The following is a 72,089-nucleotide window of genomic DNA, read 5'->3' on the forward strand; positions in this document are numbered from 1 at the left end:
ACATCGAAAGATTAATATAAGGTGACGTGATCGTATGATTATAAATAGGAGGCATATTTGGAACTTATGTATCCACCCAAAATTTTTTGAGTCTCATAAATATTGTTTTAAAGAGCCCTTGGATTTTCTATCATTATCTACGATATGATATAAAAAATAAAGTGGCAATCGTTGGAAACTACCCGGGAAAGAGTTAAGAACATGAACAAGAAAATCAAAAAATACAAAACTCAAGGTTTTACTAATGGTAGTCTCCTGACACAGTACAAAACTAAAGATTTTGCTAATGGTTGTCTTCTGAATGCAGTAATAGAGCGTTAATGAGTCGTTATATGTACGATGTAGAGATCCCTATCTAATAATCGAGACTAAGTGGTTTTACTTTCAAAGAAAAATAATATGTATACAATAGTGGTTTTTTTAAGAAGAGACATGTACTTCTTGGTATGTTATATCTTTCACATTGAAAAATAATGTAGGCATGATGAACATACTACGTCTAAATAATTAAATTATGTATCTCACATCGAAAGAATAGTATACGGTAGAGTGATTCTATAAATATAAATAGGAGGCAGGCTTGAAACTTAGGTATTAAACCCAAATTTTTTTGATATAAAAGATATGTACTTTTTAGTATATTATATGTCCCACATTGAAAAATAATGTAGGTGTGGTGAATATATTATGTATAAATAATAAAATTGTCCCATATATATACATTCGCTATATTATATTAAAGTGATGTTTATAATTTTGATATAAAAACTTTATATTTCATTTGACAAAAAAATATAGTATGAAAATTATATAATTAGATTGTGACAAAAAAATGCTATCATTAGAGTGCAGATTGTATTGTATTTTCTCATTATTAAATCGGGTTGATGTCAAAGTAGGTGCGGAAAAATGGTGTACTTAGTATGTTATTTGTCCTATACTGAAAAGTAATGTAAGTGTGGTAAATATACTATGTATAAATATTATAATTGTCACACATCGGAAGATTACCATAAGGCAGGATGATCTTATGATTATAAATAGAAGTCATAACCCAAAATCTTTTGGTTCTCTTAAGTATTGTTAGAGAGAGCTCTTAAAGGAGTTTGTATTACTGTCTCTACAATAATGATTTCTAACCTAAGCGAATCTTTTGAAAATCTTTTAGTTATTATAATATATACTCTGTATTTCTTATTTTATATTCAAATGATGTTTCTAATTTTTATATAAAAACTTTAACATTTCATTTGGCTAAAAAAATTATGAAAATAATATTATTAGATTCATGGTAAGAAATGCTATCATTAGAGTATATATAGATTTCATATAATTTGCACATATTAAAGATGGTGTATTTCATAGTATGTTATATATCCCACATTGAAAAATAATATAGGTGTGACAAATATACTACATATAAAAAAAATAGAATTTTCCCACATCGAAATATAGCATAAGGTGGGTGATTCTATGATTATAAATAGGAGGGATCCTTAGAACTTAGGCATCAATCCAAAATCTTTTGAATCTCTTAAGTATTGTCTTGGAGAGCTCTTAAAAGTTTATATCATTATATTTTCTACTTATAGATTTTATGTGTCCCACATTGAAAAATAATGTAGGTGTGTTAAATATACTACGTTTAAATAATATAATTAGAATTGTGTTAAAATAATTCTATCATCTGAGTATATGTTCATATCATTTGCACATATTTTAATTATGATAAAAAAAATAGAAAACAAACGTATGAATATTAATAGATAATATAGTATTTGCTTATTATTAAATCGGGTTGGATGTCGAATTAGGTTCAAAAAATATGGTGTACTTTTAAATATGTTATTCGTCTCACATTGAAAAATAATGTAGGTGTGATAAATATATACTACGTATAAATAGTTGAATTGTCCCAAATCAGAAGATTATCATAAGGTGGGATTATGCCATGATTATAAATAGGATTTATCCTTAGAACCTAGGTATCTCCCCAAATATATTGAATCACTCAAAGTATACTTATTATATAAGAGACTTTAAACATAATCTTGAATTAAATGTTAAAATTTTAAAGTTGTAACATTTTTTTAGGTGGGAGAAAGAGCGATAAAATGGTCAATATTATAACGGAAATTTTTCATGGTACCCTCGAATTTTGGTAGATTACACATAATACCCCTAATTTTAAGTTTCTACAATATAATACCCTTCTGTTTACTTTTTTCATAACGCCGTTACTCCTACGAGTAACTAGACGAGTAATTGAGCATGCCATGCTATTTGTATTTTGTTATTTAGGTATTAAATGTTAGTTTATTAAATAAAATATGAATTTAGGAATTAGATGATGAAGTGTTTGTGTAATAGATAACAAAAGAAAAAGGCGTCACAAGTCATAGGAGTAATGGCGTTATGACGGAAGTTGTCAAATGGTATTCTGGGAAAGAAAAAGGTAAACACAAGGGTACCATTTGTAGAAACTTAAAATTAAGGGTATCATGTGTAATTTATTAAAGTTCAAGGTTACCATGAGAAATTTTCAATATTATAATGATATAGTTAATTAAATTTTCATTTAAAAGAGAGAGATATCCATACCAATAAAACAATAAAGGGAGTATTTTTTTTAATTGTTATTTTATTGCCACGCCATCAAACTTAACGTCCATTTAACAGCCTTTACATTAGGGGGTAATATGGGCAAAAAAATGGAACCTCAAGGGTACCATAGGCAGATTCTTAAAAGTAGACCGGGTAATATGGAAAATCTGACAAAATTAAGAGGTACCACGGGAAATTTCCGTATCTCAATTATGATAAAAAAATTTGAAGAAAAACAACGTACAAATATTAATGGAGAGTACTTGATCATATTATTAAATTTTAATATAACTATTAGAGATAATGAGTAGCAATTGTCCGTATTCGGTATTTGGTTGGATGTCGAACTAAGTGCAAAAAAGATGGTGTAATTCTGAGTATGTTATTTGTCCCACATTGAAAAACAATGAAGGTTTGATGAATATATACTACGTATAAATAGTAGAATTGTCCCACATCAGAAAAATAATCCAAGTTTGGTGAATATATTACTTATAAATAGTAGAATTGTCCCACATTGAAAGATTAGTATAAGGTGGGGTGATTATATGATTATAAATAAGAGTTAACCCACGTATATATTAATCTTTTATTTTTTTGAAAGAGATGTTTTAATAATATGTAAACAAATCATTAGACATAGAATGTAAACATTAAACCCTTATAACATTTCTTTTTGCATTATAAATAAGTTAATTACCCCGTTGCAACGCACGTGCATTCAAACTAGTAAATTACTATAAAATAGTGATATTTCATTAATTGTCTATATTTCTCGTTATTGTATTTTGGTTTGTTGACAATTAATTAAGAGATTTTTTTTGCTAAAATGTATTTTAAACTAACACAAAGCTAAAATCTTAGAGAAAAAAAAATGGTAGTGATAGAGAGAGAAAGAGAGAAACCCTAGGGATCTGAAAAACGCAAACAACGATGACAGTCGCACCAAAAAATCGAACTCCTTTGATTTCTGCACCTAATATTCCAAAAAATCAACAAAAAAGTAATAAATTTGAGCTTCTTTCTACTACCAATGATGATGAATTCCCGGTTTTGTCACGAAAGACTGTTCCTTCCAGTCAGGACAGTCACAAGGAGAAGAGTATGGGCTCGATTGTGGGAATTCCTCCTCTGAATCTGACAGTCCTGGTTGAGGATGTTACGAAAGAGGAGGAGGAAGATGAACCTACTGAAGAAGTGGTACCACCTGTTTCAACTGTTCTTGAAACTATCCCAGAGGAACCTTTAGGTATGTTGCAATTTACAGAGGCCGAGGATAAAGTTGAATTAGATTTTTGGAGAAACTCTGTATATTGTTTTATCCTGGGGCAACCCTCCTTGGGAGGTTGTTGATGGGTTTATCAGGCGTTTATGGGCTAATCATAAAATTGATAAGATTTCCTTTATGCCCAATGAAGTTTTTATGGTTCGTTTTAAGTCGTTGGCTGCAAGGCAGGCCATTCTAAAATAGGGACATTTTCTTTTTGATAATAAACCCCTTATAGTCAAGCCATGGACTGCTGATGTTGAACTTGTTAAGCATGATGTGAAATCTGTTCCAGTATGGGTGAAACTACATAAACTCTCGCTGAAATTTTGGGGGAAGGGTATTGCTCGGATCTCAGGTCTTTTGGGGGATTTTATTAAATGTGATACTGCTACTGAGGACAAAATAAGACTTGGGTATGCACGTGTTATGATTGAAGTTTTATTTGGTGAAAGTATACCAGATAAGGTTAAGTTCTTAGATGAACAGGGGTAGGTTTTGGAAATTGATGTTGAATTTGAGTGGAAGCCTATTGTGTGTGAGGTGTGTAAGGGTATTGGTCATTCTGCTAAAGATTGCAGGAAGTCCAAGAAGAGTACTCCTGCTCCTCCTCCCAAAAAGGTAGTTACTCAGGTTTGGAAACTAAAACCTGTTGTGAACAAAACAGTGCAGCTGAACAAGGGTAAAGAGAAAGTGCCTTCTACTCCTGTGATAACTAAAGCTGGGCCATCTAGCAATGAGGGACAGCTGCAGACTCCTGCCGTATGGCACATGTCTCGCTCTTCTACTATGGGGTATACTCCTGCTAGGCCCCTGATGAGATTGGCTAGACAAGAGGTCACTGAAGGAGCTTATAGTGTGCACAAATTTGGACAGCATACATTCATGGAAGCCTTAAATAATTCTTCTACACCCAAGGAAGGAATTGGGACAAGTGGTAGTGTTCCTCACATGGTGGTGAAGAATGCATAGTCTTGGCTTTTGGAATTTTAGGGGACTAAACAATCCAACCAAGCAAAAACATGTCAAGTGGTTTATGCATAGAAACAATGTTGGCTTGTTTGGTCTCCTTGAGACAAAGGTGAAAACCTTGTCTCCAAATAGTTTAAATGGGATTCTTATGGACTGATGGAGTATTTATACTAATAATAGATGGCACAAGGGAGGGAGAATTTGAGTGGTATGGAATCCTAGCATCTACCATGTGAATTTCCAGGATTATTCCTCTCAGTGCATTAATATGAGAGTCATAGAAGTAGCAACTAATACAAAATTCTGTGTTTCTATGGTATATGCTGTTAATGATCTCAAGGGTAGGCATGAGCTATGGGATCAACTAACTACTTTTGCCACACATGTAACTGAACCATGGTTGGTGTGTGGGGATTTTAATTGTGTTCTGTCCTATGCTGAGAGGTTAAGGAGCAGTACTAGTGATCAAGAGATTGATGAGTTTCAAAATTGTATTTCCAAGTGTGGGGTGATTGACTGTCCAACTATGGAGTCTTTTTTACTTGGAATAATAAACGGGATATAAGGACAAAAGTTTATAGCAGATTAGATAGAGCCCTTATTAATGAAGAATGGAGTAAGGGTATGCCTGATATATATTCTCATTTCTTGCCAGAGGAGACTTTTGACCACACTCCTTGTATTCTGAAAAGCTCTGGTCAGTGTGGCACACAAAGTAAGCCATTCAAATATTTCAATATGTGGGGGAAGGCAGCTTCCTATCTCCCTTTGCTATCTAGATGGTGGGACCAACATATTCAGGGTACCAAAATGTATAAAGTTGTGCAGAAACTTAAGTCTTTAAAGCATCAGTTCAGGAGATATAATAAGGATTATTTTTCTGATATTGAGAACAATACTGGGATAGCTCTGAAAAATTTGGAGAATATTCAATCTCAAATTGCTGCCAACCCTGGTAAGATCTTCAGGATGAAGAAAGAACAGGCTGCCACTGCTGAATACAGGGAACTTCATGGGGCTTGTACACAATTTTTGAGCCAGAAAGCTAAGGCAGCTTGGATTAAGGATGGGGACTGTAACTGTAATACCCCGTATTTTATACAATCAATTAAACGGATATTATTATATATTAGTTATTATACATTTTATATTACTAATTAAGTCGGGTTAATTGCTGAGTCGATAATTACGTTAGATTATTTTACTTAACTCGCGTTGTATCGATCTAAGTTAATTGAGACGGGTTTATAGGGAATTCGAAATGTGAGCTAACCCATTTGCCCTCGACCCATTTGAGTTTACCCAATAACAGGTTCAGCCCAATTAACCCTAAACCCTAACCCTAATTATAACCTAAACACTACAACCCTTCCCTCACCCGCCTCCCTCACGCCTCCCTCTTTCATCAGCTCCAAACTTCAACCTTCACGCAATTCGAGAGAGAGAGAGAGAGTGTGTGTTCTTGTGTGCGACAGCAGGGAAGAACTAGGGGCTATTGTCGACGACCGTGGGCGGCCCTGGTGGCAGCTGTGGCGGTAGGAAAGGTAAGAGTTCAACCCTTCTCCTCTGTTTTTGCTTTTATGTCGGGTTGTTGGTGGCTTTTGCGTGTCTTAGGGAGGTGATAAGGGTGGTTGGAGTAGGGGTAATGGTAATGGGTGGTTGGAGTCGCCCCTATTGGTGGTGGATAGGTGGGTTTTAGGCGGTGGAAATGGCGGCAGGAGGTGTTGTCGACAGGGGTAGTCAAACGGGTTTACATACGGGTTTTCAGGCGGGTTTAGATGGGTAGGTTCGTGTCTGTTATGTTTAATTGATGTGTCAAAAGTGTGTGTTAACTGTGTTCGAAATGCGTGACGTCCGTATGTACGATATACAATACCCTTCTGATGTTTGAGTACGGGAGCGAACTTCGGGACGAAGTTTATTTTAAGGGGGGAAGACTGTAATACCCCGTATTTTATACAATCAATTAAACGGATATTATTATATATTAGTTATTATACATTTTATATTACTAATTAAGTCGGGTTAATTGCTGAGTCGATAATTACGTTAGATTATTTTACTTAACTCGCGTTGTATCGATCTAAGTTAATTGAGACGGGTTTATAGGGAATTCGAAATGTGAGCTAACCCATTTGCCCTCGACCCATTTGAGTTTACCCAATAACAGGTTCAGCCCAATTAACCCTAAACCCGAACCCTAATTATAACCTAAACACTACAACCCTTCCCTCACCCGCCTCCCTCACGCCTCCCTCTTTCATCAGCTCCAAACTTCAACCTTCACGCAATTCGAGAGAGAGAGAGAGAGTGTGTGGTTCTTGACGGTGAGCGAGGAAGAACTAGGGGCTATTGTCGACGACCGTGGGCGGCCCTGGTGGCAGCTGTGGCGGTAGGAAAGGTAAGAGTTCAACCCTTCTCCTCTGTTTTCGCTTTTATGTCGGGTTGTTGGTGGCTGTTGCGTGTCTTAGGGAGGTGATAAGGGTGGTTGGAGTAGGGGTAATGGTAATGGGTGGTTGGAGTCGCCCTATTGGTGGTGGTTAGGTGGGTTTTAGGCGGTGGAAATGGCGGCAGGAGGTGTTATCGACAGGGGTAGTCAAACGGGTTTACATACGGGTTTTCAGGCGGGTTTAGATGGGTAGGTTTGGGGTGGCGCCACCGTGGACTTGGGGGAGGTCGAAACGGCGGTGCCACTGTGACTGTGAGCGTGGCTAGACGGTGAGCAGAGTGGTGGTGGTAGGATGGAGTATTGTTGATGACGGTGGTGGCTATGGGGCTGCAAAGGAGGGGCTGTTGGTGGCGGCAACCCCTGCTAGGCGGGGTTGGAAGCTCTGGTTCGACTCGCCGACGGCAGTCGACCAGGTGGGGCTTGGTTGTTGGTGGTGGGGTCGAAGTTGGGAGCAGGTGAGGTGGTTGTCGTGGTGGTTCAGGCGGTGCGTGAAGGGTGGGGGTGAGAGTAAAGGCGCGTGTTGTGTAGTCGTTATTGATTCGTTTTCTTTATTATTCAAGTTATCGTATTTAGTAGTTAATTTAACTTCCGAGTTATTTAAATAATTAGAGACGGGTTGTTGAGTTGTTCAATGTTTGATACGGGTTTTTCGTAATCGTATAATTCATTTAATCTTTTATTTATCATATTAGTTATTCAATTTAATTCCCGAGTCAGTTAAATAATTCAAGTCGGGTTTTGAGTCGGGTTTGTTAAAATGGAAAAGCTACTATATCGGGAAAGTCCATTTTAGGAAGTTCTACTTTTAGTAACTTCTATTTTAGGAACGGGAATAGTTAAGTAATTGTTTATCATTTAATTATCTTTCGGAGGGCTTAATTGTTGTGGAATATTCTTTGGACACCCGACTATTTGACTGGCTAAAGATCGAGGTAGGGAAATACACTTGACTTATTATCGTTGTTGTTGAATTGTGTTGACTTGTTTGTGTTTCATATGACCAAACGTGAACGTTGACTTGATTCGTGGTTGTTGACTTTAGTTTTGAATTAATATACTGGAAGGTGATTGACTGAATTGATCGTATTGAGTATATTATCACAACATTTGGTAACTGGCATGATTTTATGATTGATCAGTTCAATGATATATATATTGTGTTGCATTAATTTCTTTTGAGCATTCATATGCATTGGAGATGGAGGACATTGTGGTGATGTGGTGTGGTGAAGATGATGTTGTGATAAGGCCCAGGCGGGTTCTGCAGGACTTGCCCTGGTGTCCTGTTCGTGAGTGGCAGATCGGCTACGGTCGATATATATAGTCTACTGGGGATCGGGATCGGGTATGGTCAAGGCGTTCGGGTTATGAGTTATGAGATATGAGTTGAGATGGAGATGGAGGTGACGGAGGAGCATGCATATCATATTTTGTTGTTTCATTGTTTTCCCTACTCAACCTCGTGGTTGACCCTGTGTATTCGTGAACACCTGTGATGACCCAAATATTGGCGAGCAGACTTGACAGGTTTAAGAGATAGAACGGGAGCTTGGTGGGCGTGAGACACTGGATCGGAAGACTTAGTAGCTAGATCATCATCTAGAAGGCTTTCACTTTTATTTATGTTAGTTCTTTGTAATTTGACGTAAAAGTGGTTTTGTAATAATTAAGTTAAAAATAATTATGTAATTTGCCTTGGAGTTTAATTTGTTATTCACTACCTCGGGAAACCAAGATGGTAACAGTCCGGTTTATTAGGGAATGTCTTGCTAGAGGCTCCTTTATAAATCGGGGTGTTACAAAGTGGTATCAGAGCGAACGATCCTCAGGCCTAAACCAATGAACCCAATGAACGTAGGATGTGGCTAAATAAAATGTACCCCTGGGAATAAACTGTTAGGAGCTCACAGTGCGGTTAAGAAGGCGCCCTTAATGCGTGCTCTTTTGCCGTCTCAGTTTTGAACCAGGTAACCCGAGAGAAATCGAGTGAATGGGGTAGTTAGAAGGAAAACCTTGGATATAATCGAGTGGTTGTACACCTTAAGACCTATATATTCTAACCACTCTGCAGGACAACATTACGGTAAGTATTTTGTATGAATGATGACGTGATCATATGATGTTGTGGAGATGAGAAATAAATTTTCGTGTTCAGGTTGATAATCAATGAAGTGTTGTATTGTGGTAATCGTGAGCGTAGAAATAATTGCGAATTGATGATATTTATCTGGATGGATATTGAATGACGTGTTGATAGTGCTATTATGTCTAATGATATGCGGTTATGTGATCCCGAAGCCATGCTAGTATAGTATTGTGATAGTAATGAGAAACACTATTGAATTACATGTTTTAGTCATAGCAATCGTGATTTAGAGGTAAGGAGTAGATCGAGATGCGAAGGGATTCTATGGGGTAGATGTTACGAAGTACACAGTGTGAGATTTAAGTTAGGATGGGTTAGTATCGATAGTATGGTTGTAAGAGTTTGGAACATAGAAAATGAATGACTTAGAGCTGAAACTCGTTTTGTTTGATGTTACTCTTTAATTGACCTTACTGCCATTTCTTTTCTGTCTATTGCCTATGGATGAAAATTTTATGAGAGATAGCCTCGTGAGTTAGTATTCATTTGGCGTTGATTTCATGCTTATAGGATATACGGATTATGAGTAATAAATATTTTAGTGGGCTATGGTCGGGAAGTTCCTGTGCAGTGATGTTTTGACAAACGATTTTGTAAAAATCCTCATTTAAATTGTGTTAATAATTTTTGCATAATTCCAACTCCATCGATCTGAAGATTCGCATACGTTTTCAAATTGATAAGCCACGAAAATTCTTGATGTCTCTATATTAAATGGTAAGTTTTGCAAACTGACCCAAGTTTCGGACCAATTGCTGTCACATACTTGTTGGACCAACAAAGTTGTAAAATTCCTTAAAAATGGAATTCTTGTGCTTTAGACCTAATTCTTTTTCCCCTGTGTTTTTAACTCTCCGTATTTTATAAAAGTAATATGAATCAAGATTTAATCGAACGGTTATTTGATCGTGGTCTTTGGAAGTTACTACATGAATCATGACTTGTAAAATGTGCGTTCTATGTTGAGTTTTCATACAATTGTTTGGTTATTTCTTGAGCCTTACTAATGTGACCTTATAATGTTTTTTTATATCATGATAGTAGCACACAGGTTCAGTAGTTATGTATCTTAACAAGTGATAAAATTAAAATTTAGTTGATAACATTGTTGGCATGATAGTATGAGTGAAATTGAATAGCGTAATTTGATTCTTAATCGAGGGTGAATTATTTTATACGAGTCCAGTTGTTTTCATATTTTATATATGTTTGGCATGTCGTAATATCTCTGGTGTGTTCATCATATTTGCATAGTGGTCAGATATATATAAATATAAAACTACATTGTCATATCTTGGTAAAGTTGATGGCGTTAAATGATAATTTGATTGCTCTAATATACTCGCACGAATATTTATAATAATTATGTTTAAATGTTTACACATGGATGGTAGTAATGATTATGTCTAAATGTTCACACATGTAGGATGTCATCTGAGTTCTAATGTCTTTCATGTGAGTTGTGTGCCTATAGTTATACTTATTACTTTCATTGCATTAAATTATTTCAGTTGAACCTAAACCTATAACATGATAATAAACAGTGTTGTTATTCCTTATTGAATATGTTCGTTATTATATTGTCATAAAATGCTAAAGTGATTCTTGCAATTGTATGGGCGTGATATAGAGGAAACTGTTTGATGTAGCATAACATTTGGCATATCTACATTCTCGAGTCATTACTATCAATTATATTCTAATAAAGATTGTTTATGATAATTATGTTGACAATTATAATGGGACAACCCTTTGATGATTCACATGATATGCATTGGTTTAAATGATAGTCGTTATAGTTACGTTTAATTGAGCCTACGAGTTGCCTAATTATTCAAATCGTGCAAATCAGAGAAGTTGTTCAAGTTGCTAATCTTTTATCATAGCTAGTGTTCTACAAAGTATATGATGGCAAAAGTATATGTTTAAGCTAATTATACGATATCTTTTGTTTTGCTGAAAATGAGTTATACTCAGTTGCTGGACACAATTGAATGATATGGTTGCTAAAATGTTAAACACATGTGTGATATGGAAGTAATGTTGTTGTTGTCATAGATCATATGTTGTTACTTTTATTGGGAAATATGTTTTCAGAATTGATATCGTGCAAACAATTTTGATAATTTAAAATATGAATTATGAGTATGTTGTTGATTGCTTAAATTCATCGACCTAATTCGTGACCTAAACCAGTGAGTGAGTAAATGGTTGTACGGACATGTCAATAAGATCCTGTGATTGTGATGGATAGTAGTGGTAGATCTATTTTCTGTGATATGTTTACAAATGTGAGAAGTTTCTTAAATTGTTTTGTTGATTTTACTCTCGCTCATTCATGGTCTATAATTGATCATCAAATTTGTTTAGTTGTGAAACCGTGTAAACCTTGGTTCCTTTCTTGTTGTTCTTTTAGTTTGATGTGGTGTTTTTAAGTTAAGCATGAGCTAAGTAATAAATGTTACTTGTTGACAATCAGTTAATTCCATAATAAAACCTTGTTTCGACTTTAATGTTAATGCGCAATCTCTTATTATGTGTTCTTTCCTGTTACATGTGGTTGACAGTGATTTTGTTGCATATGTATATGAAAGTTGAAAAGAGGTTACGAGGACGTAACCATGTTTCTAGTTGGGTAGGATTGTAAAATCTTAAGGTTTATGTTGCACTTGTTTGTAGATTGTAGTTTTAATCAAGTTGATGTTTCGTTGTGGGGTACCCATGCAAATGAATTCTATATGTTTTGTTCCTACTTCTGTTAGTTGGTTGATGTGTTAAAGGAGAGTGTAGTTAAACTATTGATATTGAGATTGAGATTGGCCACTAGTATTGAGTTGTGGGGCCTTTGAGCCGAGTTATATTTACGGGAGTTATGTTTACGGTCCAGTGTGACCATGGTTATTGAGTTATTTTGAGTTTGGAATCGAAATTGAGATGGAAAGATGACGGTGTTCTCAGGTGGTTATTTAGTTGTTATACATTTGTGTTCTCAGGTAGTTATAGCTGTAGTTAGTTGGGTTAAGTGAAGATGAGTTAAACTTCGGGACGAAGTTTATTTTTTAGGAAGGCAGAATGTAACATTTCGTGTCTGTTATGTTTAATTGATGTGTCAAAATTGTGTGTTAACTGTGTTAGAAATGCGTGACGTCCGTATGTACGATATACAATACCCTTCTGATGTTTGAGTACGGGAGCGAACTTCGGGATGAAGTTCATTTTAAGGGGGGAAGACTGTAATACCCCGTATTTTATACAATCAATTAAACGGATATTATTATATATTAGTTATTATACATTTTATATTACTAATTAAGTCGGGTTAATTGCTGAGTCGATAATTACGTTAGATTATTTTACTTAACTCGCGTTGTATCGATCTAAGTTAATTGAGACGGGTTTATAGGGAATTCGAAATGTGAGCTAACCCATTTGCCCTCGACCCATTTGAGTTTACCCAATAACAGGTTCAGCCCAATTAACCCTAAACCCTAACCCTAATTATAACCTAAACACTACAACCCTTCCCTCACCCGCCTCCCTCACGCCTCCCTCTTTCATCAGCTCCAAAATTCAACCTTCACGCAATTCGAGAGAGAGAGAGAGTGTGTGGTTGCTTGTGCGCAATGAGGGAAGAACTAGGGGCTATTGTCGACGACCAGTGGGCGCCCTGGTGGCATTTGTGGTGGTAGGAAAGGTAAGAGTTCAACCCTTCTCCTCTGTTTTCGCTTTTATGTCGGGTTGTTGGTGGTCATTGCGTGTCTTAGGGAGGTGATAAGGGTGGTTGGAGTAGGGGTAATGGTAATGGGTGGTTGGAGTCGCCTCTATTGGTGGTGGTTAGGTGGGTTTTAGGCGGTGGAAATGGCGGCAGGAGGTGTTGTCGACGGGGGGGTAGTCAAACGGGTTTACATACGGGTTTTCGGGCGGGTTTAGATGGGTAGGTTTGGGTGGCGCCACCGTGGACTTGGGGGAGGTCGAAGCAGCGATGCCACCTGTGATCGTGAGCGTGGCTAGACGGTGAGCAGAGTGGTGGTGGTAGGATGGAGTATTGTTGATGACGGTGGTGGCTATGGGGCTGCAAAGGAGGGGCTGTTGGTGGCGGCAACCCCTGCTAGGCGGGGTTGGCAGCTCTGGTTCGACTCGCCGTGGCGATCGACCAGTGGGGCTTGGTTGTTGGTGGTGGGGTCGAAGTGGGAGAGAGTGCGGTGGTTGTCGTGGTGGTTCGGGCGGTGCGTGAAGGGTGGGGGTGAGAGTAAAGGCACGTGTTGTGTAGTCGTTATTGATTCGTTTTCTTTATTATTCAAGTTATCGTATTTAGTAGTTAATTTAATTTCCGAGTTATTTAAATAATTAGAGACGGGTTGTTGAGTTGTTCAATGTTTGATTCGGGTTTTTCGTAATCGTATAATTCGTTTAATCTTTTATTTATCATATTAGTTATTCAATTTAATTCCCGAGTCAGTTAAATAATTCAAGTCGGGTTTGTTAAAATGGAAAAACTACTTTATCGGGAAAGTCCATTTTAGGAAGTTCTATTTTTAGTAACTTCTATTTTAGGAACGGGAATAGTTAAGTAATTGTTTATCATTTAATTATCTTTCAGAGGGCGAATTGTTGTGGAATATTACTGGACACCCGACTATTTGACTGCAGTACTGAGGTAGGGAAATACACTTGACTTATTATCGTTGTTGTTGAATTGTGTTGACTTGTTTGTGTTTCATATGACCAAACTGTGAACGTTGACTTGATTCGTGGTTGTTGACTTACGTTATGATTCATATACTGGAAGGTGATTGACTGAATTGATCGTATTGAGTATATTATCACAACATTTGGTAACTGGCATGATTTTATGATTGATCAGTTCAATGATATATATATTGTGTTGCATTAATTTCTTTTGAGCATTCATATGCATTGGAGATGGAGGACATTGTGGTGATGTGGTGTGGTGAAGATGATGTTGTGATAAGGCCCAGGCGGGTTCTGCAGGACTTGCCCTGGTGTCCTCAGCTGCGAGCTGGCAGATCGGCTACGGTCGATATATATAGTCTACCGGGGATCGGTATGGCTGGGCGTTCCGGGTTATGAGTTATGAGATATGAGTTGAGATGGAGATGGAGGTGACGGAGGAGCATGCATATCATATTTTGTTGTTTCATTGTTTTCCCTACTCAACCTCGTGGTTGACCCTGTGTATTCGTGAACACCTGTGATGACCCAAATATTGGCGAGCAGACTTGACAGGTTTAAGAGATAGAACGGGAGCTTGGTGGGCGTGAGACACTGGATCGGAAGACTTAGTAGCTAGATCATCATCTAGAAGACTTTCACTTTTATTTATGTTAGTTCTTTGTAATTTGACGTAAAAGAGGTTTTGTAATAATTAAGTTAAAAATAATTATGTAATTTGCCTTGGAGTTTAATTTGTTATTCACTACCTCGGGAAACCGAGATGGTAACAGTCCGGTTTATTAGGGAATGTCTTGCTAGAGGCTCCTTTATAAATCGGTGTGTTACAGTAACACCAAATACTTTCATGGAGTCATCAAGAGAAAATTTATGAGAAATCAAGTCCTTTCCATAAAAAATATGAATGGTGATTTATGTGAGGACCCTCAGAGTATTTAAGATGCTTTTTTAGATTACTATAAAGATTTGCTGGGGATTGAGGTAGTTACTGAACATGTGAATGCTCACATTATCAGGACAGGAAAGACTTGCACTGATGCACATTGAGGAATTATGATGCAACCTGTGACTGCTCTGGAAATTAAGCAGGCCATCTTTTCTATTCCTAAGCATAAAGCTCCTGGACCTGATGGATACTTCAGTGCCTTCTTCAAGGATTCCTGGAGCATTATTGGGGATGAGGTGTGTGCAGCAGTTCTAGCTGTTTTTAAAACTGGAAAACTTCTTAAGCAGTTAAATGCTACTATCTTGACTTTAATACCTAAGTGCAAAATGCCTACTCATGTTACTCAGTATAGACCAATTGCCTGTTGTAATGTCTTATACAAGAGTATTTCCAAGATTATTTGCACTAGGTTAGCTGGAGTGTTGCCTGATTTGATAAGTTTAAATCAAGGAGGGTTCATTAAAGGTAGAAGTATCATTGAAAACATCTTGGTGTGTCAAGATATTGTGAGGCTCTACAATAGACAAGCTTGTACACCTAGATGTATGTTTAAAATGGACTTAATGAAGGCCCATGATTTAGTTAGTTGGCAGTTCTTGGGTGAGATTCTTGAGGCTTTTCATTTCCCTCCTTTCTTTAGAAGATTAGTGATGGAGTGTGTTAGTAGTGCTACCTTCTCAGTTGCTATAAATGGAGATACTTTTGGATTCTTTCCTGGGAGAAGAGGATTAAGGCAAGGGGATCCAATGTCTCCTCTTTTGTTCACATTGTGTATGGAGTATTTGAGTAGAATACTCAAGTGTGCTACTGAGAAGCTCAAATTTACTTATCATCCTATGTTAAACAACTGAAATTAACTCACTTGATGTTTGTGGATGATCTTTTGTTGTTCTGTAAAGGAGATGTCAACTCTATAATGGTATTGCTGAGAGCCTATTCTTCCTTCTCTGCTGCTTATGGACTTAAAATGAATTCACGGAAATCTTGTGCCTATTTTAATGGTGTAAGGAGTAGACTTAAGGAAGAAATTTTGAATGTGTCTGGTTTCCAGGAAGACACATTACCATTCAAATATTTGGGAGTTCCAGTTACTGCAGGTAGGTTGAAAAAGAAGGATTGTGCAGTTCGAATTGATAAGATTGTTGAGAGGATCAGAAGTTTGGGAGCTAAACACCTCTCCTATGCTGGTAGACTGGTATTAGTTAGTTATGTCCTGTCCACCTTACATAACTATTGGGCAGCAATGTTTGTGTTGCCTAAAGGAGTTCTGGATAGAGTTGATGCAATATGCAGGAATTATTTATAGGAGGGGAGTACTGTTCACAACAAATCACCATTAATTGCTTGGTCTAAGGTCTGTGTGCCTAAGAAAGAGGGTGGTTTAGGGCTCAAACAAAGTTAGAAGTGGAATATTGCTTTGATAGGTAAGTTAGTCTGGTGGATAGCAACTAAGCCAGATAAGCTTTGGGTGCAGTGGATCCATCATGTCTATTTAAAAAATATCTCCTAGCAAAATTATAGTCCCCCTCCTGATATCAGCTGGTACTGGAGGAAAATCTGTCAGGTTCGTGATCATTTGGCAGTGGGTTTTGTTGATAATGTCTGGAGTATTAGTGAGGATGGCTACTCAGTTCAAAGTTGCTACAATTGGGTTCGAGACAAGCAAGCTGATGTCATTTGGAGTAAGGCTATATGGAGTCAACTGGTTGTCCCTAAGCATTCCTTTATAGCCTGGCTCATTGCTCATAATGCCTTAATGCTGAAGAATCGATTGTTTCAGTATGGAGTTGCTACTGATAGTTTGTGCTGCATCTGTCATTCACAGACAGAAGATTTAAGTCATCTGTTCCATGAATGTTCTTTCAGTAAGCAGGTCCTGCAAGAGCTTGGGAAGTGGTTGTGCTCTGATTTTACTCATGCTCATACGTTTGTCAAGATTGCAAGTTGAAGATGGAGTAAAATCAAGAAAGAAGTGTGTACTGCTGCAGTTATGGCTACTTGGTATCTTATTTGGCAACAAAGAAATGAGGCCAGGTTGTTTAGTCGAGTCATGAGGCCTGTCCTTGTAATAAAGAATGTGCAACAGGCCATTAGAATACGTTTTGTTCATTATCAAGCAAAGACTGTCTCTAGTAGAGATAGAACTTGGTTGGTGAGGGTGCAATTCCTGTCTAATTAGCACCTAGAAATTGTATTGTTGGAAAATGTATGATGTAATTTGCGGTTTATTAATGAAAAGCTTACCCTTTAGCAAAAAAGAAAAAACACAAAGCTAATTATTTAAATTTTTTAATTCTCTCAATTTTTTGGTCACGAAACTAATAATGGTGATTTATAGTTTTGTTTTATATGTCGTATGTATTAAGTCATTCTAAAATATTAGTTTCAATAAAAGATTTTGAATTTATAGTTTTATTTTTTAGAGTTAGGTGAAAATAAGATAATTTGAATTTGATGAAATGATTAAATATAATTAAAAAGATAATATAACTTATTGAAATAAAAATGTAATTATTAGTTTCCTTCTTTAGTGAATGCACATACTTGTAGTTACCTTCGTTATTTAAAAAGATGTTTTTTCGAGGAAAAAATGTGAGAATTCTTATTCTTTTAGAAGATAGAGGATTATACGGAATATTACCTTTGTTCCATTATTTTGTTTACTTTTTGTTCTTTATGAAATGTATTATAATCAAATGTAAGAAAATGATTGGGACAAAAGAAGTAAATAAATAATGTATGGGGATTAGATCTATTATTACTAAAAAAAGGTCGTCGACATTTTGTAACGAATCGTCGACGTGTTTTTAAAAACGACCAACACTACCTTTAACACACTCTCTCAACTTTATTCTCTCCCAAAATCAACTTAAACTAACAAATTTTGAAAGAAAAAAATACAACATTTTCGAGATCGAAATCAATATCGGACGCCCAATCATCGGTAAATTAACAACTCAGAAATTAAATCGCTAAATTAAAGATGAAATCCACCATCTTACACCGGGCAAAAGGACTTTAAAGATCACAATCAATACTCTACTCACTAATTGCTATGAATATGTAAAAGCAAAAAGTCAGTCTTCAACGTCATAGATGAAATCAAAGATGAAAACTACCATTTTTTTTTTACAAAATTTCAACGTTACTAACTACCATCAACGTCCACCTTTAACGTCTTACCTGCCATCAAACGTTGAACATCAACGTTCCATCCTCCATCAAACGCTAAGTACGTCCCAAGAACTAAAAAAAAAACGGTGATGCAAGGGTACGGTGGGATGTTGAATTCAAACATTGTCAAGGGGGTGGGACGTTGAACACCAACATTCGTTGTGAGAGTGATGTTAATGTTCAACGTTGGTGGTGGGAAGGGACGTTGAACACCAATGTATGGCCAGCATACCAACCCATGTTTTCTCAAAAATATAGTTTCTGACCAGCAACTTTCTCGTCCATTTTAACACAACTTAGGATCATCTTTGACTCCAAATCTTCTCACATTCACAAAATTTGAAGTATCACGATGTAATACCTTGATATTTTAGAACCCGCAAAGGAATCTTGGGATGCGTGAGAGAACCCTCGGGTTTGATGAGTCTACTAGGGAGTGAAGTATAACTATAAAGTGGACCGAGTATAACCTATACTAGACTTAGTGGAGTTGTTATAATGTCCGCCTATAGAAGGATCGTCTTAAAGCTGTCATAACTTGAGATCAAGATATGATATTGATGTGATTCTAATTGGAGGTGATACTTGTTCTCTTACGATTCCAACGGTAGGCCACGCGCCCAAAATGATCAAAAAACGAGTGATATATGACTGTTTTACAAAAACTGGTCATTGCTGAGAACTGCGTTTCACTCGACCGAGGGATGATCACTCGATCGAGTGGACTTGGCACTCGATCGAGTGAGTGACACTCAATTGAGTGGACTCGTCACTCGATCGAGTGGCGTTAAGTCAGAATACGGGATAAGGAAATCTTAAACCCTTATCCTCATTCATTCTGTCTCCTTCCTTCTCACTCCAAATCATCTCCCTTCTCTCTAAAACCTCCTTAAACACACTTTCATAGGATTCAAGCTTGGTTTGGGAGATTGCTCACCTTCCTCTTCAGTCCTTCCACCTTGTAAGTTGAGATCTACCCTTTTATGTTTAGTATGAACCCTAACTTTTGGGGGTTTTGGATTGGGTAATTAAGTAGTAATTAGTAATTAGTGTATGTAATATGGGTAATTGATGGGTAGTAATAAGGGGATTTTTGTTGTATAATAGTGTAGGATAAATTGTGATAGTTATTATGTGGTATTGTAGGATGAGACGGTTTTATGAGACAGTCTTATGAGACGGATCTTGCTTATGTGTTGGATTGCTTATGAAGTATGCTAAAAGGTAGGTTAATCCTACTCGTTTTCAATAATAATAGTATTTGCATGTGTCATTATCGATGCGTTGCATTTAATATGATTAATGGGTAATTGATGTTGGTTTCATGACATTGGTGAGACATTCTTGAAGCATGGTAATAGGTCATTAGCATTGGTCTTATGTTGTTAATCGAATTGCATAATAGCATGTTAATGTGAAAATGGTATCATGAGGTATGTTGGTAATTGTAATTAATGAGGAAGCTTTATGCTTGACATCTATGTGCATATTCTGATAGATGTGGTATTGTGGACATTGGAGATTGTTGGTGGTGTTACTACGGTTTTAGAGGAGACGTAAGGCGGTTGGAAGACTGTCTTACGCTTAAGTCGCCTCTTGGAGCTTCCTGCTCCAAGAGAGATGTGCACATTAATGACTTGAGTACGGAGGGACTCGTGTGGGTGAGACACGACGTCCGGCAGGGGATCCGGTTGGCTTCCGGACCCGGTACGTCTGGGCGTGTCCCGATACCTTTGTGGTGTGGTGTGGTGTGGTGTCGTGGGCGTGTCCCTGACACCGGTGGTTATGGGTACGTGTGGGCGTGTCCTGGTACCGACATGGTGATTGTATGATTGTATCTCATTCATATCATTGGAATGTTTCATATTTATTTATTTATCATGTTGCGTCTTATATTAGATTATTGAAACTGACGTGTTGTGTGTCTGTGTAATTGTCACCTATTTCCGGGGTGCCTGTAGTCGATCCATATGATATTTCCGATCATATGGGGAGCAGGTTGAGTACAGGTTGAGTTGGTGTCACGTGGGAGACGGGACGAGCCTTGGACTTGGAACCGAGTGTCATTTCATTAGAAGAGTATAGTAGTCATAAGTTATATCATTTATTTCCTTTATTCATTTATGGTTATGTAATCCACTAAATATTTTATTTATATTAATCATTTCTTAATTGCAACTCCGATTTCACCGCCTAGGGAAACCAAGATGGTAATATCTCCCAATTACCTTGGCCGGGTAAGATCGGGGTGTTACACACGATTCCAAAACATCCAACTCCTCGGATTTTGGTTATCGTTTGACCCCATCATCGCAAACAAAACATCCTTTTTCGCATAAACCGAAATAACCAATTGGAATCCAACAACAACAACAACAACAACATCAGAGCCTTAATCCCAAAATGATTTGGGGTCTACCGACATGAATCATCCTTTAGAACCGTCCATGGGTGAACGAACACCTCAAAATGCGAAAATATAGAAAAGAAAAAGTGAAAAACAAAGGGGAGTGAAACATAGTGCAAAAGAAGGTAAACTTAAGGTTTCAAAATCGAAGTCCGGATTTCTTTTATAAAAACTTAAAATTTAAATCGAGGATAAAGATTAAAACGATTTTGAAAATCGAAGTAAAACTTAAGGGTTCGGAAAACCTTAAAAGTGAACCAAGTATTGTTATATAAGAAAACTGTTGGTAAAAAGTGTAATAAAACCGAAAAGAACAATTACATTTTTAAAAATTAAATAAAAAAATATTAAATATTTTAAATAAAATCAAATACTAAAAATTCACATGTATCATTTCCCTTCATTGTGCCCTCTCCTTCACCATTCCCTCATCAAGCCCAAGATCAAATTCCGATCCATGTCCATAAAATGTGACTAAGTTTTTATGCTGGCTGCCACAGACCAACCGAAGCCCTCTTCCTTTATCCGGGCTTGAGACAGGTGGTGGCAGGGGGCAGTGGTGGTGGTGTGTGGTGGCACTGGTGCGGCGGTAAGGGATTTTTGAAATAGAGATAAAAAGGAAAGAGAGCAAAGGGGAAAGAGAGGTGGTGGTGGTGCGTGGTGCGGGTGGCATTGGTGCAGTGGTGCGGCCGCCGGGTTGCGGGTGTTTGAATGGTAAGAATGAAAGAGAGTATGAGGGAGGGAGAAAGAGATACAAGGGTAAGCTAAGTCTTTTTTCTTAAAACGTCGACGATTCGTTATAAAACGTCGAAGATGTTTCGCAATTCGATTTATATATATATATAAGAGACTGCCTTTTATAGTAGTTTATACATAGGTGACCCATATGAGATTGCTTTATACAGTAGTTGATACATAACTAACCCATACTATCGTTCATAAGCCCACACACAGACTACGAATATATATGGAGTACAAACTAATTGTTAGTATGAGAAATTAATTTTTGAAATTGTATACATCTCTTATCGAATTAGCCATTTTATCTAAATTATTTTCCAAACTAGCCATTGTCAAAATTAATTACATTATTAAAACCTTAACAATGGTTAAAATTAGAATTAAAATTTGAAAATGGTCAATTTGGGAAATACTTTATTAAAAATGACGATTTTAGTAAAAGACCCTATATTTGTTTCAAAATAAGTTTACTGTATTATTTAATACTCCGTATTAGTTGTACAAATTTAGACTAATAGGTTTTTTTCCTTTTGGATTGAGTTAAAGATTTTGGGTAAAAAAAGAAGGTACGAGATTTTAAAAAGGGTTGAAATAGATTTAAAACCATACTCCATAAGTTATTTAACTCCAATTTGAAAATACCAACCGAAAAACAGAGGATAACTAGGTAGTATCCCGCGCTTCGCGCGGCCTGTTTTAATATTTTATTATTATAAATGAAGAAAAATAATATAATTTATATATGATCTTTAATATTTTTACTTATAAATAAAAATAAATTATTTTTTCTCAAATTAATATTTTATGTTTAACTTCAATGTTTTAAAATAAAATACATACAATTTTAATTATTAAAACTAATAAGTGATAATTAATTATGCATGATCAACGTTTTATAAATAAATTTGTGACTTATCTAATATCATATTAATTAAAATAAAATTTATTTGAATAACGCAACGATCAACATTGAGTTCTCAAATAATATTATTTAACGATACATTATGTCCCGAATTAGTTAATATTTGTTCAAAATGTTGTGAATATAATTTTATGTAATTTATAATTTTTTATGTATAATGGTATGATAATTATGTATCAAACATATAGCGTCCAAACTCAACTTATTCAATTATTTTGATTGTGTGTTGCAATTGCTATGCGTCAAACATATCTATAAGAAATTTGCACCATTTGTTTTTTTCGCAACAACTATCAATTGTATTATTTTTCTACAATGATGTTTAATAAATTACCTGTGAATAAAAAAGGTTGAACTTTCTCAATTTTTTTTTTTGAGGTTTAACTTAAAAGTATTTATAAGATAACATATAAAATATTTATCTTAAAGTAATATTTAGTTAGTCATAATTAATATTTTATACTTGATGCATACATATTGAATTGAAGATATTAAAGAAAATTGTAACGTGTTTTCTACTTTTTCATGTCGTTTATAATACTATATATATTACTTAATAATCATTACTTTTGTTTTGATTATTTAAATGTACTCGTGAAGTCGTGATCGGTGTGTTACTGTGTAAATACATACTCTTTATCACACTATTTAAACCTATCAAAATATTATATGTATTCAATTTCTCGCAATATAATTTTTTTTTTTCATTCTCATATATAAAAACTTATCTCTTAGTACTTTTCTTTAAGTTCTATTTTAAATAAATACAATGACTCTCCCAAATATATTTTTCTTACCGGATTTAATGGGTTAAGTTTTATAAATTTCTCAAAACGTTTTTTTTACGTAAATGTAAAATATCGTGAGACGCTCACTTTAATCATCTCTACATATTAAATATTTCAATAAATATAATCAAAATTATACTCAATTGAAAGCATTTTTTGCAATGAACATAATTATTTACATTTTAGAATTTTTATCAAAATAATTTTTTACTAAATTTAGAATCAAATTACCGTAATTTTTTTATGTAATTTTATAATAAATTTATTACACTATAATTAATATTTTGCTGAGATTTATACAACATTTATTATGCTCATATTAAATATTTAGCTGTAATTAATGCTTGTCATTAAGGTCGTCTAGGACACGTGGCGCATCCACAAAGACTTCAACTTGATTATATATATATATATATATATATATATATATATATATATATATATATATATATATATATATATTAATATATATTTTTTTCTTACAGCGAATTATTTAATATAAACATAATAAATGCAACATAAATCTCAGTAAATATTAATTATAATTCAATAAATTTTATTATAAAATTACATTTAATGCTTTCAATCGCGTATAATTTTCATTATAAATGCAACAAAAATTGTAAATTGTAAATAAAAACGTTCATTGCAAAAAATGCTTTCAATCGAGTATAATTTTCATTATATTTATTAACATATTTTGATATGTAGAGATGATTAAAGTGAGTATCTCACAATGTTATACATTTACTTAAAAAAACATTCTGAAAAAGTTATAAAACTTAGACCATTAAATTTATTAAGAAAAATATATTTGGAAGAGTCATTGTATTTATTAAAAACAACACTTAAAAAAATACTACTAAGATATAAGTTTTTATAGTGTGGGAACGAAAAATTTATATTGCGACAAATTAAATACATATGAGATTTTGAGAGGTTTAAATACTGTGATAATGAGTATGTATGTACACAGTGATCGCGAGTGAGTTTGAATAATTAAAAGAAAAGTAATGATTATCAAGTAATATAAAATTATATAGGGTTGTTTTACGTGATATCCCGTGGTTCTTCGCATTCTACGTGGTACTCCTATATTTTTGAAAATATAAGTTGTATCCCTAAATTTAGTAAAATGTTCTAAAAATACCCAAAGTACTAAAAATCACGTTTTTAATATGTTAAATTTTGTAAAGAAAATATGTTTACAATTGAGTAGACGATGTTTATGTTAATGACATGACAAATTATTGCCAAAAAAATCAATAAAAAAATGTATAAACTAAACATTTTAAAGAGGCGGATTAGAGCATTTTGGGTATTTCAAGATGTTTTAATTATGTTTAGGGGTACCACTGGTATTTTTGAAAAGCGAGGGATATCACATAGAATTCGAATAAATACAAGGGTATCATGTAGAAAAACCATATTATATAAACAACATGAAAAAGTAGAAAACACATTACATTTTCCTTTAATATTTTCAGTTAAATATGTATATGTCAAGAATAAAACATTGATTATGACTAACAAGATATTACTTTTAGTTAAATATTTTATATGTTATCTTATAAAAATGATATTTGAGAAAGTTCAACCTATTTTATTTACGGGTAAAGCTTAAACATCATTATATATAGTTGTTAAAAAAACAAAAGGTGCAAATTTCTTATATATATGTTTGACACATAGTACATGTAAGACACAACCAAAACAGTTGAATAAGTTTAGTTTGGACCCTATATGTTTGATAAATAAATATCAAACGTTATACATACAAAATTAAAAATTGTATAAAATTATATTCACATCATTTTGAATATAACGTATCGTGAAATGATATAATTTGATAACTTAATATTTTTGTTGCATTATTCGGATAAATTTTATTTTAATTAATATGATATTTGATCAGTTAAAATTTTTTTTGTAAAATGTTGATCATGCGTAATTAACTACTCCGTATAACTTATTCGTTTAATTAAAATTGTATGTATTTTATTTTAGAACACTGAAATTAAACCTAAAAAAATAAAATTTGAGAAAAAAAAATAATTTATTTTATTTATAGGTAAAAATATTAAAGATTATATATGAATTATATTATTTTTCTTCAATTTTAATAATAAAATTTTAAAACTGGCCGCGTGAAGCGTGGGATACTGTTTGGGCCAAAATCTGCATATTGGCCTAATAGGGCAAGTCCACTTAATTCCTGTTGAAGAATTGGGCCGTGGAGGAAGAATAAGCAAGAGGAGCCCAGATGCGAAGTAGGATCCACCTAAGGAGTTGGGCCAGGAGGCGTGTAAAGGTGAAGAAGTTCATTGATGGAAGAGTCCCTCGTTTTGGAAATCCTTCAGGGAAATTCCAGGGAGAAGTCAGGGAGAATGGAAGGAGACGGCTGGATATGGAAAGAGCTGTTATGGAAGTAATATTCCTTTCCATAAACAAAGTAAGGCATATCTAGGGTTCTTACCCTATAAATAGCCAAAGGAGCAATCAATAAAGGGCATTCAAGATCCCACATACACACGAAATACATTGTGCTAGCTAGATTTACATTCCGACTCCATTGTAATCAATCCCTCATTAATAAGCTAGTGCAATACTTGGAAGAGTACCGTCCCTCCCGCGGTTGTTCCCACATTGGGTTTTCCGCATCACCAAATGTTACGTGTCACCTTTAATTATGTTCTTTATTCCATTATTTAGCATTGACATAAACATCCAACCAATATACAACGAGTAAGACCACATTGACCTGATAAAACCTAAATACGGTAAAAATTACCTAAACAGTTTGGCGCCCACCGTGGGGCATTGTGGTCGTCAATCGTTGATTACTTAAACGTGTAATGGACAAACAAACATCAACAGCCGTGTCAAGGAGCGGCCAACCGTCGTTACCACCAAACCCTATTCAGAATCCGGTATCGACGACATCAACTCAGGCTCCTGGGCACACCTCAAGAACCACACCTGTGGCAAAAACATTTTCAACTCCCAAATCTCCTGCTACGGCAACTCAAACCAGATCGGACAGGAGCACAGTAAGTTCAGGCCTCACTCCACCACCTAGTCCGACGCAAACCCTGCTTAGTGGCATGGAAAATCTCCAGAAGGTAATGGAAGATATGCGAGAAAACCAGAAGAAGGCAGAAGCTGAAGCAAAGAGGAGAGACAGGGAACTCTGGGCACAAATAGACTTTCTGAAGTAGCAGACCAGCACTCCAGCCAGTACGGGGAATGGCGGATGGGACCCAGTAGTAGATCTCACACAGGGGGCATCAGGCAGCATGAGCCAGCTCCGACAGATACCAGCCGAGCTGGTAACGAGGCTAGATCTGACAGCAGTGTCAGCAGGGGAAAGAATAACCCCACAAGGGTTAGGGTATCTCACACCAGATAGCTGGCAGCCAGCCAGCCGTGTGGAAGCACAACCAGGTAACCTCCCAGTTGATAATTTCGTAGTAACTGACCAGACACCTGGCGTATGATCTGCAGGAAGCCCACAAGTAAGCTGGCATCAAGAAACGCTCATAACCTCAACACTACTAGCCACCACCCCACACCGGGACCTTCAAGAGAGCAGACCAAGAAGTAGCACCCCAAGCCAGCAGGTAGCAGAGAGACAAAACCAAGACTCCGGAAGTCTAACCAACCAGCAGTACCTGGAGCTGAGGAAGATGCTGAGCAGGGTCCCAGGATTGCCGCCTCCACTTGAAAAGGCGGCACCCGACAGTTATGCTGACTCACCATTCGTTATCGCAATGCCAAAGGGATTCAGAAATCCGAACATGCCTCTCTTTGATGGCATTACAAATCCCTTTGACCATATGAGCCAATACAAGCAAAAAATGATGACAGTGACGGCAGTAGGACAAGTAAAAAAAGCCTGTATGTGTAAGGGGTTTGGATCCACGTTGCCGGGGCCAACACTCCGGTGGTTCGTAGGCCTGCCTAACAGATCGATATCCACATTTGCCGACTTGGTAAACGCATTCACTCAACAATTTGCAAGCAGCCGGAAGCCGCAGAAGCATGCAGGAGATTTGTACAGAATCGTCTAGGGAGCTGGTGAAACCATTGGAGAATACAACACCAGATTCAATAATGAAAAGGTGGCAGTACGAGAATGTGACGTGTCGACAGCAGTAGAAGCCTTCAGAAGAGGCCTACATCATGAATCTGACCTATACAAGCAGCTAACTATGCATCCTTGTCATAGTTTCGAGGTAGTACAAGAGAAAGCAACAGCTGCAATTAGGTTAGAAGAGGACACCCTAGCCAGAGCTAGCATACCAAGTACGCCAAGCATATCAAGCACATCAACCATGGAAAAATCAAGCAGGAAGCAGTCAACTAGCAAGAAGGATGAAAGATACAGGCCATATGGGAGGGGCATTAACAAGGTCGACAACAGAGAGGAGAATCAGTAACTCCTCACACTGGCGGAGTATGGATTCACAACTGGCATCGGAGGAATCCTAAAAGCACTCAGAGAGATGGGAGACCGGGTAAGATGGCCCAGACCACCAGTAGAAGAGCAAGCATGGCGAAAAGACAGCAAGAAGAAGTGCGAGTTCCATCGTGACATCGGGCATAACACAGAAGACTGCTATACATTGCGTAGGGAGATCAGACGTCTGATTGAACATGGAGATCTGAGCCACCTATTACCACGTGGGGGCAAGCAGCAGGATAAGGTGGGTTCCACAAAACCTGCAACCCCACCCAAATGCACCAAAATAATAAACGTGATAACAGGCGGCTCAGACATAAGCATTGTTATCAGAATCGCGATTCGATCCAACGATTCCACGATTTTACGATCCAAAAATGCTTGACCGATCCTGGATCCTACGATTCTATCATAGTTGTAGAATCTTACGATCCTATTAATTTGAAAATTTCTAGAGATGGGATCATAATACGATCCTACGATTTTACGATCCTACGATACGATTCCATATTAAAAAAATATATATATATTTTTATATCATGACACCGTAAAACCTAAATTTCGTGTAAGTTGTTCATACAATGATACTAAAATCATTAATTACCAATATTTTATGAATAAATATTAATAAATAAGTGTTTTGATTTTCAATTATATATTTTTACCAAATAAAAAATTATATTTAGTAAGTTTGTAGAATCTTGCGATTCTACGATCTGATTCTACCGATTCAATCCTACCCTCCCCATTGATCCAAAGTAGAATCCCGATCCTGAAAACATTGGACATAAGTAGGTTAACATATTCGGCAGGCAAAAGGCGTGCTACTGAGACCAAAGGAGATATGCCAGAGACTTTTTGCAGAATTTCTCATAGTGATCTACCTGCGGTTGCTTTTGACGAAGGAGATGTGCGTGACGAGCAGGAACACCACGACGCACTCATCATAACCCTATCAATGGCCAACTGCACAGTCAGAAAGGTCCTGGTAGACACCGGTAGCTCGGTCAACCTGATCATGTTGAAAACCATAGAAAACATGGGATTCATCAAGAAAGATTTGCAAAAGAAGACTATTCCGCTGGTAGGGTTCAGTGGGGAGACAGTCGGCTCGTTGGGTGAGATAGTAATCCCAACCTACGTGGGAGGAGTCAACAAGCAGGTTAGGTACTTAGTCATAGATGGACCCTCTATCTAAAACGTCATTCTAGGAAGACCGTGGCTGCACCTGATGAAGGCAGTTCCCTCAACATACCATCAATGCATAAAATTCCCCACACCATAGGGAGTAGAAATAATACGAGGAGACCAGGAGGAAGCTAGAAGTTGCTATAAGAAAGCACTGAAGTGCACTGCCAGTCCCCCAGCATAACAATTACAGAAGCAGCACGTCCAGGGTGAATACATTGAGCCTCCAGCTGAGGAGCTAGATAAGATCATCCTGGACAGGCTGCACCAAGAGAGGACCGTGCTAATTGGAGCCGGGTGCACAGGAGACCTCAGACAACACCTAATCGAATTTTTGCAGGCTAATATGGACTGCTTTGCATGGTCACAAGACGACATGATAGGGATAGATCCATCCATCATAACACATAAACTTAGTGTGGACCCAAAATACAAACCCATCCAGCAGAGACGAAGGAAGTTCGCAGCTGAGAGAAATAAGGTGATCAACCAGGAAGTAGACAACCTGCTGGCAGCAAACAAAATAAGAGAGGTGAAATACCCGGAGTGGCTGTCAAATGTAGTAGTGGTACCTAAGAAAAATGGAAAATGGAGAGTGTGCGTGGACTTCACTGACCTCAACAAGGCATGTCCAAGGATCCCTTCCCGCTACCACACATCGATGCAATGGTGGATGCGACAGTTAGACATGAGATGTTGACATTCCTGGACGCTTGGAGTGGGTACAATCAAATCAAGATGGATCCATCAGATCAAGAAAAGACAGCATTCATGTCTGAAAGAGGAATATATTGTTACAATGTAATGCCATTCGGCCTGAAGAACGCAGGATCCACATACCAGAGACTAGTCAACTGTATGTTCAAAGAGCAAATAGGAAGAACCATGGAAGTGTATATTGACGATATGGTGGTAAAATCAGGAAAAGCTATGGACCACATGCGGCATCTAGCAGGAACATTCAACACCCTTAGAGAGTACAAAATGAAGCTGATCCCATCTAAATGCACCTTTGGGGTGTCCTCCGGCAAGTTCTTAGGTTACATTGTAACCCAAAGGGGGATAGAAGCCAACATCGAACAGATCAAAGCTGTATTGCAGCTGGAGTCACCTGAAAAACGAAAGGACGTGCAGAGACTAGCTGGCGAGGTAGCAGCTTTGAGCAGATTCATCTCGAGATCCTCGGACAAATGCAGATTATTATACGATATACTAAGCAAGAGCCAGAAGTTCGAGTGGACCGCAGACCAGGAGCAGGCATTCAGGGAGCTAAAGCATTATCTCAGCAGCCCACCATTATTATCAAAGCCGTAGCCAGGAGAACCATTATTCCTCTACTTAGCCATCACAGAGGTAGCAGTAAGCGCAGTTCTAGTCAGAGAGCAGGATAAAGAGCAAAAGCCAGTCTACTACATAAGCAAGTCTCTGCTTCCAGCAGAGACCAGATACACATCTCTTGAAAAATTAGTACTAGCACTGGTAGTTGCATCTTACAAACTGTGCCCCTACTTTGAGCCCCACACTATACATGTCGTGACTAATTACCCATTGAAATCAATAATAAGGAAACCTGAGCTATCAGGCAGAATGTCAAAGTGGTCCGTACACCTTAGTGGATATGACATCAGGTATGATCCTAGGACAACAATCAAGTCACAGGCACTGGCAGACTTTGTATCAGACTTCAGTCCAGCTATCCAGAACCTGGCAGACGAGGAGATCCTGACCCTCAAAGGAAATAAGGAAGTAGAAGCCTGGCAGATGCACATTGATGGAGCTTCCAACCAAATGGGAGCAGGTGTAGAACTAATCCTGCGGTCACCGCAGGGAGATATGATAGCACAGGCAGTACGATGTGAATTTAAGGCAACTAATAACGAAACAGAATATGAAGCCTTAATACTAGGGATGCAGCTAGCCCTGGAGCTAGGAGTCAGGAAACTACAAATATTCAGTGACTCTTTGCTAATAGTTAATCATGTGAATGATGAATTCATAGTCAGGAATTCAAAGATGATTGCCTACTTAAAGGTGGCAAAGGAGCTGAAATAAAAATTCAAAGACTGTAAGCTCATGCATATCCCCATAGACCAAAATGTGGAAGCATATGCCTTAGTGACTCTGGGGGCAACCCTCAAGACAACCGAGCTGTCCAATATCCCCATCGCGCACATGCTGGAACCATCTATCCAAAAATTAGAAGAAGAGGACAGAGGAGAATTGGAGGACCAACAAGATGAGCTAGCAGTTCAGATAACAACAGAAGGCCAGATAGCCTCCCAGCCAAACAACTAGACGGCTGACCAGGCAGCTGACCAATCACCTGATCAGCCAGCTACCCAGGCAGATGACTGGGATTGGCGGACACCTTACTTAGATTGGCAACGACATGGCAAGCTGCCAGACGACAAAAAGGAGATAAGAGGTTTTAAAATGAAAGCCTCCAAATTCATACTAACTGATGACATACTTTTCAGGCAGTCAGCAGCAGGACCTTACCTACGATGCCTGGACAAGCAAGAAGCACATACTGTGTTGCATGCCCTCTACAGTGGCGAATGTGGAAACCATGTAGGGGGCAGGAGTCTGTCAAATAAAGCCCTCAGACAAGGCTACTTTTGGCCCACGATGAGGGAAGATTCAGCAGAATATGCTCGCAAATGTGATGCTTGCCAGCGCTCAGCACCAATGATCCATCAGCCGACAGAACCCTTACACCCCATCATTTCTCCTTGACCATTTATGACATGGGGAATGAACATAGTGGGTCCTCTGCCTAGAAGCCACAGGGAACAGGATATGGATGCTGGCGATGACAGATTACTTCTCCAAGTGGATAGAGGCAGAAGCATTCACAGAAGTAAAAGACAAGCAGGTCATCTCTTTTATTAAACAAAATATCATCTACAGGTTTGGTATCCCATCAGAAATCATATGTGACAACGGCTCACAATTCATCTCCAACGATGCCGAGGGATACTGTGCTAGATGGAACATCACCAGGGCTCCAAAGTCCAATGGGCAAGCTGAGTCCAGCAACAAAATAATCATGGATAACTTGAGAAGGAGATTACAGGAGTTAGGAGGAAAGTGGGCAGATGAGTTGCCACTAGTATTATGGTCAGACAGACGACGCCAAAGATAGCATTAGGCCAAACACCCTTCAGCCTGGTGTTTTGCGCGGAAGCAGTAATTCCATCAGAGGTTCTAGTTCCAACCCACAGGTATGGATGTATGACAGAGGAACTGAACATCGCAGAAATGATCAGGAGCCTGGACACGATAGACGAACTGCGAGCAAGCGCAAAAATACGTCTGGCTGCCTCCAAGCAGTCTGTCGCCAGAAGTTACAACAAGAATGTGAAAGTCAGGCTCGTGGAGGTAGGAGACCTAGTCCTTTGTGAAGTGTTTTAAAACACAAAGAACCATAAGGCAGGCAAATTCGCCTATAAATGGGAAGGACCATACCAGTTAGAAGGAGTTGTTGGCTGATGTGACCATAATTGGCGCATATTTAGCCCCCGAATTACCATTGTTTCCATGCTTTTTAGTGCCTATTTGGGTCATTTCTTATCTTTAGTTCTTTGTTTTGCATATTCTTTGAGATTTTGATCCCTTGGTAGGAAAGGAGTAAGAATCTTGCATTTTCATGGCAAAACGAGGCTAAATTGATTGTATTCAATGACCAAGCATCAAGAAGAGACAAGACTAGAAGGCCTTTGTACATATTATAGTAGAAGAACAATGTTGAGAAAGGATCCTTGCGTCCCCAAGAAAATCCCCAAGGAATTTATGAAGAAAAGGGAAGAAAAGAAGAAGAATTGACGCTGACCAACAATCCGAACGGATTGCGGACATAATCCGCCTCCGGCCCAGCCAAAGACAATCCGAGCGTCCCTCCTTGGAATCCGCTCGGATTCCCTCTCAACAATCCGAGCGTCCCTCTCCTGAATCCGCTCGGATTGCACAGCCCAAATCCGGCCGTCCCGACTCTAATCCGCACGGATTCCCGTGACAAAGATCGATTTCATTCTTCAAGCTACGAAAAGAGAAGCCCTTCTCTCAGAAAATACCGGGTCCTCCTTGCTCAACTTAAAAAGTGTAATTACTAGTTTAGCCCTTAGTTAACCCTAATGCATCCTCCCTAATTTTCACTATAAATACCCCATTAGGCTAATTAGAGGAGCATGTTCTTCTTATCAATAATTAGTGTAGTTAATATCAATCAAATCTCTCTTCAATATTGTAATCAAGTATTAATCAAGTTTTAATCCAAGTTTTAGTTCTTTAATCTCTCTCTTGTTCTTCCTTTATTTTGGGTAATTGAAGATTATTTGGGTTATTATTGGGACATTGACAACCTCTCAATCTAGGATTCAAGTACTTCTATTATTCTTGCTTTATTATTGGAATCATTAGTAGGTATAATCTCTTAATCCCTTTTTAATTATTGTTAATTACTTTCATTTATTCATCATGTTTCATATTGTTGGTATGATTGACAACCTTGCTAGCATGATCAACATGATAATGAGTGAGTAGTCTCTTAGCTAGGGTTTAATGGGTGATTAGGGGAAACCAACATGGGGGATGATTCATGCTTAAATCAATATGCTTTCATATCTTATTTGCTTGCTTGTTTTGATCTCAATTCATGCACATGTTATATTTGATGAAATGCTAAGCCTATGAATCCTTGCATTTACTATCATCTTCTATCTTTTCAATGAGACTTGTAAGACATAACCCAACTCGAGTCTCATTAGACCATGCATGTTGTTGAGTAGGGAAGATTAAGTCGACTTGTAGGTGTTGTACAATCTAATCGATTCGGCTCCGGGACCCAAACTTTCCTAGGATTGTAAGACATAACCCAACTCAATCCATCACAACAATAATTGCTTGCTTATAATTTGAGAACATGTTTGTATGATCATATCCCATGATTCCCCTATGATCCCATGACACCCTAGTGCTTTTAATCAATTGTTTACACCCCTTATTTTATTCATCTTGCTAGTTTATTTTCATTGTTATTTTAGTTTAGTGACCTTCTACACCAACCCAATTTGTGACACCCCTAGACACTACTAGTTACAATAGAATTCTCATTTCAATACCCGTCCCTTGGGATCCGACCTTTACTTGCCTCTTTACTAATTGTAGAGTTGTCTGTGAAGTATAAATTGTGTTTTGTATCGACCATTGACCAACGACCACATATACTTAATTGTGAACACGAAATGGCCTCGATCATTGGCCATAGGGCATACAGATTAATGACCATGGACGGTCAGATCATGCACAAACCATGGAACATACTTCACCTGAAGAGGTATCACTTTTAATAATAAGTAGAAATTAGTGTACAGAGTAGTGTGTGAAGAAAAGCAAAAAACAAAAACGGTAGTAGGCATACTACCAATTTCGCGTCAATTTCTTTTTCTTTTATTTCTTTCAAAATTTAAAAACTATTGGAGTTGTGTGGTCTGTAAGCTTCCTGGTACCACAATTGCTCTGGTACCCCATGAGATGGCATCAGGGTATCTAGCAGGACTGTCAACTGAAAACGTGGGGTGACAAGGCACATGGCACTCCAGCATGCCTTACTTACTTTCTCCGTCAAGAGCACCCTCACCAGCGGACTGTGGAACATACGAAAGGGAGCCTGACTGACAGCTGAACGCTTACCCAGGTACCCCTGATACCACCCCCTGGAAGTAGCTCGCACTAATCGCAATTAATCAGGGCCCTAGCATGCATGCACATACATATGGAGCGCATGGATCTCTGAGCTACCAGAATCCTGCAACGTTCCATCGGTCCTAGAATGACGATAAACTTGCCTAAGGTACAGGACCAGCTTGCACGCCCTCGGCAACAGTAGCCTCCTAAGCTCCCTCAGCAACATCAGCTTCCTGAAGTAAGCTGGCACCTCCAACGGCCATCTGCTCCGTCAGTGCAGGAGAGTTCACCTCGCCAACCTTAGGCATCAGCACACCCGGATCAAGTTGGACGGGGTAAAGCATCTCCAGCTACCTCTCCTCCTCTTTTATGGCCTGCTGGGTTGGAGCCTCCTCAAGGGCAGCACGCATCCCGCTGATCTTTCCCCGCCAGGTAGTATAGGCAACAATATTGGTGGCCAGTGTGATCAACTCACTGATCCTCTCCTTAGAACGTTTCATGGAGTCAGAGAACGTGGTGCAGACCTCTTGGGTGCGAGCCAGCTGATCAGCTCCTTCTTCTGTTTATTCTTGGTCCCAGCGAGATCAACCTTCAGCTCAGCCACCCGTCCTCTCAAGTCAGCACGCTGCCGTTCCAGATCAGCAACAGTCCCAGTCAGCTCTCTGTTCTTAGCACTGGTAGCACGGCTGGTGGTCTGCACTATGTTGATCATCTTCCTGTTGTAGAGAGCAGACTGGAAGGCCTGGGGGTAGAGAAAGTTGAAACTAGCAAAGATTGAGGATAAGAAACTTGGAACAGGTAGAAGAAGGAAGATACTCACCATAAAAGCGTTATGCACGTCGTTTTCAGCCATCTCCTCTGGGGAGAACTCTGAGAAGGCCTCCGCCGAGGAAGGGAAGAGTAGCTGGTCAATCTCAGGCCAGTATGGTACCTTGTTAATGTTTCCAAAGCCCTCTGAAAAGTGAGCGATGATGCCGCCACTGGCAGCAGCAGGAGGACTAGCAGGTGGCATAGGAGGATGACGGGACAACGGGCTTACTTCTAAAGGTTTAGAACGTATGGTGTTGGAATGGGTAGGAGGAGACTGGAAGGATGCAGCAGGGGCACTCCTCTTGGAGGCAGAAGATCTTTTTCTTTTGGCACTTTGGAGGATGGCCTCCAAGGGATCAACTCTTGAACCTACGGACAGCCAAAATATCGAATGTCAGAGATACTGGATAGGCAGCAAGATTATGAACAAAGATAGTGTAAAGTGGCTTACCAGAAGACATACTGTGGGCTGATTGCTGTGGGTTAGAAGAGGAGGCAGGTGAGAAACCGGGTAGCAGGTCAGGAAACTTTCTCTCAGACTGAGGGATGCAGAACAGCTTGTTGCGATTAACAACCGGGTCGCCCAGACGAGTCAGGTAGCAGGGACCTGCACGAAAGCAACCAAGTAAGCCAGTAAGCATTGAGATGAACAAGTCAGGCGTCAGGAGAGCTACTTACTCGAAGTAATAACCCATTTCTCGAAGATGTAATCAGGAGGCGGCTGGATAGAAGCCTTCCTCACATAGAAAAAGTCCTCAAACCACTTCTCATCCCTGGATTTTAATACGTGCTTGAAGGGGGGTCTCCCCAGAACCCCGAATGGAGAACCGGCCTCTTCTCAGGGACCTGATGTCATACATATGGGCAAGATCGCCCAAGGAAATGGAGCTGTTGGTATTCTGACTATCTGTCAGGGAGTAGAGGAGAACCCTCCAAACATTGGCGGAAATTTGTGCCATAGCGAAATTGTTGGTATAAAGAAAGTCTTGAAAAAGCTTTGGAAAAGGGAAGCGGAGGCCGTATCTAAACGGGTAGAGGTAGAGACAGACCCAACCCAGCCGGATGGCGTCTGCCTTCTGACCCAGTTTTCGGATAACGATGTCGACCCCATCGCCTAGACCGAGCAAACCCTTGATCAAAGGGATGTCGGCGGTGGTCAGAGCAGAGTCGCAGTCATGGGGGGTGAGTAAAAAGGTTCCGGGAAGGGAAGACGGGGTCCAGGTTTTGGTCATTTGGGGTGGAGGTCGAGGAGGTGTGACGGGTTTTGCCCATGGTCGTAGGAGAGAGAAAGAAGAGGTTAAAGAAAGGTGGTAAGAAAGGAATACCTGGGAAAAGTGGCAGCAAGGAACGGCGGCGAAGTCCAGCGGGAGAAAACAAAAGGATGGAGGAGTGTTTTTGGGAAGTGGAGAGTTTTTGAAGGAGAATGGTTTTTGAGATTATGGGGTTAAGTTGGGGGTTGAGATTATAAAGGAAGAGAGAGAGAGGGAGGGCACGAGAAATGAGGGAGTAAGGGACAAGAATAATGATGAGTACGTAGAAAGGAGTGCAGAAGACGGCGCAGGTCATTTTCAAAAGTAATACGTAATTCCTTATTCGACGCCTCGAGACGTATCTCACAAGGAATTAGGGGCAAACTGTTTGGGCCAAAATCTTCATATTGGCCTAATAGGGCAAGTCCACTTAATTCCTGTTGAAGAATTGGGCAGTGGAGGAAGAATAAGCAAGAGGAGCCCAGATGCGAAGTAGGATCCGCCTAAGGAGTTGGGCCAGGAGACGTGTAAAGGTGAAGAAGTCCATGGATGGAAGAGTCCCTCATTTTGGAAAGCCTTCAGGGAGATTCTAGGGAGAAGTCAGGGAGATTAGGGAGAAAGGAAGGAGACGACTGGATATGAAAAGAGTTGTTATGGAAGTAATATTCCTTTCCATAAACAAAGTAAGGCATATCTAGGGTTCTTACCCTATAAATAGCCAAATGAGCAATCAAGAAAGGGCATTCAAGATCACACATACACACAAAATACATTGTGCTAGCTAGATTTACATTCCGACTCCATTGTACTCAATCCCTCATTAATAAGCTAGTGCAATACTTGGAAGGGTACCGTCCCTCCCGCGGTTGTTCCCACATTGGGTTTTCCACGTCACCAAATCTTACGTGTCACCTTTAATTACGTTCTTTATTCCATTATTTAGCATTGACGTAAACATCCAACCAATATACAACGAGTAAGACCACATTGACCTGATAAAACCTAAATACGATAAAAATTACCTAAACAGATACTACCTAGTTACTTTATATTTCCAGTTATCAACGATGTTTTATATTCTAGTGTCAACTGTTAAGGGTATGTTAAGGGTCATTATAGATTTCATTTACGAGGCAAAATTAGTTTAGATACATCCCCTTTACTCTCTTGCTCTTTAAATAGGGTCATTTTCATTTTTATGACATTCTCCTTCTCACGTCGAGATTCTCAATACTCTTTTTGTAAGCATTTTTAATGGTATACTCCCTCCCATCCATTCTTTTCTTCCCATTTGAAGCGGACACGTAGATTAAGGGTGAGAGTATAATATTGATAAAGATATGAGTGGGGTTTGGTAATTGGAGAGATGTATGAATAATTAGGACTAAATATTAATAAAGGAGATGAGTGGGGTTTGTTTATTGGAGAGAGGTAGGAATAATTAGAATTAAATATTAATAAAGTATATAGTGGGGTTTGATGAGTGGAGAGAGGTAAGGGTATAATATTAATAAAAACTTTCTCAAAAAGGAAAGGGGGAGAAAATCTGAATAATCCGTTTTAGGAAATAGGGAAGAAAAGAGTGGATGGGAGGGAGTAATTTGTAACTTTTGTTTTTGTAAAAATTAAAGGCAAAGTTTAACCTTGGAAAACGAAAACTTCAAATATACAAAAAACCGAGAGAGTGTTTTTTCGATTTTAAAAAAGAAAATTCAGTAAATATGGAGCTTATGTCTTTACTTTTGTAACAAACGTTTTGAGTTTAAAGAGGGGAAATGAACACAAGAGTAATATAGATATGTAAAGTGCCTTTTGAAAGTTTGGTTATCCCCGTAATCTAATTCGCAAGTAATACATTACCCATCCATGGAAACTTACCACTTTACCACATACAAGTGTTAAATTGCATTTTACGCACCCACACAATTAATTTTCAAATTATAATATTTAAATATTACCATGCACATAGCATTACCAGTCGAGCTAACTGGCATTATGACTTATGAGTCATGTAATATTTCATTAACTAAAACCCTTGTTAATTAAACAACAAATTATTACCCCACAAATACATAAGCTACAAAGCGCAACGTAAATAACGTGTGCACTCATTATTCTGTCGACAGCGATAGGGCGTCACCGGGTGACGCCCAAATTGGGTGCCACCCTTTCACATGCATTTTTAATTGAAGGGGTCCACACTCACCCCTTGTGAGAGGGTGGCGCCCAAATTGGGTGTCACCCGGTGGCGCCCTTTCATTTTCCTTATTCTGTCTTAACTCGTAACCAAGACTTCATAGTTGTTTTGTATGGATTTTACGCAGGGTGAAATCAGGTCAGGGTATGTCTAGGTAGGGTTAACTAGCTCGAACTTATCTGTGAATATGCAGGGCAGGGTATGAAACAAGAAAAGTAAAGTAAGATAAGCAAGTAAAGATAAGACAAGGAATTTGTACGTGGAAAACCCTTAAATGAGAAAAAACCACGGGCACCAAGCCAGGAGAGGATTTCACTATATTATTGAGTAATTTAGCACAAACGATTGTAAAACAGCCAAAGTGTTGTGTGAGAATGTTGTATGCTAGAGTATGCATTTCTTTCAAATAATCTTCAAGTGCTCCTTATATAGCCAAGCTGAATGGCTGCCAAATCTTGTACTTAATGCTGAATATTCCTCCTTAATTGATCGGATTAATGCTCCTTAATGCGCTTAATTACTCTCTTAATTGCATGGCTTTTATTACCAAATCTTTCTCATTAATGATATAATTACTGTCCGAATATTGACAATAATATTATCTTTGAAGTGGTCAAATATTGTCCTTATATTTTGACCGTTGTCCTCTCCTTGGCTGGCGCCTGTCTTCTGATATCCTGATGCCCTGACGTCATGATGGTCAGGGCAGGGTGAAATGTTATCCTAAAATATGTGCGGATTTCCAGGACTAACAATTGCCCCTTATCTCCTTATTTACGCTGGGTCAGGCCAGAAATAAGGAGATAACTTCAAACTCTGGAAAACTGGCTTTAACGGTTATATTGTGTCTGATCATATCCTGCAACGGCTAGCAGCGGTTGGGTGTGACGCGTGTTGTAATTACTGCAACTTCACAATAATTACTCTGCAACTTGCGGTTGAAAACCCTAATTTTACCGACTATAAATAATCTTCACTTCATTGAACTTATCTTCACCATAATCCGATCATTTTCTTTGAAAATCTTCATGTTCTAGTTCTCTTAATTTCCAGAATTAATCTTCAATAAATCTTCAACAAACTTTCAACAATGGTTGCAAAAAAAAAATCTTCCAGGGGTGTGATGACTCCTGGAATTCCATTTGTTTCCAACCCTGAGGAAACTGTTTCTAAAATTCTTCCTGGGCCTTCTATTGTTCACCCTCTTGCGGTTGAAAAACCAAGTATTCCACCTCTCGAAATGATTTCTATTTTCCACAGAGAATTTGAATTCAAGCCCACAAAAGCTTTAAAAGATCAACAATCTCTTCTAAATCGTTTGAAACCTGAATTTGAAAAAGTCTTGATGGATAAGGGAATCATTCCTGCTGATTTCGAAGTCTGGATCCCTGAAGATTCTCTTGTCAGGGCAGACTGGTCATGTCCTGGCTGGTTCTGCATCCATGATTGGGCCTTCAGGGCTGGTTGCAAGCTTCCTTTCTCTCCACTTATGGTGAATGTCATTAAAAAAATTGGTGTGCCTTCCTACCAACTGATGTCCATGGCGTGGAAGGTGGTCTGCTATGTTGAATATTTTTGTAAAAAACACAATATTTCCTTCTCTCTGGAGGACTTGAAGGCTTGCTATGCTGTCAGGACCAACAGTCCTAGCCGGATCAGTTTCAAGGCCATGCCTTCAACCTCTCCTTTACTCGACAATCTTGATAGCAGCCATGATAGGAACTGAGCTACTGGATATATGTTCATCAGGGCCAATTCTGTGGGTCCTGATCTGGCGTATTTGAATTATGATGCCTGTGTTGATGGTGAGTACCCTGAATTTTTTTCTTTATCCTGCATGTTTATTTGTTAGTTTTAAAGAATGTAAATAAATTTAAATGACTCATACCTCTCTTGCTTGTAGTTGATGATTGGTCTTCTGAAATTGAGTACCCTATTGCAAACATCTCTGCCTTCCTTGTAATTCCTCAAATGGAGAGGACTTGGCCTCTCTGTTGTGGGGTTGATCATCTTCCTCGTTGCCTGAAGACTGAAGGTGCTGGTAGAATGCCCAGGCCTTCAAAGGCTGTTAGCGCATCTACTTCAGGCAGTAAGTCTTTTTGTTCTTTATTTTTGTTTTGTTTTTCTTTCTATTCTGGCCTTTTCATGACAGCCTGTCTTTATTGATAATATAGTGTCTTGTGTTATAGCCACTAGATCATCCACTCGCCTTGCTAGGTTTGGCATGACTGATCTTTCTGCCAGGCTAACCAAGGTAAAAGAGGAGAGTTCTCAGGGTGGTGGCGATACTGGGCCTGTCATTGATTTAACTGAGTTGCTTGCCGCTCCCAAAGTCTCTCCTGCTCCAGTTTCTCCTGCTGAAATAAGTTCAGCGGCCTAGAAGAGGAAGGTGGAAGAAGTTGATTTATCTGCCCCAGTTAGGGAGGTGCGAGCCAGGGTGGATAATTTGGAGGCTACCAGGGTGAAAATTAGTGATTATGCCACTTCTAAATCTGATGTTATGCTTACCCTGGATCCTATTGAGACTGCTACTCAGGCAGTTGCTTCAGTAGATCATGATGTTACCCTTTTTGCTGGTGCCTTGGTCTGCGAGAGAGAGTATATATATATATATATATATATATATATATATATATATATATATATATATATATATATATATATATATATATATATATATATATATATATATATATATATATATATATATATATATATTTGTTTTTTTGTAATATATATTTTTTTAGAGGTTTTTATTATGACATAATATTTATACTATTTTTGTTTTTGTTCAGGGTGCTGTAGCTTATCTCCACAATGCTTATCAGGCTACCTCTTTTGTGGCCATGATTAATCTTCCGAGATCTGATTATGATAAGCTGAAGTCCGAATTGGATTTCGCTTAGGCTGATCTGGCCGCAGGGATTGCTAACTTGGCAAAGGTGCAGGCTGAGAGGGGCGCTGCCAAGACTGAGGCCAGCTCGTGTAAGCAGCTTCTGCAGGAGGCACTCTACAGGAATGAGGAGCTTATCCTGAAGAGGGATGATTTGGAGTTCAAGCTTGATGATGCTTCCTTGTAATTCTATATCAAGGGGAAAGTGGCTGCTATGTCGGAGCCTGTGGAGGCCAGGACAAATTGGAACCCGGAAGCTGAGATGGCTTTTGTTGTTGCTAAGTATCCTGACCTGCATAATATGGATAATGAACAAGAGGTCGACTCTCCAGGGGAGCAGGATGTTGATGCTGATCAGGCCAAAGATGGTAGTGCTGATGCTGCCTCCAAGGGAGAGCAGTAATTTTATATTTTTCTTGATGGTATTGGCCCATCCAGGGGGGATGTCCCTGGAAAGACAATTTTAATTTTTTTTCGTGCTTGACTGGTCAAGGAGGTTATCCCTGGCCTTGACAATTATTTTGGTGGCTTTGCCCCAGGGGGTAAGGGCTTTTTATAAATATGAAGGTGGTGGCCTTCTTTGGCTCACTTTATTTATTTCTTGATGTCCTATTGTTTCCTGTTTTGATTTTCCTTTGTTCAGAATTTCCTGCAAACTTTATATCTTCAAACCTGTTAGCCTGTTAGATTTTTAAACCTGTTAACCTGTTTTTTCAGTATTTGCTTCTGTCTTGCAATTAAAGCCAACGTAAGCCATTCAACCACATATAGTTTGTACCATAGCAGTTGAAGGGGTGGGAAAATCGGCCTGTCATGAGGTCTTATGTTCCCCTGCCTGGCTGGAGGGCTTGATACTCGGCCTGTCGAGATGGCATTTAGACTGATGGTCGGGATAAAAAACCCTTGCACCTTCTTGCTGTGTCCAGTCGGTTGTAGATGTGTGTAGCAAATAGTCAGGTCAGGCAATTATTTCATGCCTGATTGGTCCTACTATTCACCGTATCCGGTGATGGTTACCAACTTCGTCAGGCACAGCGGGGTGCAAAAAATTTAAAAAGTACATAAATAAGAAGTCTAATGTACAGTAGAGTAGCCATCAATCCTGAATATTTATGCATATAATAATTTATCGTGTATAATTGTTCAGGATTCAAGAAAAATAGAAGAAATTGGGTTAGTTGCATATATAGACATGGATTGTACATAGAACATGTGAGACACATAATTTTTGAGGTAGCATGTCAGGGGTGAAACACTGATAGTAAAGATATGATTTTTACCTAATCAGGCCAGGATATAATTTATACATGGAACAATTTCAAATGAGTTACATTCCAGGATCTTAGGATCATTTCTCCTTTTAATGTTTGGAGCCTGTATGCTCCTTGTCCGACAATTGATTCAATTAAATAGGGGCCTTCCCACGTAGGGGCTAGCTTGTCTGCTGATTTTTCTTTCTTATTTGGGAAAACTTTTCGTAGGACAAGGTCTCCTTTCTTGAAGATTCTAATCCTGACATTTTTATTGTAAGTTCTGGCCACTGCTTGTTGATATGATGCCATCCTGATTTTGGCAGCATCTCTTAGTTCTTCTGTCAGGACCAGGTTGTCTTGCATCAAGCTGCTATTTGCTTCAACATTGTTCAAGCTATATCTTGATGTTGGCACCCGGACTTCTGCAGAGATGGCAGCTTCACAGCCATACACCAAAGAATAGGGTGTTTGGCCTGTTGATGTCTTTAGAGTTGTCCTGTCTGCCCACAGTACTAATGGAAGTTCTTCAGCCCATCTGCCTCGTCTTCTCTTCAGTTTCTTCTTTAAGCAGCTTATGACTACCTTGTTGCTTGATTCATCCTGGCCATTAGCTTTTGGATATCCAGGAGTGGATATAACCAGGTTGATGTTCCACTCATGGCAAAATGCTTTAGCCTTTCTTCCCATAAACTGGGTGCCGTTATCACACACTATCTCTGATTCTGGGAGTCCATATCTGCAGATTATTGTGGACAAGGCCCTCGGGAACTGCGTCCGCGGGATCCACACTAGGCATAATCAACTCGAGGTTCTTTCGAATCGAATTAAGACATATTAGAGTCGCCACCAAGTTTTTTGGGAACTTGGAACCGTTCAAGTCAACTTTACACCTTTCATCGAAAAGCATAAAGCCAATCGACTACGAGTGATTAAAGATAAAGACTTGTACCCTATATCACTTGATTTGAATGACTCTCGTAATCCAATGGTATTTAGACGGATCCACAAACGATAGATCTTGAGTAAGGGGTGAGGGTACGTGTTAGGATGCCCATAAGGACACCTAACCCCGCCCGTCAATAACGGCCTCTACTAAGTCAAGTGTCGGGTTTCAAACAAGGTCATAGCTACTACGATATATGATATGCAAACATCATTTTAAACCCTAACATGTGACAACAATTTCTATGTCGTTTTAAATGCAACTAAACTAACTTTGTCAAAGTTGTAATTTAGCATGTGGGTTGATTGATCTAACAACATACAAAACAAAGCAAACAAGGCTTAAGGGGGAATGGGGGAGCCGTGGGATCTATCCTATTACAACCCAGGCATTTCATGCCGACACAACGAGAAATAAATTACAACTCAATCTAATTACAACAACTATCGTAATTACTTTGACTCAGATTACAATACAAACTAACAAAATACAACTTAAACTATTAAGTCTTAATAAACGAAACAAATGTAAACAAAAAAGCTAAAGCTAAGTTAGACTAATTAAAGATGTTAGCCGAATTATTAGTTAATAAACAAATTAGATTAGAATTAAACTAATTAAATTAAAATAAATAAGTACAAAGGCTTGAAATAAATTAGGTACAACTTATTAATTAAATTGAACCCAACTTATTAAAATTATTCACCAATCCATATTTATTAAAATAGGATTAGTAAACAATTAAAGAAACAAAAGAAGAAAAGAAACTAAAATCTGGCGTGCATTTGCGAAGTGCAAAGGCACGGATCAAGTCGATGCACTGCAAGGCACGCTTTTGTAGAAAAGCAAAGTTAATTATGTTTTAATTACGAAATCAGTAAAATAAATTACGAAAAAATTCATTAAATTAAATTTACAGATTTTGAACCATAAAAGATAATTAAAACGACTTTTAAAAAATTAGGAATAAATAAAACAAATTAAAGGTTAATTAATTACAAATTGAATTAAAAAAATACGAACTAGGTTAGGTACAATTCTAAATCGTCAACGAGTGCAAATGGAAAGGTGTTAAGCACGCACTTCCATGCTAGCGAGAAAATTAGTGAAAGGGAAGATGAATTCAATTAAGTTACAGAATTGTTAATCGGTTTTTAAAGCTATGTCGATGTACCCTAATGTGTCTAATTAGGTTATTAAATTGATCTAATGTCATCTAAACGAGTTATATGTTAACAATCAGAGGTCAAACTAACATGTAAACGGTCCTAGGGTGTGTCGAATTGGCCGAAACAAACAAAGGGTCAAAACGAGGAGCGAAGTTAGAAGTTCGTTTTATTTATGTCCTACCTTGAACACGAGGATATGTAAATGAGACGGGGGTGTACGACCGACTGATGTAGCGGTTTCTTTCCCATCTCAAGTCAACGCGGGTGTTCATGGTGGTACTTTAACTCATACTCGGACTAAACTAGTTTCATAGTTAATTAGAACAATCGATAAACAAAAACGATAAACAAATAAAAACAAACTATAAAAAACAAACATAAAAAACGAAATAAAAAGGAGAAAGAAAAGGATTTGATGCACCCTCAACCTACATGTATCGTTGACACCGTCTTGGGTCGTAATCGATGGTAGATTTTATCTCGAGAGGCCGTCGTCGACGAAGAAACAAAGCAAACACGCGTTTTTTATCGAATCTGGACAGCAACTTTCAAACAGCGATTTCTCCCTCGTTTCACGATGAAAATTCGATTTAAAAGATGTTTTGAAAACTAGAAAGAGAGTAGAACAGAGATCTTAAAGCAACCCCTGCTCGTTTTGAGTTATTGGGCACGAAAAACGAGCACAAACAGAACTGGACAGACAGAACAAATCACGAAAACAGAGTGTATAACACTCTGTTTTTCGAGGGATTTCGTGTACTCTCAAGGGCAATTTGGCTCGTAAATCTTTGTCTAATGTGTAGATGGATGTTATATGGTTAATTAGGAACAAGAAACTCGAGTTTTTATGGAGGTTTGAAGGAGGAACGAATTGTTTTTCGAAGAGGACACACAAACTGTTTCAGTTTGGATGTCGGTTTTGTGGAAGGTTTTTGAGAGGCAATTAGGGTTCGTTTCTGAGGTTTAAAGCTTGTAAGTGAAGGTTGTATGTATGGAGAACTTAGAGGAATGAATGTATGGTGAAGGGTGGGTATTTATAGGGAGTTAAAGTAGGGTAAAAGGGAGGAGAGGCAGACGGGCCTGTTCGCGCATAGCTGCTGTCCAGCAGCTTTTGTGACGGTTTGAGAGGCTTTGTGACGGGTTTTCTTGGTGGTTAAGGTAAGGTAATATGGGTAGGATACTAGGGTATGGGTTAGGGTTAATGGGCATGGGTTTTGGTAGTGTTTGGAGCGGGTTTTGGACTCGGGTTTGAGCCGCAAAAATGGGGGGCTGCTTTGTGTATGCGGGCTGTTTGGGGGTGATTTGGGACGGGATTTGGGCCGTGGATATGGGGTTCGAACTGGGGTTGGATGGGAAGAGGCTTAGGTTGGTTAGTGTACTCGAGATTCGTGCCAACTCGTAAAGGAAACGGGCTCAAAAATCGAGCTATAATCGAGCACAAAAACGCATGTTCAAAACGAGTTCTTTTCGATTTTCAAATCGATTTTTCAAATCAATTAACGTGTTAAAATAAATGATTTTTCAAACCAAATATACTCATAAAATGATTTTTCAAATCAAATATTTATTTTATTTTTAATAAAATAAACTTGGGAAAATAAATTCAAAATAAAATAAAATAAATTGAATTTACCTTAAAAAAGCTTTAATTTAAAGATCATTTAAATTAATAAAATGAACTCACTTAAAAAAAACATTAATTTAAATATCATTTAAATTAATAAAATACTTCATCGACGACGCCCATTCTACATCGTAAAACGAACGCAAATAATGACAATGACAACTAATAAATACATGTGTCCTATCATCATCGGGTGTTTGTCGGGTTCTCTATAGAGCCCCCACTTTGACTGAGGCTTGGACAAGGCGAAAGTCAAAGTACACCCCAGGTCCCTTTCGACCTGAGGATTCTGCGGGTCGTTTATAGTCCATTAGACTTGCGTATATAAGCTCGCCAGCCATAAGAAGAGATCATACCTGAAACTTCGTTGGGGATTAACTCTTGCTTCATGTTGCGTCGAATTATCATCGTTGGTCATCGACCCATAAATTGCATATATGGTGGATTGAGCCTTATCCTTAGGCGCCTACGTATCCGTTTCTGACGGAATCAAACCCGCGTCGTAGTTAAGCAATCGCCGACACATGCCCAAAGTTTATCATCTGGCGTATGTCCAAAATTCATCATCTCACGACATTGGCCCAAAATTTATCATTCACGGGCGCTTGTCCGAATGGGACGGGACTTTCCGAGGAGGTTGCCGCCGCTTTCATCATTTGCTTTCAGCTACGGAATTCTTCCATTTCATACTCTTGTATTGAATTGAATTCTTGGTCGATATCATCCTTTACATCTTGATAATGGTCTCTGAAGCCAACGGCTTCAGAAACCCGATTTGTAATGGCTCTAAAGTCGTAGACTTTAGAGCCCCCAGTTGAAGCATATCCTGCTACATTTGAAACACAAAAACGTACTAGCAATAATCATCACATAAGCACATTTGGATCATCGATCTTGAAATTGGATCATTTAAAAGATTGGGTCATCGACCTAAAAATTGAATTTGAAAATTTTGAATAATTGGGCCATCGACCCGAAGTTTGAAATTGACATCACTTGGTATGTTGGGTCATCGACCCGAAATTTGAGTTTGAAAGACTGGGTCATCGACCCGAAATTTGAACATGTTGAAAATTTGAAATTATTGGGCTATCGACCCAAATTTTGAATTTGAAATGAATCACTTGGATGTTGGGTCATCGACCAGAAATTTGAGTTTGAACTTTGAGATTTGAACCTTGACTTGAAATGTACCATAATTCGTAAAAAGTTTTTGAAATTTCGAAATTCTGAAATATTTGGCATTTTGAAATCGAGCCTTGATAGGTGAGCATGAAACATGACACGGACACTCTGTATGGCTCGTGAGCAACGTGGGCGTAGCCCGCTACCGTAAAACAAAAAAAGAAAATAAAACCGTAAGTGTGCACGAGTTTTAATTCGACTATTGACTTGTTGGGGGTAGAAATGTAAATTGGCCATTCTGGCGCCAAAAGATGGCAAATGGGAATCACAAGGTCGTCGGACTTAGGACGGAGATATCGTATGGCATGGGCGTGCTCCCGAGGGCACATGGGAATCAAGATCACTTGGCATTGACAAGGAGGATTAAACTCACAGAACAACAACGTTGGCTTCGCCCAGACACTAAACACAGACTGATTTTATGAGAACACTTAGACATCACACATCACTCTTGTTGGGAACATTCTGTCACTCTTCTCCTCGCCTCCTTTCTTTTCAAATGAGTATTCATCATTTCTTGCCACCGCCTTCTTTCTTTTCAGCGGGCTTTTACTATTTTTTCTTCCACGCCTTCTTTCTTTTCAGCGGGTTTTTCATATTTTCTGTTCCCAACACAAACCCACATCTATGTGACTCAGCATCTTTGCCTAAACCATTAGATAAAGCTCATTCCGAGACTTGACATTACTCATCTGAACCTATATCCTTATCCTAGCCTACATCGAGTGCTAAGACCGACTCAAACAAAGGTGGCCTCATTTGGACTTGGTTAAGACCCGTAAGAAACCGACAAGATGACAACTTGGTTGATGAGTGGATTGAATCCCTTATTCTGAAGGACTGCCTACGTATTCGCGTGGAGCGAAATCAAATCCGACGTAGTTCGATCGAAGTGCATTAAATTGGCATTTTGATTGTGTGTACACACTCGAAGGTTTCACCTAAGGTATCATGTCGTATCCCATTCTAGCCTGTAAAGTACTGTTAAATCCCGTGTCCAGGGTTGGTACAAAAGGCTTGGATCTTTTGGGATCTGGAGCTTGGTAAAAATAGGTTTGAAAGGTAAACCATCATTCTGAAAGTTCGTTTTGTGGTGCTAAGGCCAAGGGCTATGGCTTATAACGTGGTTGGAAATGGTGTCTCAGATTTGATGAAACCCGAGTACAAATGGGTTGGAAAATGATGTGGGTTCAAATTTCCATGTCTGGACCCTAAAGGCTAGGTATAACAACACAAGCGGAATGATTCTTAAAATTCCCGACTATCCCCTTGTAACTGTCTCAGGAAGGACTTAGAGGGTAAAGAGGTTACTACTTAAGCTTTTGGGCTTCGCCCATTGAACCTCAACTATGGGTACTTGACTTGACTTCTGGCTTCCGTAACTTCGACATTCAACCAAAAGCGTTCTGCAATGACTTCAACATCTTTTTTTTCTGTTTTCCTTTTTCTTTCATCTTTTTTTCATTTTTCTTTTTTTTCATTTTTTTTCATTTTTCTCTTTTTCTCATTTTTTCATTCTTTTTCATCTTTTTTCTCTCTTTGAAAATGATCTTCTATTCATTCTCTTAGTCATAAATGGATACACCTTGAAAATTGGGCTTCGCCAACTAAATTGGGTAAGAACTAACAATTCCTGGTTAGAACGGGTTGATATCTTCTCTCTTCGAGATGGGTTGATTTTGTTGGGTAAAAGGCTTGCCTTCCATCATCGATAGGGGAAACAAGGAGCTAGTCCGGGTTTGTCATAGAATCATCTAAAAACTTGCCATAGGCATTGGTTTTGATGAAGGTTTTCTACCGCCAGACATGGAATAGGTAAAGGAAACAGACACGGGATCCTAGTGTACCTTACATTATGAAACGGGACATATTTCTACCCCAGGGATGCCTTTGAGTGTGTTGTGCATTTTATCATGCTTTCAGAATGATTGGGGATTGAAAACAAGACATATTTGGAAACGAAACTTCGACTTTTATTGGAATGACAAATGCTTAACAGATTCGAAGGAACGATTCCTAGGACACACCCTAGGTCATCGTGGAACAAATGACTCAACTTCAAGAAAAGAAAGTCCTAGACTCGACTCGACTAAGATAAGAAAACAGGTCCCGACTCATAATTTCAAATCTGGTCATGAGCTTTCTCTTGTTCAGCTGTCAGCTTAGATGCTCGGCTTTTGTCCTTGATCCCTTCGATGGTCTGCCTCCATCCCGAGGTAGTCCTCTGAGGATCTACGCCAATGATGAAGGTTGGTGAATCGAATTGTCTTTTATTAACTTCGTTAATGAGAGGAGTACATTCTAGAGCAAGACTCCCGACTTGAATTTCATTCTTCGGGTTTGGAAAGAATTCAAAGCAATCCACAAATATTTTCCCGATAAACACCCCTTTCAAGTGACATGGGCGGATAAGATGGGAATAATCGACATTGTTTTCGACAGAAACAAAGTTAGTGTGATCGCCAAATGGATTGGTGATGTTATTGGGTTTTATGGCTGGGATTGGGAGCGTTCCGTTCTCAATCATGTCTTGAATTTCGTGCTTTCGATCGATAGCACCTTTCGAGATCGTGTCCCTTCCCTTGATGAAAGGCACAGTAGGCATTCGGTTTGTACCATTTGCCTTGTTGTTCAGCAGGTGGATCCGGAGTTGGACCAATGGGCTTCAACTTTCCTTGGGCCATGAGCCTTTGGGAGCGTAGGCGTAAGTGCACCCGATATCGGTGAATACCCTCGGAGCTTGGCGCGGAGGCCTTTTTGACTGTCCATCTAAGAGATTGACAGTTTCAACAAAGTGGGCCGCTACTGGTGCTTTTGCTTTAGATGACGAAGCCCCTTGGTATCCCTTTGGCTTCTCGCCCAGCACGGACATCGTCTTCTACCTTTATCCCGATCCTTATCAATTCTTTGAAAGAACCAAAATTTTGGTATTTTAGAGCATTACGGTAAACAGTGTCGTGAAATTATTCACGAACTTATCTACCATTTCGACTTCATCAGGCTTCTTAGCTAGTTTCACGCTTTCAAATGCGCCACCTTGCGAGGAATTCAGTAAAGCCCTCTTTTTCCTTCTGTGTCATCACTTCCAAAGTCCTTATGTTGGTTTGAATCTCAACATTGTCAGCATAGTGCTTACAGAACTCCACCTTAATATCTTCGAAAGTGGGGAAGTTCTTGAGGTCCAGATTGTAGAACCACGCCTTCGGGTGTTCATCCAGGGATTGAGCGAAAATTTCAGAGTGCATGTCAGCAGGCACTCCCTTCAGTGCTAAGTACCCCTTATAGGCCTTAACATGGTGAACTGGATCTTCTGTGCCCTTAAACTTTGGGATGTCAGTGAGTACCATGTTCGTGGGCAACTTATCCTGAACTGGGGCATAGGCCCTAGCATTCTCATAGTGAATGTTCTTCCCCTGGGAGAGTTTTAAACGGTCTTCGATGAACTTGAACCGTTTCTCCAGATCAGTCAGAGGTGGGGTAGATGAAGCGGAATCTTCACCCAGCTTAGATTCGATTGCATCCATGCGGGTCATCATGAGGTTCACGGCCTCAGTAAGCTTGTTAACAACATCTTCCATTGCTTGAAGTCGGGTTTTTGGCGGCCTTTCTACAAGAAAACCCCGAACTGAGTCAATATTCGAATGTAAGAGCCCCTGCACACTTAAGGACACGACACCAACTTGACTCAAACAAAAACTCGACTTGAGATTGACTAACCAAAGGTTCGACTCACGGTTGGATCTAGACCTTGGTTCATTTTAGACTCGACAAAACGACATGACTCAAACTGTCATAAATCGGTTATAAACCGGACTCGGTGTGGCCAAACCCGTGATTGGACTAACATAGCCCATAGGTTCGGGTGAAATGCCCTAAATGGCCTAGCTTGGGCGTTTTTGTGGACTATCCTAGACCAAAAGGTCGACCAACATGACTCAAGGCCCAAGAGGTGAGCTTGGGTGACCCAACACGGTCGTGTTCTAGACTCTTAGAACGAAACACACCCGGCCTAACACGGCCATGACCCGGACACGACTTGACGCATTTCATGCTTGGTTGAGGTTCGTGAGGCTTTTTGGATTGATTTTGAAAAACTAAGGATTGATTTGAAAAAATGAGATTTGAAATGGGCAGCATGCCGGCTATAAAAGCTCATTTTGGGCCGAAAATTCTAATCCTATTTGGGCAGCATTCCGCGTTTTTTAAAACCATGCTATTTTGAAAGTAAGTTGTTCAAAAGTTCGGTTTTGAAAAGGACATGGGAAATTTCGAAAAGACTCGGGAAAACAATTTGCACATTGTCATTCTCATGTTACAAGGATGTATGCTCCTAGACATCTCTAAGTCTCGGCAAGTCTTCTACAAGAAGGTCTATGCCCTCCATCCTTTTGCGGTCTTATAGAGCAAGGTGTCTTAAGGTAGAGTACCTAGAAGATCGTCCCCACCATCAAGAACCACGCGAGGTAAAGTGGAAGCGAGCAATGTGCAGCTTCCTAGCATAGTGGGACGTCGCCCCCCACGCATCACGAAGAAACGCTGGGATGGCCCGGGCAAGTCCTTAAGGGTTTATGCATGAATCTTAGCACTATGAGTAATGTTTTACTTTCCAACACTTTCTTTTCAAGTTTCACCTCGGAGAAAAAGACCCTAGAAACAAAGTGTAACTAGTCCTCTTTTCCCCAGCGGAGTCGCCAAACTGTGGACAAGGCCCTCGGGAACTGCGTCCGCGGGATCCACACTAGGCATAATCGGCTCGAGGTTCTTTCGAATCGAATTAAGACATATTAGAGTCGCCACCAAGTTTTTTGGGAACTTGGAATCGTTCAAGTCAACTTTACACCTTTCATCGAAAAGCATAAAGCCAATCGACTACGAGTGATTAAAGATAAAGACTTGTACCCTATATCACTCGATTTGAATGACTCTCGTAATCCAATGGTATTTAGACGGATCCACAAACCATAGATCTTGAGTAAGGGGTGAGGGTACGTGTTAGGAAGCCCATAAGGACACCTAACCCCGCCCGTCAATAACGGCCTCTACTAAGTCAAGTGTCGGATTTCAAACAAGGTCATAGCTACTACGATATATGATATGCAAACATCGTTTTAAACCCTAACAAGTGACAACAATTTCTATGTCGTTTTAAATGCAACTAAACTAACTTTGTCAAAGTTGTAATTTAGCATGTGGGTTGATTGATCTAACAACATACAAAACAAAGCAAACAAGGCTTAAGGGGGAATGGGGGAGCCGTGGGATCTATCCTACTACAACCCAGGCATTTCATGCCGACACAACGAGAAATAAATTACAACTCAATCTAATTACAACAACTATCATAATTACTTTGACTCAGATTACAATACAAACTAACAAAATACAACTTAAACTATTAAGTCTTAATAAACGAAACAAATGTAAACAAAAAAGCTAAAGCTAAGTTAGACTAATTAAAGATGTTAGCCGAATTATTAGTTAATAAACAAATTAGATTTGAATTAAACTAATTAAATTAAAATAAATAAGTACAAAGGCTTGAAATAAATTAGGTACAACTTATTAATTAAATTGAACCCAACTTATTAAAATTATTCACCAATCCATATTTATTAAAATAGGATTAGTAAACAATTAAAGAAACAAAAGAAGAAAAGAAACTAAAATCGGACGTGCGAAAGGCACGGATCGAAAGTCGTCAGACCGTGCAAGGCACGAGTTTTGTAGAAAAGCAAAGTTAATTATGTTTTAATTACGAAATCAGTAAAATAAATTATGAAAAAATTCATTAAATTAAATTTACAGATTTTGAACCATTAAAGATAATTAAAACGACTTTTAAAAAATTAAGAATAAATAAAACAAATTAAAGGTTAATTAATTACAAATTAAGTTAAAAAAATACGAACTAGGTTAGGTACAATTCTAAATCGTCAACGAGTGCAAATGGAAAGGTGTTAAGCACGCACTTCCATGCTAGCGAGAAAATTAGTGAAAGGGAAGATGAATTCAATTAAGTTACAGAATTGTTAATCGGTTTTTAAAGCTATGTCGATGTACCCTAATGTGTCTAATTAGGTTATTAAATTGATCTAATGTCATCTAAACGAGTTATATGTTAACAATCAGAGGTCAAACTAACATGTAAACGGTCCTAGGGTGTGTCGAATTGGTCAAAAAACAAACAAAGGGTCAAAACGAGGAGCGAAGTTAGAAGTTCGTTTTATTTATGTCCTACCTTGAACACGAGGATATGTAAATGAGACGGGGGTGTACGACCGACTGATGTAGCGGTTTCTTTCCCATCTCAAGTCAACGCGGGTGTTCATGGTGGTACTTTAACTCATACTCGGACTAAACTAGTTTCATAGTTAATTAGAACAATCGATAAACAAAAACGATAAACAAATAAAAACAAACTATAAAAAACAAACATAAAAAACGAAATAAAAGGGAGAAAGAAAAGGATTTGATTCACCCTCAACCTACATGTATCGTTGACACCGTCTTGGGTCGTAATCGATGGTAGATTTTATCTCGAGAGGCCGTCGTCGACGAAGAAACAAAGCAAACACGCGTTTTTTATCGAATCTGGACAGCAACTTTCAAACAGCGATTTCTCCCTCGTTTCACGATGAAAATTCGATTTAAAAGATGTTTGGAAAACTAGAAAGAGAGTAGAACAGAGATCTTAAAGCAACCCCTGCTCGTTTTGAGTTATTGGGCACGAAAAACGAGCACAAACGAATGGACAGACAGAACAAATCACAAAAAACAGAGTGTATAACACTCTTGTTTTTCGAGGGATTTTGTGTACTCTCAAGGGCAATTTGGCTCGTAAATCTTTGTCTAATGTGTAGATGGATGTTATATGGTTAATTAGGAACAAGAAACTCGAGTTTTGATGGAGGTTTGAAGGAGGAACGAATTGTTTTTCGAAGAGGACACACAAACTGTTTCAGTTTGGATGTCGGTTTTGTGGAAGGTTTTTGAGAGGCAATTAGGGTTCGTTTCTGAGGTTTAAAGCTTGTAAGTGAAGGTTGTATGTATGGAGAACTTAGAAGAATGAATGTATGGTGAAGGGTGGGTATTTATAGGGAGTTAAAGTAGGGTAAAAGGGAGGAGAGGCAGACGGGCCTGTTCGCGCATAGCTGCTGTCCAGCAGCTTTTGTGACGGTTTGAGAGGCTTTGTGACGGGTTTTCTTGGTGGTTAAGGTAAGGTAATATGGGTAGGATACTAGGGTATGGGTTAGGGTTAATGGGCACGGGTTTTGGTAGTGTTTGGAGCGGGTTTTGGACTCGGGTTTGAGCTGCAAAACAGGGGGGCTGCTTTGTGTATGCGGGCTGTTTGGGGGTGATTTGGGACGGGATTTGGGCCGTGGATATGGGGTTCGAACTGGGGTTGGATGGGTAGAGGCTTAGGTTGGTTAGTGTACTCGAGATTCGTGCCAACTCGTAAAGGAAACGGGCTCAAAAATCGAGCTATAATCGAGCTCAAAAACGCATGTTCAAAACGAGTTCTTTTCGATTTCCAAATCGATTTTTCAAATCAATTAACGCGTTAAAATAAATGATTTTTCAAACCAAATATACTCATAAAATGATTTTTCAAATCAAATATTTATTTTATTTTTAATAAAATAAACTTGGGAAAATAAATTCAAAATAAAATAAAATAAATTGAATTTACCTTAAAAAAACTTTAATTTAAATATCATTTAAATTAATAAAATGAACTCACTTAAAAAAACATTAATTTAAATATCATTTAAATTAATAAAATACTTCATCGACGACGCCCATTCTACATCGTAAAACGAACCCAAATAATGACAATGACAACTAATAAATACATGTGTCCTATCATCATCGGGTGTTTGTCGGGTTCTCTATAGATTCCAATATCGACGGATACGGGTATCTACAATTATATTTGTCATGATAAAAGATATTACTTCCTTTTCAGTTACCAGCCTAAAAGAATCAGCCTTGATCCATTTAGAGAAGTAGTCAGTCATGGCTAACATATACTTTCTGTCCCGGAGCTACAGGCAGTTTCCCTACAATATCCATGCCCCACTTCATGAACGACCAGGGTGCAGAGATTGAGTGAAGTAGTTCAGATGGCTGGTGTATTATTGGTGCATGAATTTGACAGGCTTCACATTTTGAACAATATTCCAAGCAATCATCCCCCAGTGTTGGCCAATAGTAGACCGTCCTGAGTACTTTACTTGCCAGGCTCTTTCCTCCTTTATGGTTGCTACAATGTCCATCGTGTATTTCTTGGAGTACTTGCTTAGCTTCATCAGGCTCTAAGCATCTCAAATATGGTCCAGCCTGCGATCTCTTAAATAGAGTGTTATTTATAATAGAATAGGTTGAAGCTCTGATTCTAAAAGCCCTCGCTTCATGCCTGCCCTGAGGTAATATCCCTTGGAGGAATCAATCATAATAAGGTTTGGTCCAAGAATTATTATCTTGATTGACAGGGTTGAATTGTTCAGTTTTACTTATAGCTAGCTCTAATAAATGAACAATCGGTATTTTATCAAAAACTACGGGGGTAAAATTTGAACCTAGGTTGGCCAAAGCATCAGCCTGGGTATTCAAGTCTCTTGGTATTTGATCTATATAAAATAAAGCAAACTTAGTGGTAAGGTTTTTTGCATATTCTAAATATGAAATCATTTTTGCATCCTTTGCCGTATAAGTTCTCTTTATTTGATTAGCAATTAAAAGTGAATCTGTTTTTACCTTTAAGTTTTGAACACCGAGGTCTATACATACCTTTAGGCCTGCAATCAGGGCTTCATATTTTGCTTCATTATTGGTGGCTTTGAACTCACAGCTTACAGCCTGAGCTATCATGTCCCCCTGTGGCGATTTTAGCACTAGTCCTAACCCTGTCCCCCTAGCATTAGATGCTCCATCTATGAACAAAGTTCACTCTTGGTCTGTGGTTTTATTTTTTAACTGGTTAACTTCTTTTTTCAGGTCAGATTCTAGGTTAGGGTTGAAATCAGCCACAAAGTCTGCTAACACCTGTGATTTAATCGCTGTCATGAGTTCAAAGGTAATATCATATGTACTGAGCTGGACTGACCACTTGGCCATCCTACCTGACAATTTAGGCTTTCGCAGGACAAATTTTATAGGCAAGTTAGTCCTGACTATGATAGGGTGACACTCGAAATAAGGTCGCATCTTAGTACATGACATAATTAAAGCTAAAACATATCTTTCAAGTAAACCATACCTCATTTCAGCATCTAACAGGCTTTTACTTACATAATAGACAGGATGTTGTTGGCCTTCTTATTCCTTTACCAGATCGCACTTACTGGTGTGTCGATGTGAGATAGATATCTTCGACAGGGGTTCTCCCTTTTCTGGTTTAGCCAGTAAATGTGGAGATGACAGGTACAATTTTAAGTCCTGAAAGGCTACTTCGTGCTCAGGTGTCCAATGGAACTGTTTATTTTTTCTGAGCAAGTTGTAAAATGTTTTACACCTTACAGAGGATATTGATATGAGCCGGTTCAGGGCAGCTACCCGACCTGTCAGTTTCTGAATGTCCTTAACAGACTTGGGTGACTGAAGTTCCAGGATGACTTTTATCTGTTCAGGATTGGCTTCTATGTCTCTTTTTGTCACCATGTATTGAAGGTGAAGGGAAATATCCGTATAAAAACCCTTAAAACTAAGGACTATAACGTAATTTATCATGTGATTAATGGTCATAAACGAAAAACAAGAGAAACGATAAAAGAATAAGAATCAACCTCGGGTCCTGTGTAAATCGGCCTAAGAACAGAAATCAACGCAGATTTCCTCCTAATCGTTGCACCCAAGATCGTCTGAGACTATGCCCCTTGTGCTAGAAATTGCTCTCTGATTGCCTTGCAATATTGAGAGAGCTTTTGTGAGTTTTCTGATGTGAGATCTAGAATTTCAGAGAAAAAGACTCCAAAACCCTAATTTTTCTTCAACTGAGAAGGATTAGGTCAAAAGGAGAGAAGGACTCTCCTTTTGTTCTATTCGGTCGACCGACCGGTTACTCAAGGAGGGAGTGGGCTTTCCACTTTCTCCTTATTTAACTCGTGGTCCGACTCGTTTTGCTAAATGTATATGACGGGTTTTAATTATAAATCGTCATCCGTTATCGGATATTAAAATATCGACTAGTAACATGAATCAGTCGACATATTAATACTTGTCCGACAATGACAATATTGTATAATTAATTAATTCAATATACATTAATTAAATATAACCGTTTATATTCAATTTACGAATTAACCGCTTAATTCACCTTAGCCAGTATTATTTAATCCGTATTAAATTATTATCTCAACTTCGCGTTTGACTAATTATAAGTCAATAACTCCGACTAACCGCTTAGTCATATTAGGCATCAACATGACTGTATTTTCATACCGTCACATCTCTCAAACGTATCCTATAGGTGTGACTTTTAGGGACCAGTTGATCACCGCCATCTGTATGACAATAAAGTCAAACTTATCTAGCAAGCCAACCGTTATTGATAAACGTGGACCAACTGATAATAAAACAAAAGTATACCCTTTGATCCTTTTAGAGATTTATATGTCATTGCACTAACTGTGGAGGACACCAGCCCCAACAAGCTCCCACTTGTCCGTACAAGTGTACGTGCAATAACGTTATCCGCACTAACTGGAGGACACTGGCTCCAACAAACTCCCACTTGTCCGTACAAGTGTATGTGCGATAACCGATTCTCATATCCATTTAAAATTTCTCCCACTCAATGTAAAAGAATTTGCAGATCCGTATCCGCAAAGGTCGTATTTTACAATCGATCTGTATCAAGAGTGGTTTCCCCGACTAGAGAGTAACTTAATTGATAAAACGAATCCGTATTCGAGCATGGCCATGCATTTCGATTCTGACTCCTCGAGTGGCCCCGAGAAATATCGAGTAGCCGATAAAGGCTGAATATTTCCTTGAACTCGACTCTGCCGATCTAAGCACACGTATGAAATGACCCAGAAAAAATCTACTTGGCCCCCTGTTACGGATGACCGTGAGAAAGAAACGAAAGTCACCCAAAAACTGCCTTAATCTCAAGAGACAGTCGATAGTCAAAAGAATCGACTCTGAGGATCACCATGGAGGTCCTATCCACGACCTGGCACCGAATGTTATAAAACATTTAGGACTCCACGTCATTGTCACAATTGTGTCATACGAGATATCCGTATAACTCGCCTCTGTGATTGGTCAGTCAACCGTTTGACTTATGGCTAGTTGAACCCACCATCAACCAACGTCACAAAATAATTGCCAGAGTTATCAGCTCACGTGGGCAATTAAGGACCAAAATATAATGTTTGTTCAGTTCACTTTGTGGTGTTCAAAATTGTCATACAGTTCCACATGAAAAAAAAAATATATAAATATCAAAACGATGATGTCGTATAGAGTACACGAGAAAATGAATCTAATCCATAAAAGAGTACTACAACTCAGGAACACGTTTAATTCCCATGGAAATAACATGCCCTTCCTGCTTATCTTGTCGTAATGGTTTAGTGAGAGGATCTGCTATATTATCATCTGTAGCAATCTTTTCTATCACTACCTCCTTTTGCTCCACGTAATCTCGGATTAGATGAGCTTTCCGTTGTACATGTCTAGACTTGTTGCTAGACTTAGGCTCCTTAGCCTGGAAGATGGCACCTCTATTGTCGCAATAGATGGTGATCGGGTCATTCGAACTAGGCACTACTGATAGTCCTTGTAAGAATTGACGCATCCATATCGCTTCCTTTGCAGCCTTGAAGCGGCATAGTACTCGGACTCAGTCGTAGAATCTCTTTGTAACACTTTGTTTGGAACTCTTCCACGATGACTGCGGCGCCATTAAGAGTAAAAACGAATCCAGACTTAGATTTTGAGTCATCTCGATCCGTTTGGAAGCTAGCATCTGCGTAACCGGTTGCGCATAGCTTTTGATCGCCTCCATAAGTCAATGCCCAATCTTTAGTCCTCCGTAGGTACTTAAGAATGTTCTTGACAGCCATCCAATGTGATTCACCGGATCTTTGTTGGAATCGACTCGTCATACTCAATGCATATGCCACGTCCGGACGTGTGCATATCATGGCATACATGATTGATCCTATAGCCGAAGCATAAGGAATCCGGGTCATGCGCTCTATCTCTTCCGGTGACTTTGGTGCCTGAGACTTGCTCAAATGCACCCCTGGAGCCATAGGAAGAAACCCCCTTTTGGAGTTAGTCATGCTGAATCTCTCTAAAATCTTGTCTATATAAGACTCCTGAGTGAGAGATAACATCCGACGTGATCTATCTCGATAGATACGGATGCCCAAAATTCTTTGTGCCTCACCCAGATCTTTCATCTGGAAATGGTTCTTCAACCATACTTTTACCGAAGTTAAGAGAGGTATGTCATTCCCAATCAGGAGTATGTCATCAACATACAATATTAGGAAGATAACCTTGCTCCCACTCGACTTGATATATAGACATGGTTCCTCGACCGATCGAGTAAATCCATTCTCTTTTATCACTTGGTGTGGACAAGGCCCTCGGGAACTGCGTCCGAGGGATCCACACCCGGCATAATCGACTCGAGGTTCCTTCGAATCGAATTAAGACAAATTAGAGTCGCCACCAAGTTTTTTGGGAACTTGGAACCGTTCAAGTCAACTTTACACCTTTCATCGAAAAGCATAAAGCCAATCGACTACGAGTGATTAAAGATAAAGACTTGTACCCTATATCACTCGAATTGAATGACTCTCGTAATCCAATGGTATTTAGACGGATCCACAAACCATAGATCTTGAGTAAGGGGTGAGGGTACGTGTTGGGAAGCCCATAAGGACACCCAACCCCGCCCGTCGATAACGGCCTCTACTAAGTCAAGTGTCGGATTTCAAACAAGGTCATAGCTACTGCGATGTATGATGTGCAAAACGTTGTTTTAAACCCTATCATGTGACAACGGTTTCTATGTCGTTTTAGATGCAACTAAACTAACTTTGTCAAAGTTGTAATTTAGCATGTGGGTTGATTGATCTAACAACATACAAATAAAACAAACAAGGCTTAAGGGGGAATGGGGGAGCCGTTGGGATCTACCTATTACAACCCAGGCATTTCATGCCGACGCAATAATAAATAAATTACAACTCGATCTAATTACAATTGCTATAAACAAAACAATACACGACGCAAAACACACGGCCTAATGGCCTTGAAAACCGTGCACATGAGGGTGGCCCACGGCTCACACGACCCACGGTCCTTGGGCCACTCCTCGTAGTGTGTGCTCGCGCTTAATCTTATTGAATTGGACATATGGCCACGCACCAAAGCATGCATTAGCATAAACCGGGCCATGTTGCTTTAAACAACATGCGGTTTACTACGCTCCTACAAGCATTGGGGAACAACCGTCTAACCAACAAGACTAAGGTTTTTAGAAATCATTTGACTCGATAAAAGAAAACAAAGTTTGAAATATTACAACTCGATAAAGCAACAATAAATTACAAACAATGAAACAACGAGAAAACAAACGATATATGAACAAAACGAGAAAGGTGAAGGAAACGGCCACCACACGGCCCTAACCAACGGCCAAGACACGGCTAAGACAGAGCCAACCTAGTTCCTAAGTTAGATTCATTGATTAGATCGAATGATTGCGAAAAGGAATCGAAAACAAGTTAGAAAACGAATTAAAAATGATGTCGATTGATTGTCGCGTTATGGTGCATTCTACACGGCCTAAAGGGTCTAATTAGGTCAAATATCATAAGATTAACGCTTACTCGTCGAGTGTTAATAGGAAGGTGCTAATCACGCACTCCTATGCTAGCGAGAAATCAAGTGACAAGAAAGATGCATTCAATTATTTACGTAATCGTTAATTGATTTTTAAAGCTACGTCAAAGCCGCCTATTGTGTCTAATTAGATTATTAAATTGACTTAAAGTCATCTAATTATGTCATAGGTTAACAATCAGAAGTTAAACTAACATGCAACGGGTCCTAAGGTCCATCGATTTGGCGAAAACAAGAAGAGGGTCGAAAGCGAAGATCGAAGTTAGATAACTTGTTTTATTTATGCCCTACCTTGAACACGAGGATATGTAAATGGGACGGGGGTGTACGACCGACAGAAGGAGCGGTTTCTTTTCCCATCTCAAGTCAACGCGGGTGTTCATGGTGGTACTTTAACTCATACTCGGACTAACTAGTTTCATAGTTAAATTAAAACAATCGATAAACAAGCGAAAAAAACAAACAAAAAAAGACGATAAAAAAAGGCATAAAAAACGAAATAAAAAGAGAGAAGAGAAGGGCATTTGATGCACCCTCAACCTACATGTATCGTTGACACCGTCTTGGGTCGTAATCGATGGTAGATTTTATCTCGAGAGGCCGTCGTCGACGAAGTAACAAAGCAACACGCGTTTTGGAAAGTTTCTGGACAGCAGTTTTAAAACAGTGATATCTCCCTCGTTTCACGACGAAAATTCTATCCGAAAGATGTTTTGGAAACTAGAAAGAGAGGAGAACAAGGATCTTAAAGCAACCCCTGCTCGATTTGGGTTATTGGGCACGAAAAACGAGCACAAACAGAACTGGACAGACAAGAGTAAACCGCGAAAACAGAGTGTTATTTCACTCTGTTTTTCGAGGGATCTCGTGTGCTCTCAAGGTCAATTCGGCTCGTAAATCTTTGTCTAATATGTATATGGATGTTATGTGGTTAATTAGGAACAAGAAACTCGAATTTTTATGGTGATTTGATGGAGGAACGAAAGGGTTTTCGAAGGAGACACACAAACAGTTTCAGTTTGTGTGTCGGTTTTGTTTAGGGTTTTTGGAGGATGTTTAGGGTTTGTTTCTGAGGTTTAAAGCTTGTGGGTGATGGTTGGATGTATGGAGAACTTAGAGGAATGATTGTATGGTGAAGGGGTGGTATTTATAAGGGTTTAAAATAGGTTAAAAGGGAGTAAGGAGCAGTCGGGCTCATTGAACATGGCTGCTGTCCATCGGTTTTGGGAGGGGTTTCTAGGGTTCGTTTTGGGGGATTTCTTGGTGATCAAGCTAGGATAATATGGGTAGGATACTAGGGTATGGGTTAGGGTTAATGGGTACGGGTCTTGGTAGTGTTTGAAGTGGGTTTTGGGCTCGGGAATTGGCTTGCAAAACAGGGGAGGGTTTGCGGTTTATGCGGGCTGCTTGGGGTTGGTTTTGAACGAGATTTTGGGCTGCTTGTGAGGGGGTTCGAACATGGGTTGATGGGTAGAGGCTTAGGTGGGTTAGTGTACTCGAGATTCGTGCCAATTCGCAAAGGAAACGGGCTTAAAAACGGAGCTAAAAACGAGCTCAAAAACGAGTGTCCAAAACGAATTCTTCGCTTTTAAAAAATCGATTTTTCAAGTCAAATAATAAATTGAAATAAATGACTTTTCAAATCAAATATATTCATAAAATGATTTTTCAAATCAAATATTTATTTTATTTTCAATAAAATAAACTCGGGAAAATAAATTCGAAATAAAACATCATAAATTGAATTTATCTAAAAAACCATAATTTAAATATCATTTAAATCAACAAAATGAACTCATAAAAAAAAACACTAATTTAAAAAATCATTTAAATTAATAAAATGAAATCACTTAAAAAACATTAATTTAAATATCATTTAAATTAATAAAATACTTCATCGACGACGCCATTCTACATCGTAAAACGAGCTCCAAATAATGACAATGACAACTAAAGAATACATGTGTCCTATCATCATCGGGTGTTTGTCGGGTTCTCTATAAATTCCAATATCGACGGATACGGGTATCTCTGAGCCCCCACTTTGACCGAGGCTTGGACAAGGCGAAAGTCAAAGTATACCCCAGGTCCCTTTCGACCGGAGGATTCTTCGGGTCGTTTATAGTCCATTAGACTTGCGTATATAAGCTCTTGACCATAAGAAGAGATCATACCGAAACTTCGTTGGGATTAACTCTTGCTTCATTGCGTCGAATTATCATTGTTGGTCATCGACCCATGAATTGCATAAATGGTGGGTTGAGCCTTATCCTTAGGCGCCTACGTATCCGTTTCTGACGGAATCAAACCCGCGTCGTAGTTTAAGAATCGCGACACAGGCCCAAAGTTTATCATCTGTGGCGTATGTCCAAAATTCATCATCTACCGACATTGGCCCAAAATTTATCATCATGGCACTTGTCTAAATGGGACGGGACTTTCCGAGGAGGTTGCCGTCGCTTTCATCATTTGCTTTCAGCTAAGGAATTCTTCCATTTCATACTCTTGTAATTGAATTGAATTCTCGGTGGATGTCATCCATTTCATCTTGACAATGGTCTCTGAAGCCAACGGCTTCAGAGCCCCCAGTTTGCAATGGCTCTAAAGTCGAAGACTTTAGAGCCCCCAGTTGAAGCATATGTTGAAGCATATCCTGCTACATTTGAAACATAGAAAATGTACTAGCAATAATCATCACATAAGCACATTGGGATCATCGATCTTGGAATTGGATCATTTTGAAGTACTGGGTTATCGACCCGAAAATTGAATTTGAAAATTTTGAATTTGACATCACTCGGAATGTTGGGTCGTCGACCCAAAAAGTTTTTGAAATTTTGAAAGTTTTTGAAAGTTTTTGAAATTTTGAAATTTTGAATGTTGAAACTTTTGATTGATGGGTGAGCATGAAATGCGACTCAGACATACTATATGATTCGTGAACGTGGGCGTAGCCCGCTACCGCAAAACAAAAAGAGAAAATAAAACCCTAAGTGTGCACGGGTTTTAATTCAATTATTGACTTGTTGGGGGTAGAAATGTAAATCGGCCGTTCCGGCGCCAAAAGATGGTAAATGGGAATCACAAGGTCGTCGAACTTGGGACGGAGATATCGTATGGCATGGGCGCGCTCCCGAGGGCACATGGGAATCAAGATCACTTGGCATTGACAAGGTGGATTAAACTCACAGAGGAACAACGTTGGCTTCGCCCAGACACTAAACACAGGTTAATTTTATGAGAACACTTAGACATCACATGTCACTCTTGTTGGGAACATTCTGTCACTCTTCTCCTCGCCTCCTTTCTTTTCAGCGAGTATTCATCATTTCTTGCCACCGCCTTCTTTCTTTTCAGCGGGCTTTTACTATTTTTCTTCCACGCCTTCTTTCTTTTCAGCGGGTTTTTACTATTTTTCTGTTCCCAACACAAACTCACATCTATGTGACTCAGCATCTTTGCCTAAACCATTAGATAAAGCTCATTCTGAGACTCGATACTATTCATCCGAACCTATATCCTCATCCTAGCCTACATCGAGTGCTAAGACCGACTCAAATAAAGGTGGCTTCATTTGGACTTGGTTAAGACCCGTAAGAAACCGACAAGATGACAACTTGGATGATGGGTGGATTGAATCCCTTGTTCAGAAGGACTGCCTACGTATTCGCGTGGAGCGAAATCAAATCCGACGTAGTTCGATCATGGTGCATAAACATGGCATTTTGATTGTGTGTACACACTCGAAGGTTTCACCTAAGGTATCATGTCATATCCCATTCTAGCCTGTAAAGTACCGTTAAATCCCGTGTCTAGGGTTGGTACAAAAGGTTTTGATTCTTTGGGATGTGGAGCTTGGTAAAAATAAGTTGGAATGGTTAACCATCATTTTGAAGGTTTGTTTTGTGGTGCTAAGGCCAAGGGCTATGGCTGCTGATGTGGTTGGGATGGGTGTCTCGGGTTTGATGAACCACGAGTGCAAATGGGTTGGAAAACAATGTGGGTTCAAATTTCCATATCTGGACCCTAAAGGCTGGGTGTAACAACACAAGCGAAATGATTCTCAAAATTCCCGACTATCCCCTTGTAACTGTCTCAGGAAGGACTTAGGGATAAAGAGGTTACTACTTAAGCTTTTGGGCTTCGCCCATCGAACTTCAACTATGGGTACTTGACTTGAATTCTGGCTTCCGTAACTTCGACATTCAACCAAAAAGCATTCCGCAATAACTTCAACATCTTTTTTTCTTTTTTTCCTTTTTTTCTTGTTCGTCCTTTTTTTTTTCTCTTTTTTTCTTGTTCGTCCTTTTTTTTTTCTCTTTTTTTTTTTTTCGTCTCTTTCATGTTTTTTTTTCTTCTTTTTTCTTTTTCAGGTGTGGCTTTGCGAGAGATTTTGGCTTTTCGCCCCGCCGCGTGAGCCCAACTCGTATCTCGCTCGTATGCTGACTATGCGTGCCAAACGGTATGAAGACGGGCATCAAAATGATCTTGCCTATTGGCGGAACAAACTGACAGAAGGGGAAGGTCGCCCTCTGTGCTGGGTCATGCCTTGGCTTCGCCTCAAATCCTTTACTATCCTTCCGGAAGATGACAAAACCAGGCGTTTGCGCCTCTCGGGTTTAGAGAGGTCTATCCACATTTACCCACGACCGCGTCTGCGTCGGATGGGCCGCAGACAAATGATTCCCAAGTGTGAGGTCACATTGCTGGGACGAGCAAGAGAGTGAATTCCTCTATATGTGATGATTGGCTCCGAGGTGGCACCAAAGGCGTCTTTGGTACGTATTCGCGCCCTCGGACTATCCGGGTATCCCGTCTTATACTAAATGGCTTAAAGAGAAGACCGACTCAGGTAAGGATTTGTGTAGGAAAGATGAGCTCGTCGACATCAAATATTATGACAAAAGCGCTTGATCGGGACTTCTTTGTTAACGATCTTTTCTATATCTGGACTGAAGCTAGGACCGAGAAGACTTCTAAGACCGACTCACGGGCGACAGTGTGTGGGAACGGTTGGGTTCAAAGGCACACCGGGCTCGGCCTTGGAAGGAAGACTTGGTCCTCGCTTGAGTGTAAAAGATAGGTGGGCCCTCGGGAAGAAATGACGATTCCTCCCAAGAAGCGTGCTAGACAGAACACAACTACCCCTCCCCCACAGGAGCCTTGGTCACGTGACCCAAAAGGCAAGGGGAAAAAGAAGATGTAGGAGCCTTCGACCCCAATTTATTATTTGATACTACTACTTATTATTCGTTGCTTGCTAAATTTGTTTTCTTCTTTTTTTTGAAGGATGTAATGGGCATCGCCCGATCTTTAATAAGACTTACTATCTATTAAAATTCCCGGTTTACGCATGAATTTTCATTTTATTAAAGAATGGTCGGTTGTACTCTTTTAAAGAGTCGCCTACGTATCTGTTATCAACGAGAATCAAACCGAGCTCGTAGTTCCACAAAACAAATGCGCTACAATCATCGATTTATAACGCACAAAAAGCAGCGAAGCAAAAGTGCCGCGGCCTAGACTCGCTCACGAGCACCGCAATTCAAAATTTTATTTTATGACATTGAGAGTGAGTTCTACGGATAGTATTTCTTGATTGATCCAAGTTCGTCGGATTCGCAAAATCATTTCCATCTAGATCCGTCGGTCTAATCGCCCCTCCCGATAATATTTTCTTTACAGTGTAAGGACCGCCCGATTCGGCTTGAATTTTCCCCTCGGGTCAATTGGTAGTAAAGCGCGAACGGACTTTAGAACTAAATCCCCATCTTTTATTCCTCGAGGTTTCACCTTTTTGTTAAATGCCCTTTGTATCCTTTTTCGATAAAGTTGAACATGGTGTAATGCATTTAACCGTCGCTCGTCGAGCATGACCAAAGAATCATATCGGCTTGCGGCCGATCGACTTCGAGGACGACTTTCTAGCAGGATCCTCAAAGAAGGTACCTCTAATTCGATAGGCTGAACCGCTTCCATCCCATATGTTAAATAGAACGGAGTTGCTCCGATGGTTTGTGCGAATAGACGTTCTGTATCCCCATAGTGCGAATGGTATCTTTTCTGGCCACTCGCGGTAATTGTCGATCATTTTTCCGAGAATCACGGTGATTGTCTTGTTGGCGGCTTCTCTTTGCACCATTTGTTTGAGGTCGATACGGTGATGACTTGTGGTGTTTGATTTTATACTTTTCAAGTATTATGGCGGTTTCAGCCTGGAAGTGAGTGCCGTGATCGCTAATGAGCTCGTGCGGCACCCCATATCTGCAAATGATTTCATTCTGAATGAACTTTGCTACTTGCTTTGCTTGTAGAACTTTGTATGATTTCACTTCTACCCACTTCGTGAAGTAGTCGATGGCTACTAACATGAAGCAATGCCCACCTGTTCCGGATGGGTTGACCTTTCCGATAATGTCGATTCCCCATGTTGAGAAAGGCCATGGTGATGTCAAAGTGTATAACTTGATGATGGCGGCACATCTTTGTATGTTTGCGAAGATTTGGCAATTGTGGCAATGTTTGACATATTGGCGACAATCTGTCTCCATCGTTGTCGATAATACCCTAATCTCATGATCTTACGAACCAAAGCATATGGGCATTCATGTGTGGGCCACATTCCCGTCATGGACTTCTTCCATGACTCTTTTCGATCGGTGAGTCTATGCATCGCAGAAGGACATTTTGCGCGGTCTTCTTGTACAATTGTCCGTCATTGGTTCTAACGAATCAAGGCGGCTAGCATTCGAATAGCGCGCTTTCCGCGGTTATCCATGTCGGGTGGATACTCTCCTGATTCCTTGAATTGCAGAATAGCATGATACCAAGGTTCGGCCTCGGTTTCCTCTGTGTCGCCGATTACATTAACATAAGCAGGTGATGATCTTCGTTCGACACATATCGGCATAGTATCCATATGATCGGTATGTTGATCGGAAGCGGCTAGCTTTGATAATGCATCCAGAAACCGGTTTTCATCTCTCGGGGAGGTGCACGTACTTGACATCGACGAACAACTTTTCTAGTTCTTCGATTTTCGCAGTATGGAGCCAAGCTATCACTTCGGGTTTTCCATGTCCCGGCCACTTGGTTGATTACTAGTGACGAGTCCCCATGTACTACAAGCTTTTTGATGCCTAACTCGAGAGCACTGTGCAATCCGAGTAGGCATGCTTCATATTCAGCCGCGTTATTAGTGACGTTAAAGTCCAACTTGATCGAAATAGGAACATGTTCACCTTCCGGTGAAATGAGTAGAACTCCTATCCCGTAACCCCTGTAGTTCGATGCTCCGTCGAAATAGAGGTCCCACGTATCATTGTCTATGTGAACGATATCTTCGTCGGGAAACGACCATGTATCCACAACCTCAGTTTCTTCTATCGGATTATCTCGCGGGAAGTCTCGCAACCGCCCTTCCCTTTATCACTTTCAGCGGTACATATTTCAGGTCGAACTCGGAAAGCATTAAAGTCCACCTCGACACTCTGCGTTCGTAACCGGTTTTTCAAACAAGTATTTGATTGGGTCCATCTTCGAGTGGATGCAGACACTATGACTGAGCATGTAGTGCCGTAACTTCTTCGTCGCCCATACTAAAGCCAAACATGTCTTTTCGAGTTGAGTATACTTGATTTCGTACTCCAAGAACTTTTTACTAATGTAGTAAATCGCTCTTTCTTCTTTATCGATTGTTTTTCGCCAAAGATTGCCCCCATTGCGGTATCCGTGAATCGTAAGATACAACAAAAGTGGTAACCACCGTTGGCGGGCTAAGCACGGGAGGGGAAGATAGTATTTCTTTGATCTTATCGAACGCAGCTGACAGCGGTGATCATCCCATACGACGTGTTCCCGACCTTCAATTTCTTGAAAATTGGCTCGCATATCATAGTTAGCCTTGCCACGAACCGACTTATATATTGGATTCTTCCCAGGAAACCTCGAATTTCCTTCTCGGTTTTCGGGTGAGGCATTTCCATTATAGCCTTTATTTTCGATGGGTCCACCTCGATGCCACGGTGGCTAACGATATGACCCAATAGTTTGCCGGATGTGACTCCGAATGCGCATTTTTGTGGATTCAACCTCATGTTATACTTGCGCAATCGTTCGAAGAATTTGCGTAGTGTACCAAGGTGGCCATCACGCTCCTTTGACTTGACGATCATGTCGTCGACATAAACCTCGACCTCTTTGTGCATCAAATCGTGTAACAATGTTGTCGCGGTCCTCTGGTATGTAGCCCCTGCGTTTATCAACCCAAAAGGCATTACTGTGTAGCAATAGGTTCCCCATTGCGTTCTGAACGCAGTCTTATGCATATCTTCTTTCGCCATCTTGATTTGATTATAACCGGCGTACCCATCCATAAAGGATAGTAATGCGTGTTTCGCCGTGTTGTCAACCAGGATGTCGATGTGAGGTAATGGGAAATCGTCCTTCGGACTTGCCTTGTTTAAATCCCGGAAGTCCACACAAACCCGAACTTTACCATCTTTCTTAGGCACTGGAACGACGTTAGCCACCCAGTCCGAGTATTCTGACACCTTGATAAACCCAGCCTTGAGTTGCTTGTCGATTTCTTCTTTGACTTTCAGAGACCAATCTGTATGCATTTTGCGTAGCTTCTGCTTGACTGGCTTATACCCTGGCTTGATTGGGATCCTGTGCTCTGCAATTTCCCTATCAATGCCTGGCATGTCTTTGTAGGACCATGCGAAAACATCTTTGAACTCATGCAATGGATCAATGAATCCCCTGTCTCTCGGTGGGGCTTAAAGTAGTTCCTATTTTAAGCTCCTGTGGTTCTAAGGTTGTACCTATATTGATAGTTTCAGTATCTTCGATGATCGAAGTTTTCTGCTCGTACTCTTCCAACCCTTTTATCAACTGTAGAGGTGGTTCTACTTCTTCTTCTTCTTCTTCTTCGACCAACTGTTCATCCTCGACCTCAGTCTCAATGTCATTATTAAAACAATCATTTTCAAAAATTGAATTGCAATGTAAGTAAGACAAGTCGTAAGCAAACTGGTTCATATTATTATTGATTTGAAATTTCGCGAAATGCGCTAACATTTGAGCCAGCGATCGAACTCAGCGGCGAGATAGGGGTATTCGGGACAGGCCCCGGAATACCACCATTAGGAAAAGGTGCATAGGAAGGGAAAGCTAGGGGAGGGGTATTTTCAACACCTGACTCCTTAGACTCAATCTTAGGACCTATCTCAGACTCAGACTCCGACTCAGACTCAGACTCAGAATCGGTAATATCACTTGGCTTGAACATCTCTCCTTCTCCCGTTGTCAACTTGAAAAGAAGTCCTTTGTTGTCAGTCCACTTGATTGTTTTCCGCCATCCCGTGTTGGTCCTAAGAGGATCCACATCGGTGATGAGGGTAGATGGGTCGAACCGCTCGCTTCTCAGGATCATGCTTACCAAATCTTCGTTTGGTATTGGGGATTTCTTCTCTTCACCGAAAAGGAGACCCATGGCTTTCTTGTCATTTATTGGGTCCGACTTGGTTTCTATTGGCATCACGGTCAGAATGTCTTCAGGGATGTAGTAGCAATCTTGGAATACTTCGATTCCTGGGACCATAAGGTTCTTCTTTGGGTCAAAGATGGGTTCGGGGAAGTCCATGCAAGGGAGTTCTTCCCCAGCTCTCACGAAGTGACCGTTTAGAGTTAGGTGATACGGTCCCATTTTAATATCTCGGTCTTCGATCGTTCTTCCCCTCTTTTCCCGTAGATCTTTCTCAGTGGGCTCATATCCAAGCCCGAAAGTTACTCCTTTGGCCACGGGTGGTTTCAACTTAAAAACCTCCTCCTTTCTAGGATACAAAGAGAAACCGAAGTACTTCCCGATTTTGAGGATCACTTCACAAACATGACTTCCCGTATATAGTTCCATATTTTCGGAGTTCAGCTCGATCATATTGACAATCTCGAAACCGCATGCGTCATTGGTAGCTTCGACCCTTACCTCGGAAGTAATGTCTCCTCCTGCCACAGTGGTGGCGTGGCGTCAATGGTGACGGTTTTGCCATTGAGTGGGACCTTGATTTTTCGATGCAGCGTTGATGTTACGGCCTTCGCGGCATGGATCCAGGGCCTTCCCAACAATAAGTTGAAGGATGAGCATATGTCAATCACTTGGCAACTTATTTTCTTTTCCACTTGCCCAATCTGTACTACCAGGTCGACAAGTCCACTCACTCGGCACGCAGTGCCGTCGAATGCCCGAACTCTGCGTGGTAGGGATGAAGTCATTCTTCTCCAAGCCCGAATATGCGCCGTTTTCGGAGGGAGTACGTTGACAGCCGATCCGTCGTCAACTAAGGTCATAGGGATATGCTTGTTGAGACACACGGTAGCAATATAGAGGGCCAGGTTATGTCGAGGCCCGAACGGCGGCAGATCTTCGTCGGAAAATGTCACACCGTTGGTAACC

At 39.4% G+C, this 72,089-nt stretch overlaps 3 protein-coding genes across 3 annotated transcripts; all 3 read left to right on the forward strand.

Annotated features, from left to right (window-relative positions):
- Positions 1–5,111: 5,111 nt before the first annotated feature.
- On the forward strand, positions 5,112–15,177 carry LOC141617219 (uncharacterized). The gene is made up of 3 exons (XM_074434403.1): positions 5,112–5,334; positions 5,418–5,918; positions 15,083–15,177. Exons 1-3 carry the CDS (start codon positions 5,112–5,114, stop codon positions 15,175–15,177), a joined length of 819 nt encoding a protein of 272 aa, XP_074290504.1.
- Positions 15,178–15,992: 815 nt separating this feature from the next.
- LOC141617220 (uncharacterized) lies at positions 15,993–17,024 on the forward strand. Its single transcript, XM_074434405.1, has 2 exons — positions 15,993–16,271; positions 16,587–17,024. Exons 1-2 carry the CDS (start codon positions 15,993–15,995, stop codon positions 17,022–17,024), a joined length of 717 nt encoding a protein of 238 aa, XP_074290506.1.
- Positions 17,025–27,613: 10,589 nt separating this feature from the next.
- On the forward strand, positions 27,614–28,768 carry LOC141617221 (uncharacterized). Its single transcript, XM_074434406.1, has 2 exons — positions 27,614–27,814; positions 28,268–28,768. The coding sequence occupies exons 1-2, from the start codon at positions 27,614–27,616 to the stop codon at positions 28,766–28,768; spliced, it is 702 nt and encodes a 233-aa protein (XP_074290507.1).
- Positions 28,769–72,089: the final 43,321 nt, after the last annotated feature.

Source organism: Silene latifolia, chromosome X (genome assembly GCF_048544455.1).
Source record: "Silene latifolia isolate original U9 population chromosome X, ASM4854445v1, whole genome shotgun sequence".
Lineage (NCBI taxonomy): Eukaryota > Viridiplantae > Streptophyta > Magnoliopsida > Caryophyllales > Caryophyllaceae > Silene > Silene latifolia.

Coding starts and splice junctions, on each gene's coding strand:
- LOC141617221 (XM_074434406.1), top strand. CDS start 27,614: ATGGGAGACCGGGTAAGATGGCCCAGACCACCAGTAGAAGAGCAAGCA. Junction 27,815..28,267: donor GGGGCAAGCAGCAGGATAAG/GTGGGTTCCACA, acceptor GTAAGTTTGTAG/AATCTTGCGATTCTACGATC.
- LOC141617219 (XM_074434403.1), top strand. CDS start 5,112: ATGAGAGTCATAGAAGTAGCAACTAATACAAAATTCTGTGTTTCTATG. Junction 5,335..5,417: donor GATTGATGAGTTTCAAAATT/GTATTTCCAAGT, acceptor TAAGGACAAAAG/TTTATAGCAGATTAGATAGA. Junction 5,919..15,082: donor TTGGATTAAGGATGGGGACT/GTAACTGTAATA, acceptor ATGCTTTTTTAG/ATTACTATAAAGATTTGCTG.
- LOC141617220 (XM_074434405.1), top strand. CDS start 15,993: ATGGTATTGCTGAGAGCCTATTCTTCCTTCTCTGCTGCTTATGGACTT. Junction 16,272..16,586: donor TCTCCTATGCTGGTAGACTG/GTATTAGTTAGT, acceptor AATATCTCCTAG/CAAAATTATAGTCCCCCTCC.